At 42.9% G+C, this 72,089-nt stretch overlaps 2 protein-coding genes across 2 annotated transcripts; one reads left to right on the top strand and one right to left on the bottom strand.

Moving 5' to 3' along the window:
• Window positions 1-20,459: 20,459 nt before the first annotated feature.
• Window positions 20,460-29,871, bottom strand: LOC311114435 (uncharacterized protein). The gene is made up of 4 exons (XM_084189685.1): window positions 29,602-29,871; window positions 27,948-28,675; window positions 21,479-22,514; window positions 20,460-21,169 (listed from the first exon to the last, which is right to left on the bottom strand). Exons 1-4 carry the CDS (start codon window positions 29,795-29,797, stop codon window positions 20,919-20,921), a joined length of 2,211 nt encoding a protein of 736 aa, XP_084045811.1. The 5' UTR covers window positions 29,798-29,871; the 3' UTR covers window positions 20,460-20,918.
• Window positions 29,872-32,659: 2,788 nt separating this feature from the next.
• Window positions 32,660-38,468, top strand: LOC311114433 (uncharacterized protein; the record flags this gene model as incomplete). Its single annotated transcript, XM_084189683.1, has 5 exons — window positions 32,660-32,687; window positions 33,789-34,187; window positions 34,932-35,470; window positions 35,768-37,076; window positions 37,351-38,468. The coding sequence occupies 5 exons, from the start codon at window positions 32,660-32,662 to the stop codon at window positions 37,857-37,859; spliced, it is 2,784 nt and encodes a 927-aa protein (XP_084045809.1). The 3' UTR covers window positions 37,860-38,468.
• Window positions 38,469-72,089: the final 33,621 nt, after the last annotated feature.

Genomic DNA, 72,089 nt, shown 5'->3' with positions numbered 1-72,089 from the left:
GTTGAAGCATATTAGTTAATTCACCTGTATTCTACAAAGCTCTTTGGGTTGAAGCATATTCGTTAATTCACCTGTATTCTACAAAGCTCTTTGGGTTGAAGAATATTCATTAATTCACCTGTATTCTACAAAGCTCTTTGGGTTGAAGTATTTTCGTTAATTCACCTGTATTCTACAAAGCTCTTTGGGTTGATGCATGTTCATTAATTCAACTGTATTCTACAAAGCTATTTGGGTTGAAGGATATTCGTTAATTCACCTGTATTCTACAAAGCTCTTTGGGTTGAAGCATATTCGTTAATTCACCTGTATTCTACAAAGCTCTTTGGGTTGAAGCATATTCGTTAATTCACCTGTATTCTACAAAGTTCTTTGGGTTGAAGAATATTAGTTAATTCACCTGTATTCTACAAAGCTCTTTGGGTTGAAGCATATTCGTTAATTCACCTGTACTCTACAAAGCTCTTTGGGTTGAAGGATATTCGTTAATTCACCTGTACTCTACAAAGCTCTTTGGGTTGAAGAATATTCATTAATTCACCTGTATTCTACAAAGCTCTTTGGGTTGAAGTATATTCGTTAATTCACCTGTATTCTACAAAGCTCTTTGGGTTGATGCATATTCGTTAATTCACCTGTATTCTACAAAGCTCTTTGGGTTGAAGCATATTCGTTAATTCACCTGAATTCTACAAAGCTCTTTGGGTTGAAGAATATTCGTTAATTCACCTGTATTCTACAAAGCTCTTTGGGTTGAAGCATATTCGTTAATTCACCTGTACTCTACAAAGCTCTTTGGGTTGAAGCATATTCGTTAATTCACCTGTATTCTACAAAGCTCTTTGGGTTGAAGAATATTCATTAATTCACCTGTATTCTACAAAGCTCTTTGGGTTGAAGTATATTCGTTAATTCACCTGTATTCTACAAAGCTCTTTGGGTTGATGCATATTCATTAATTCAACTGTATTCTTCAAAGCTCTTTGGGTTGAAGGATATTCGTTAATTCACCTGTACTCTACAAAGCTCATTGGGTTGAAGCATATTCATTAATTCACCTGTATTCTACAAAGCTCTTTGGGTTGAAGAATATTCATTAATTCACCTCTATTCTACAAAGCTCTTTGGGTTGAAGCATATTTGTTAATTCACCTGTATTCTACAAAGCTCTTTGGGTTGAAGCATATTTTAACAAAATGTGCTGGCTACACACAGAAAAGATTGTTAACTTCCTATCTATTTGTGAACTTGATACCTTCAGTAGCCTACTACAGCCAAGCCTGAAAGATAACAGATGTTGCCAACAGCAATGAAGAGTCATTTAGTAAAACCATATATATATATATATATATATATATATATATATATATATATATACACAAGCCAAGATGTCCTCAGCCATGCAGGTCATTCAGTAAATTTCTGTTGTTAATTAACCTGTATTCTACAAAACTCTTTGGGTTGAAGCATATTAGTTAATTCACCTGTATTCTACAAAACTCTTTGGGTTGAAGCATATTAGTTAATTCACCTGTATTCTACAAAGCTCTTTGGGTTGAAGTATATTTTAACAAAATGTGCTGGCTACACACAGAAAAGATTGTTAACTTCCTATCTATTTGTGAACTTGATACCTTCAGTAGCCTACTACAGCCAAGCCTGAAAGATAACAGATGTTGCCAACAGCAATGAAGAGTCATCCAAGATGTCCTCAGCCATGCAGGTCATTCAGTAAATTCTTGAAATAGTATGTATAGTCCACTCTGGCTTAAATGTTCTCTCATCTTCCACTTCTCTTGAAGTCAATTTATTTATTTATTTATTTAACCTTTATTTAACCAGGAAGGGCTCATTGAGATTTAAAATCTCTTTTTCAAGAGCGTCCTGGCCAAGATAGGCAGCACCAAGTCATTACAAAAAATTACAGACAGACAACATGAAAAACTACAAGTAATCTAGTAAAAAACCATTCATGAATTCACAAGAGTATAACAATATCAAAAACAGCAAATTAAAAACATTGACAGGTCAGGGAATCAGCCTCAAAATCCTTCATCAGAGATTTAAAAACACCAATCGGGACAAGTTCTTCCAGTTTAAAATTATTTTGTAAGGTGTTCCAAGATGATGGCGCAGAGTACATAAAAGACCTTTTACCAAATTCAGTTCTGACATTTGGAACAGTTAGCAGGATAAAGTCCAGTGAACGAAGAGAGTACCCACCACATTTCTGAACAATAAAAATGCCCAAATAAAAAGGTAGTAAACCCAAAATGGCTTTGTAAATAAAAGTATACCAGTGACTGAGCCTACGAGTGACTAGAGAAGGCCAGCCAACCCTGGTATACAAAGTACAGTGGTGCGTAAGGGTTTTGCAGTTTAAAATAAATCTCAAAGTACCATGATAAAGAGTGTCAATTGATCTCAAACACTGAGCGGAAGCATTCATATATAAAATATCCCCATAATCTAGTAAAGGCATAAATGTAGCTGATACTAGCCTCCTTCTGGCTTCAAAAGAAAAACAGGCCTTATTCCTAAAATAAAATCCCAATTTCAGCTTCAATTTTTTTGTAAGTTGTTGAATATGCAATTTAAAAGAGAGGCCGTCATCAATTAGAATTCCAAGATATTTATATGAGGTTACAACCTCAATCTCCTTGCCCTGACAGGTAATAACAGGTGAAAGGTTCATAGGTCTATTTCTTGCATTAGAAAACACCATTAGTTTAGTTTTGTCAGTGTTGAGGATAAGCTTCAATTGACACAAGGTATGTTGAACAGTATAAAAAGCAGTTTGCAAGTTCTGGAAAGCTTTTGTAAGAGATGAGGCACAACAGTAAATAACAGTATCATCAGCATAAAAATGAAGTTGTGCATTTTGGACATTTTTGTCTAAATCATTAATATAAATAGTGAATAAGAGAGGACCAAGTACAGAGCCCTGGGGCACACCATTCAGGACAGACAATTTAACAGACATAAGCCCATCAAATTGAGTGCACTGAGTTCTATCAGACAGATAGTTAGCAAACCATGCAACTGCATGCTCCGAAAGACCTACACTCAACAATCTCTGCCTTAGTATAGCATGATCAACTGTATCAAAAGCCTTAGAGAGATCAATAAAAAGTGAGACACAGTGCTGTTTTTTGTCAAGGGCTTCAGTGATATCATTTAAAACCTTCATGGCTGCTGTAATTGTGCTATGCTTCTTCCTGAAGCCCGATTGATACATTGATAAAATAGAGTTAGTAAATAAAAACTCTTTTAGCTGTTCACTTACAAGGGTTTCAAGTATTTTCACCAGGGGTGACAGCTTTGAGATTGGCCTATAATTATTTAAAAGAGTTGGATCTCCCCCTTTTAAAAGTGGTAGGACAAATGCTGATTTCCAGATCTTTGGAATTTCATTACATTCCAGGGTTAGATTGAACAGATATGTAAGTGGTTCAGCTATGAAATCAGCTGCCAGATTTAAAAAGCAGGGATCCAAAAGATCAGGACCTGCAGGCTTTCTTTGATCTAAGGATTTCAGGGCTTTATGTACCACCTGCACTGAGAATGGCAGAAAACTAAAAGTTTGACCAGCTCTCACTGGTTCATCCACACAGGGTTGTACAGAGACAGAGGACACTGGTTCATCCACACAGGGTTGTACAGAGACAGAGGACACTGAATCAAACAGCCTACCAGATGATACAAAGTGCTCATTGAAACAATTCAGCATTTCAGTTTTGTCATATATAGCAACAGAGTCCTTCAAAACACATGACGGTAATTCATTAACATTACTGTTACCAGACATAGACTTAATAGCATTCCAAAACTTTCTAGGGTCATTCAGGTTATCAGTGGTAACAGACATAAAATATTCAGACTTGGCCTTCCTGAGAAGAAAAGAACACTTGTTTCTTAACTGCCTAAAAATAAGCCAATCAGCATCAGAACAAGATTTCCTTGCTTTAGCCCAGGCTAGATTACGGTCGTGAATAATACAAGACAGCTCAGAAGAAAACCATGGATTATCCCGCCCTTTAACCCTGAACCTGCGGAATGGTGCATGTCTGTTTACTATTTGGAAAAAACCATCATGAAAGAATATCCAGGCAGTTTCCACATCAGGGATAAGCTCAATCTTGCTCCAGTCAAAATAAAACAAATCATGAAAGAAAGCCTGCTCATTAAAACACTTCAAATTTCTCTTACGAATAAAACGTGGATTTGTCTTTGGAACCTTAGTATTTCTAACAGCAACAACAGCACAATGGTCACTTAAATCATTACAAAAAACACCAACCGCAGAATATTTATGTGGAACATTTGTCAATATCAAATCAATCAGGGTAGATTTATCAGGGCATTTAAGATTTGGGCGAGTGGGTGAATTAATCAACTGGGTAAGATTCATAGAATTACAAAACATTTTTAAATCATCAGACACCGGCTTTAACCAACACCAGTTGAGATCACCAATCAAGATCATTTCACTGTAAAGAAGTTTAGACATAAGGTGCGTCAAAGAAGAAAATGCATCACCAAGAGCAGAGGGGGGTCTATAACAGCCAATCACAGTTATAGAGAGGCCCTTTGAAACCTCAATATTCAAAGCAAGAAATTCCAATTGTTTACAAATAGTTTCAGACTTTGCCACACTTACATGGAATTTAGATTTTACATATATAGCCACACCCCCACCTTTCTTAACCCGATCTGTACGATAAACATTGTAACCACTTATACAAATATCCTTATCAAAAATAGACTTGCTGAGCCAGGTTTCCGAAAACACAATTACATCAGCATCAGTTGATTTAGCCCAAATCCTAACCCCATCAATTTTTGACAACAGGCTGCGTACATTTAAATGAAAAATACCAAAACCAGATCTAGATTTAAAATCAGAGGGGGTTTGGAGACATTGCATATCAGGGCCAGGGTTAGGTTGCACATTACCTGATATCAGCAACAGAAGAATAACTAGGCACCTCTGTTTAATAACCTTGCACAATGACAAACTCCAAGAAATTCCTCCTTGAAAGAAAAACAAACAGGTCTGTCAACTTTCCAGGAACCTGAGAAAACAGTTTGAGTAACCTCAGTGATATCAGCTCCTTCAGGTTTGATTCAACTGGTAGACAAACGCACGGCTCAAATGGCACCCTATTCCCTATGGGCCCTGGTCAAAAGTAGTGCACTATCAAGGGAATAGGGTGCCATTTGAGACGCTGAGTGTGTACGACTGTTGATAGATTCTTAGTTTTAGGTCTCCCTCAAGAGAAAATAGGTTAAATAAAGGCTAAATTAGTTCAGTTTCTGTTGTTTACATTGCAAAGGGTTCATGAATAGATATGAGGAACAGGTACAGTATGTCAGGTATTATTCAGTCACAACGTATAAGACAATGGAAATTGATAGAAATGCTTCTTTATTGATAGAAAACCAACACGTTTAGCATTAGGCCTATACAGCCTTTACCAGGCAGCCTACAGAAAGATGAAGACGGGTGTGTACATTAACCCCTTGTCATGGATTATCTTCCTTGTGCAATAAGATGAACTCCAGATCCTACTAACGTGACAGGCTGCAGGCACAGTAACAAGCCTGCACAGCATCTCTGATTTGAATATAACATATTAACATATTATCAGGCAACATATGATTTACACCCATGTATAATATCTGGACGTCTCTCTTACTCTCATGGTTTTGTTTGAGGGTTGTTTCGTTTACATTGAGAGGGATATACCTCTAGTCTTATTTTAAAAAAGGGATATAGCCACCTCTAAACGTATTATAAGTGCACTATTTTGACTGAGCAATGTTTACAAATATTGACTGACCAATGAACTCTGTGCAACTGCCACTGGACTTTCAAAAGTCCCTCCATACGGTAACCTTTCACTCCATTCTTCAGCTTTGCATCATATTATAGAGATATATTCTACATATTATAGAGATATATTCTACATATTATAGAGATATATTCTACATGTTCTATTTATATGTTTCTATAGCATGAATAATTGAACTGTCCTGTCATGGCTTGTCCCAATAAAACATATTCAAATGAATCTGTTAGAAAAAAAAAGAGTAACTTTTTGACTTGAGAGAGAGAGCGGTATCATTTGGAAATGAAAAAGAGTAAGGCTGCTTGTGCTTTGTACCCCTCCCCTCCTCCTTTCCCCTGTCAACAGCTCTCTCTCGCTCTCTCTCTCTCTCTCTCTCTCTCTCTCTCTCTCTCTCTCTCTCTCACAGGAATTCATTGTTACACATGTGCGAGAATTGGAAGTGAGCAACCAAGCCCGCTCACTCAGGATTAGACTGGCCAAATCTTGTTCTGTCTGGTCGTGGTCGGGGCTAGGTCATTTACATACATTATCATTACATCATAATAAAGGTCTGACCCTGGTGTTCTAGGAGTTCCTCCACAACAAGCCTATATTCACTTCTGTTGTTGTTGTTATGTTTATACAGCCAATGCAGTGTTTTATTAGATAGAATACAGGCTAGGGGGGATATTGGAACTCTGGCATGGTTTGGGAGAGCATAATAATAATATGCCATTTAGCTGAGCTACAGAGGACCACCCAGCATGTAGAATGATATTAGCCTGGAAAGTAGAGATAAGGTATGTGTCATGAGATACTTGTCAGGTTGTTGTTGTTGTTGTTGTTGTAGTTTCAAACCAGTGCATATGGAAGTTTTGTGGGATAAATAACATGGTAATAGATCTGTTAGATATCCTCAATTGTTGTATCGTATAAAATTATTTAATACTAGTATGATATTAGTACACACTGTTTATATATTATAATGTTTTGAGGAAAATACTATCATGCACAGTGTGTAGTAGTGGTGTGTGTGTATACGCACGCCTCTCACTCAGTAAACTATAAACAGTGCCATCTTTTGTCTCCAGAAGTGAACTGGTGAGATTGCTGTGCAAATGAAAGCCTACAGCTCTCTCTAGTGGTAGAAACGAAAACCATACATGCAAGAGAGCTCCTTTGAAGGATAGGAGATAGGAGATGAAGATTGATTGATTGAATGTATTAGATAATTTCATTGTGGTGGAAAGGAGGCTATTAGCTTTACACTATTGAGAGACAGCACTTTTTTTCTTCCTATTTTTACATTTTTATTTTCCATTTACAAAGACAACAACAGCACAGTGACAACAAACATCCAAACAAGACAATAACCCAGGGTTCTTCAATTCCGGTCCTGGAGGGCCGAAACACTTCTGTTTTTTATTTCTACCTGGTAGTTAATTGCACTCACCTGGTGTCCCAGGTCTGAATTAGCCCCTGATTAGAAGGAGAGGACGAAAACCAGAGGTGTTTCGGCCCTCCAGGACCGGAATTGAAGAACCCTGCAATAACCAGTAGGAGGAGGAGGGGAGAGCCTGGGTCCTACCAGGACTGCCAGGATGCCCAGCAAGCCCTTCCACAGCAAGCCCTTCCACAGCAAGCCCTTCCACAGCAAGCCAGGCATCCTGTGTGACCCGACAGGAGTCAAGCCTGGGGGGGGGTACAGTTCATAAACAAATACAGACAGTTGATATAGTAGGCTGTGCTCTATGGTTTACACATGTTCTTCTAGTGTCCCAGAGGCCCTCTAGGCCGTTGCCATAGTCCAGGAGGGCCGATGCCGCTCGTTCCATAGTCAATAAGTCATTGAACTCCCTTAACCAAATGTCCACGATGAAGCACTGCGGTTTAAGCACTTTCCAATTTATAATTATCAGTCCGTTTGACTGATAGGAAGACCAGTGCTATGATGCGTTGCGTGGTTCTAGGTTGGATATTGTCCACCCTACTTCCTAACCGGCACACTACAGGACAAAGTGGGATACCTACATTCAAAATTCCAGACAACATATCATCTACCTCAATCCAAAATCTTTTGACGGCTGGACATTTCCAGGACAGATGCATTGGCGTACCAATCTCAGCCATGCCAACACAAATCTGAAAGACTTTGATCTATATTTTTTTGTGATATAAGCCCCGTGTAAGACCTTCATTTCAATAATTTTTATACCTTACACAGTTGGATATGGATGTTGTGTTTTTCCATATTGCATCCCACTGTGCTGCGGTGAGAGATACACCAAGTCCTGTTCCCAACGTAACTCAGTAGGGATGTTGCTGTTTGGGGAGGAGAGGCCAACCAGCTTGTATAGTCCAGGCTCTGTTGCAGCCGGCCGCGACCGGGAGACCCGTGGGCGGCGCACAATTGGTCCAGCGTCATCCAAGGTAGGGGAGGGTTTGGCCGGCAGGGATGTGGATTCGTTTCCCACGGGGGGCCAGTATGAAAAAATAAATAAAATAAAAATAAAAAATAAAAAAACATGTATGCATTCACTAACTGTAGGTCGCTCTGGATAAGAGCGTCTGCTAAATGACTAAAATGTCAATGTAAATGTATAAGTTGGAAACTGTTATTTTCCCATTGGCAGCACCCCTCTGTTGGTTGTCTATCACACTTTTAGATCCCACATCAACATCCTTTGAGGAAATACATTTTATTATCGATTTGAGCAGCAAATAGGGTAGAAATGCCATATCATTCAGGCCAAACTCTGCGATCAACTCCCGTTTTAAATGGTACGATATCTCCGTCCCTTACGACCTGCTCCACCTGACTGATGTCTTGGCGTTGCCAGGTACCATTAGCCAGTGGCTTGCCAGCTGCTGTAAACAAGGGGTTGTTTCATATTGGACATGAAGGGAGGTATGCGCCATTGATAGATAACCTTTTATGAAGTATCTTTACCACTTAACATGGAAACTCCAGTAGTGGATTATCTATGTTACAGTGGGACTTGGGGTACTACCAGAATGATGATAAGGAGGTTGACTTGCTGTGTTCTGTTACAATGTTCTCCCAGCTGCCTGCTGTTCTCACAGACACAGCACTTGACATTCCAGGGCATGAGCTAGCACATGGCCTAAACTTTTCATGGTCACTCACATGGAGGCAGTGATGGGAAAGGGGGATACCTAGTCAGTCTGCATTCAACTGAAATGTGTCTTCCACATTTAACCCAACCCCTCTGAATCAGAGAGGTGCAGGGGGGGCTGCCTTAATCGACATCCACGTCATCAGCGTCCGGGGAACAGTGGGTTAACTGCCTTGCTCGGAATGACAGGTTTTTACCTTGTCAGCTCGGGGATTCGATCCAGCAACCTTTCGGTTACTGGCACAACGCTCCTACCCACCAGGTTACCTGCCACCCCTGATGATGGAGGGGGTTGTGTTCTGGCCATGGTCACTCACATGGAGGCATTGATGGGGGGGTTGTGTTCTGGCTATTTGTAATACTGTCACAGCTGTCTGTGTTATGTCCACATTTAATGTTCTCTCTCTCTCTCATGTGTAAAACATAACCATCGTTCCTCTCTCTCCCTCCCTCCCTCCCACCCGTAGGAGAGCCTGCTGAAGGAGCTACAGGTGTTGAGAGTGGAACACCGGTGCTTCAGGGAGAGTGTAGCTCTCAGTGTGGCCCAGATACAGCAGGACAAGGTACAGTCGTCCACACAGCCTGTGGATCTTCTACAGTACTTAGAGCACCTGGAACATCGCTATAGAAACTCAAACCATTACTAATGATATTGTCTATGCAAAGATGAAGATACACTATATATACAAAAGTATGTGGACACCCCTTCAAATTAGTGGATTGGGCTATTTCAGCCACACCCGTTGCTGACAGGTCTATAAGATCAGCAATGCCAAGCGTCGGCTGGAGTTGTGTAAAACTCGCCGCAATTGGACTCTGGAGCAGTGGAAACGCGTTCTCTGGAGTAATGAATCACGCTTCACCATCTGGCAGTCCGACGGACAAATCTGGGTTTGGAGGATGTCAGGAGAATGCTACCTGCCTCAATGCATAGTGCCAACTGTAAAGTTTGGTGGGGGAGGAATAATGGTCTGGGGCTGTTTTTCATGGTTCTGGCTAGGCCCCTTAGTTCCAGTGAAGGGAAATCTTAACGCTACAGCATACAATGACATTCTAGATGATTCTGTGCTTCCAACTTTGTGGCAACAGTTTGGGGAAGGCCCTTTCCTGTTTCAGCATGACAATGCCCCGTGCACAAAGTGCTGCCGGAGGGGATGGCTGCCGTTTTATGGACTCTTAACCAACCGTGTTATTTTGTGTGTTTTTTCGCATTGTTTGTAACTTATTTGGTACATAATGTTGCTGCTACCATCTCTTATGACCTTAAAAGAGCTTCTGGACATCAGAACAGCGATTACTCACATTGAACTGGACAAATAATTTTTCTTTAATGAGTCGGACGAGAGGGATTTGCTCCAGACACCCGACAGGGCCCTCATCCCCGTCATTCGCAGGAGAAAGAAAATGAGATATCGGAGTGCCTGGTAAGGAGCCGATAACGAGTGGCTAATCTGCCTTTGCCATCGATACTATTGGCCAATTTACAATCGCTTGATAATAAAGTGGGCAAACTACAGGCACGGGACATTAAAAACTGTTATATCTTATGTTTCACCGAGTCGTGGCTGAACAAAGACATGAATAACATACAGCTGGCGGGTTATACACTGTATCGGCAGGATAGAACGGCAGCCTCTGGTAAGACAAGGGGTGGCGGTCTATGTATATTTGTAAACAACAGCTGGTGCACGATATCTAAGGAAGTCTTGAGGTTTTGCTCGCCTGAGGTAGAGTATCTCATGATAAGCTGTAGACCACACTCTCTATCAAGAGAGTTTTCATCTACAGTGGGGGAAAAAAGTATTTAGTCAGCCACCAATTGTGCAAGTTCTCCCACTTAAAAAGATGAGAGAGGCCTGTAATTTTCATCATAGGTACACGTCAACTATGACATACAAGTTGAGAAAAGAAATTCCAGAAAATCACATTGTAGGATTTTTAATGAATTTATTTGCAAATTATGGTGGAAAATAAGTATTTGGTCACCTACAAACAAGCAAGATGTCTGGCTCTCACAGACCTGTAACTTCTTCTTTAAGAGGCTCCTCTGTCCTCCACTCGTTACCTGTATTAATGGCACCTGTTTGAACTTGTTACCAGTATAAAAGACACCTGTCCACAACCTCAAACAGTCACACTCCAAACTTCACTATGGCCAAGACCAAAGAGCTGTCAAAGGACACCAGAAACAAAATTGTAGACCTGCACCAGGCTGGGAAGACTGAATCTGCAATAGGTAAGCAGCTTGGTTTGAAGAAATCAACTGTGGGAGCAATTATTAGGAAATGGAAGACATACAAGACCACTGATAATCTCCCTCGATCTGGGGCTCCACGCAAGATCTCACCCCGTGGGGTCAAAATGATCACAAGAACGGTGAGCAAAAATCCCAGAACCACACGGGGGGACCTAGTGAATGACCTGCAGAGAGCTGGGACCAAAGTAACAAAGCCTACTATCAGTAACACACTACGCTGCCAGGGACTCAAATCCTGCAGACCCAGACGTGTCCCCCTGCTTAAGCCAGTACATGTCCAGGCCCGTCTGAAGTTTGCTAGAGTGCATTTGGATGATCCAGAAGAGGATTGGGAGAATGTCATATGGTCAGATGAAACCAAAATATAACTTTTTGGTAAAAACTCAACTTGTCGTGTTTGGAGGACAAAGAATGCTGAGTTGCATCCAAAGAACACCATACCTACTGTGAAGCATGGGGGTGGAAACATCATGCTTTGGGGCTGTTTTTCTGCAAAGGGACCAGGACGACTGATCCGTGTAAAGGAAAGAATGAATGGGGCCATGTATCGTGAGATTTTGAGTGAAAACCTCCTTCCATCAGCAAGGGCATTGAAGATGAAACGTGGCTGGGTCTTTCAGCATGACAATGATCCCAAACACGCCGCCCGGGCAACGAAGGAGGGGCTTCGTAAGAAGCATTTCAAGGTCCTGGAGTGGCCTAGCAAGTCTCCAGATCTCAACCCCATAGAAAATCTTTGGAGGGAGTTGAAAGTCCGTGTTGCCCAGCAACAGCCCCAAAACATCACTGATCTAGAGGAGATCTGCATGGAGGAATGGGCCAAAATACCAGCAACAGTGTGTGAAAACCTTGTGAAGACTTACAGAAAACGTTTGACCTGTGTCATTGCCAACAAAGGGTATATAACAAAGTATTGAGAAACTTTTGTTATTGACCAAATACTTATTTTCCACCATAATTTGCAAATAAATTCATTAAAAATCCTACAATGTGATTTTCTGGATTTTTATTTCTAATTTTGTCTGTCATAGTTGACGTGTACCTATGATGAAAATTACAGGCCTATCTCATCATTTTAAGTGGGAGAACTTGCACAATTGGTGGCTGACTAAATACTTTTTTTCCCCACTGTATATTCTTCGTAGCTGTCTATTTACCAACACAAACCGATGCTGGCACTGAGACCGCACACAATGAACTGTATACGGCCATAAGCAAACAGGAAAACGCTAATCCAGAGGCGGCGCTCCTAATGGCCGGGGACTTTAATGCAGGGAAACTTAAATCTGTTTTACCTCATTTCTACCAGCATGTTAAATGTGCAACCAGAGGGAAGAAAACTCCAGACCACCTTTACTCCACACACAGAGACGCATACAAAGCTCTCCCTCGCCCTCCATTTGGCAAATCTGACCATAATTCTATCCTCCTGATTCCTGCTTACAAGCAAAAACTAAAGCAGGAAGCACCAGTGACTCGGTCAATAAAAAGTAGTCAGATGACACAGATGCTAAGCTCCAGGACTGTTTTGCTAGCACAGACTGGAATATGTTCCGGGATTCTTCCGATGGCATTGAGGAGTACACCACATCAGTCACTGGCTTCATCAATAAGTGCATCAATGACGTCGTCCCCACAGTGACTGTACGTACATACCCCAACCAGAAGCCATGGATTACAGGCAACATCTGCACTGAGCTAAAGGGTAGAGCTGCTGCTTTCAAGGAGCGGGACTCTAACCCGGACGCTTATAAGAAATCCCGCTATGCCCTCCGACGAACCATCAAACATGGAAAGCGTCAATACAGGACTAAGATTGAATCCTACTACACTGGCTCCGACGCTCGTCGGATGTGGCAGGGCTTGCAAACCATTACAGACTACAAAGGGAAGCACAGCCACGAGCTGCCCAGTGACACGAGCCTACCAGACGAGCTAAATTACTTCTATGCTCGCTTCGAGGCAAGTAACACTGAAACATGCATGAGCGCATCAGCTGTTCCGGACGACTTTGTGATCACGCTCTCCGTAGCCGATGTGAGTAAGACCTTTAAACAGGTCAACATTCACAAGGCCGCAGGGCCAGACGGATTACCAGGAGGTGTACTCCGAGCATGTACTTTTCAACCTTTCCCTGTCTGAGTCTGTAATGTTTCAAGCAGACCTCCATAGTCCCTGTGCCCAAGAACACTAAGGTAACCTGCCTAAATGACTATCGACCCGTAGCACTCACATCTGTAGCCATGAAGTGCTTTGAAAGGCTGGAAATGGCTCACATCAATACCATTATCACAGAAACCCTAGACCCACTCCAATTTGCATACCGCCCCAACAGATCCACAGATGATGCAATCTCTATTGTGCTCCACACTGCCCTTTCCCACCTGGACAAGAGGAACACCTACGTGAGAATGCTATTCATTGACTACAGCTCAGCATTCAACACCATAGTGCCCTCAAAGCTCATCACTAAGCTAAGGACCCTGGGACTTAACACCTCCCTCTGCAACTGGATCCTGGACTTCTTGACGGGCCGCCACCAGGTGGTAAGGGTAGGTAACAACACATCCGCCACACTGATCCTCAACGCGTGCTCAATCCCCTCCTGTATTCCCTGTTCACTCATGACTGCATGGCCAGGCACGACTCTAACACCATCATTAAGTTTGCTGATGACACAGTGGTAGGCCTGATCACCGACAACGACGAGACAGCCTATAGGGAGGAGGTCAGAGACCTGGCCGTGTGGTGCCAGGACAACAACCTCTCCCTCAACGTGATCAAGACAAAGGAGATGATTGTGGACTACAGGAAAAAGAAGAGGACAGAGCACGCCCCCATTCTCATTGACAGGGCTGCAGTGGAGCAGGTTGAGAGCTTCATCCACATCACCAACAAACTAACATGGTCCAAGCACACCAAGACAGTCGTGAAGAGGGCACGACAAAATATTTTCCCCCTAAGGAGACTGAAAAGATTTGGCATGGGTCCTCAGAGCCTCAAAAGGTTCTACAGCTGCACCATCGAGAGCATCCTGACTGGTTGCATCACTGCCTGGTATGGCAACTGCTCGGCCTCCAACCGCAAGGCACTACAGAGGGTAGTGCGTACGGCCCAGTACATCACTGGGGCCAAGCTTCCTGCCATCCAGGACCTATATACCAGGCGGTGTCAGAGGAAGGCCCTACAAATTGTCAGACTCCAGCCACCCTATTGATAGACTGTTTTCTCTGCTACCGCACGGCAACCGGTACCGGAGCACCTAGTCTAGGTCCAAGAGGCTTCTAAACAGCTTCTACCCCCAAGCCATAACACTCCTGAACATCTAATCAAATGGCTACCCAGACTATTTGCATTGTCCCCCCCCCCTCTTTTACACTGCTGCTGCTCTCTGTTTATTATCTATGCATAGTCACTTTAATAACTCTACCTACATGTACATATAACCTCAATTACCTTGACTAACCGGTGCCCCCACACATTGACCCGGTACCGGTACCCCGTGTATATAGCCTCGCTATTGTTATTTTTACTGCTGCGCTTTAAATATGTTACTTTTATTTTGTATTTTATTTTTATATTTTTTGGTGTGATTTCTTTTGGTATTCTTTCAAAACTGCATTGTTGGTTAAGGGCTTGTAAGTAAGCATTTCACTGTAAGGTCTACACCCGTTGTATTCGGCGCATGTGACAAATACAATTTGATTTGATTTGAAGGTCCATACAAAATGGTCTGTCGAGATCAACGTGTAAGAACTTGACTGGCCTGCACAGAGCCCTGACCTCAACCCCATCGAACACCTTTGGGATGAATTGGAACGCCGACTGCGAGCCAGGCCTAATCACCCAACATCAGTGTCCGACCTCACTAATGCTCTTGTGGCTGAATGGAAGCAAGTCCCCGCAGCAATGTTCCAACATCTAGTGGAAAGCCTTCCCAGAAGAGTGGAGGCTGTTATAGCAGCAAAGGGGGGACCAACTCCATATTAATGCCTGTGATTTTGGAATGAGATGTTCGATGTGCAGGTGTCCACATGCTTTTGGTCATGTAGTGCATGTCTGTTGGGAATTCAACTAACCAACAGATCTGCTCATGACCTCTTGCTTTGACAGATTTTTATTGGTTAATGCTGAGAATTATAATTTAGTACTCGCTTATTGACCACTTGGTAATTCATTTCACAGGGTTGTCACTCATTGAGGAAACCGAAGCCTGCTATGAAAAGGCGCAGACTGAGAATGCGTCGTTGAGAAGGCGGAGTCTCTGCAGAAGGAAGCCCCGCCCTAATGGTGGTCCCCATGGCAACGTTGGCCCCTCCCATGCGCACACGGTCACCACCAACACAGAGATGCTGCTGTTGTCACACCACATATCCCAGCAGTGCTCCACTGCTTCACAGGGTAAATCATACACACTCCTACACGTCACACACACAAATAATAACTCACTCTAATAATTACAAAGGAGGCTGGTGGGAGGAGCTATAGGAGGACAGATTCATTGTAATGTTTGGAATGGGATAAATGGAATGGTCAGACTTGGTTTCCATATGTTTGATACCGTTTCATTCATTCCATTCCAGCCATTACAATGAGCCCATCCTCATATTGCTCCTCTCACCAGCCTCCTCTGAATCATTCTTGACTTACAAACCCCTCAGCATCTCCTAACCGCCCAAAGTCACACAAATGTATTCCCTCACCTATACCAATGATTTGTAGTGTGACTCATATAAGTTGAAGTAAGATGTTATACATAGCTTATAACATAAGTAAGATACACGCTGCAAGAAGAAAAGACTACCGTTGTTCATAGTTGTCCTTTCACCTGCTTGTTTCACCCTTCTGATCCTCCATTACCACCAGAGACCTCATGCTGCTTTGATGGATTCCGGAACTCACAGTTCCTTGGACAACCTACTACAGCGTTTCCTGGGAAATGTTCATTTCTCTACCATAAGCCTCTAATGTCGTTTTAGAGAATTTGGCAGTACGTCCAACCGGCCTCACAACGTGTAACCACGTCAGCCCAGGACCTATACATGTGAAGAATTTAGACTTGCAATAATTGTGATCCATAAAGATAGATCGGGCGCTGCTCTTCCTCAAAACTCTGATTTCGGCATTGCATTACAACACAGCCTCCCACTTCAACCTGGTCTTGGATCATTTTGTATTATTCTGTATGTAAGTCAGGGACACTCCATTTAGTAGGATATGTTACGGTGAATGCCGTCAGCCGCCACGGTAGTGTTGTCTGTTAGAAGGTTCAATGAAAATAACATAAGGTCATTGAACCTTAAGGAGTAACGGTAGGACACCCCTTAAGAGTACATTATTGGGCTAGCTGTAGCTAGCTAGCAATACTAGAATGACAGTCAACCATTTGCAAAAAAAATACATTGGGGACAGAATATTAATAAAAACAAGCATGCACATAGTTTGTGACACAACTGTCTTGATGTGTGTTGAATTACATCCGAATATTGTAAAACATGAGCATATAAATCCACTTTGTTCCTGTTTTGGTGCTTCTGCAATACACCTCAATTTAATTCTGAACGTGGATCTGGTCCTAAAGATGGTGGATAAACGTACAAAGAATATACAGGTAAGGACAAGAGGATTCTAAATTCCATAAGTCTGCATAAATGCAGGAGAATTCTAAACAATGGGACAAGCAATGCGAGCAAAAATGACTGGAAGTGAATGTTAGCAGTACAGAAAGTTCGCCATCGAAGTGGACAATAAACACAATCATTGTGCATTTCAGCTAACTACTCAGCAAACGCATAGCATCACTTTTGCTGGAATATTTGCTCACAAGAATAATTCATTGGCCCGGATGGAATGACCCTGATGGAATCTTGTGATCCGTCCTTCACCCATAGGAAGTCCCATCCAGTTGACTACTTTAAAATGGCAGAAGCCCTCAATGGCAATGTCCATGCCAAAACAGGTTATCAATTTTAGTCCTCTAACTCTATGGTGGTAAATTCCACTTCCCACCTGATTAGATTCCCCTTTTGTCTGTGCCTGTTTTCTGTGACCCTAAACGACAATAAAATGTGGCATTACCGCCACCTGCTGTACTGGAATGTAGTGCAGGCATACTGACACTGGTAAATACATGAAAAGGGTTACTTTGCAATCTCTAGCCATATTGTAATCTCCCTAATTCGACCATATTAAAAGGGGCAGTGCAGTTAATGTGATTTTCCAGTTTTTAAAATGATATTTCCACACTAAGAGGTCTAAACAACACTCTGAAATTGTGAAAATGCCCTTTGTTGTAAGAGCTGTTTGAAAAACAACCCTGGAATTTCAGCATGTCCAGGTGGGATGGAGTTTTTGGCCCAGATCATGACATCACAATCTGATCTGATTTATTCTGACCAATGACCAGCCATCTTTTATTTGCATATGTAGGCTCTAGAGCAGGGCCGACTAAACTGGCACCTGCGGGCCAAACTTGGCCCACGATGACGTTTAATTTGGTTCGACAAAAGGTTCCAGAATTTCAACTTATGGTTTTCTCTCCGCGCCATGGCAAAATGAGTAGAATTGCATGGAATTTGTTATAAAATTATATAATTGTTCTCTCTGCCCCATGGCACAATGTGCAGAATTGCAGGAAATGTACTTTAAAACTGTCTTTGTTTCTCTCCACCATCAAGGGGGGGGGGGCACTAAAATGGTTTTTCCCACAAGGTGGGTGGGCGGGTGGGCCCCCCCCAACCAAATCTCGCTAATGCTGCGTTTACATGGTACGAGGTAGACAGCAAACCGGATGTCATTGTTTTCAATGAGAGCACAACGGTAAATGCCGTTGAAGCTGGTGGTGAATGCCGCCACGGTAGACAGGACTTGCCGCCAGAGTTCAAATATTTCAACTTTTTTTTTTGCCATAGCAATTTTTTTCTACCGGATGTTGATTTGCACTGTTTGTTTACTGAAATCCCCATAGCAACGCATACCGTTCTGCTGGCTTGCTTTTGCCCGTCACAGTCTTTCTTGCTTTCTCGTCCCGCTATGCCGACCGGTATGCCGGTTTTTGCGTCTCTCGTCTAAATGGCAGCACCAGGGTAATAAGGTCATCATAATGTGTTGTTAGGTGTCAAGTTATATGGCCACAAATGTTATGATTACTTTCAAAAAATATATTGCTTCAAGACCTTAAAAAGATATTGTTTACCTTTTTATATTTCTAAATAGATCATATCCATTTGCTCCGCCCCATGGCCCACCACTCAGATAATATTTCATCAAGCCCAAAAGTTTGAGCACCCCTGCTCTAGTCTAGACGAGCCTATCCGCCAATCAGGGCTGTGTGTGTAAATATATTTAAATGTATATCCACACGACCAGACTGAGCATTTCTATGGCAAAAGGAGGCTCAGGGAAACAAATCATAAAAAATATGCCGTTATTTTTACTGAAATAAACAAACAGTGATTTAGTAATCATACAGTGATGATTTAAATATACAATTAAAAAGTCTGCATGGGGGCTTTAAGTAGTATTGTGACATGATATCCCAGACCTTAGTTGGGATATCTGATATTAAATCTGATATTGGGATCTATATAAAATATTAGAGAAAGGATTAAAGTGGAAATGTACAACAAAGCAGAATACCAAATAAAGATTTCACAATGATAATCATTCAATAGTAACGTTAATACAGCCTTACATTTTCTTAGTCAGTGAGCTAAGGACAAAAAGTTTGTAATACAGTAGTTTGATCTGAAAATGGATTTAGCCATGTAACATGTCTTTGGAGATGACAGTTAGCCTAGAGTTAGTGAGGCCATGGGGAGTGGTGAGCCATGGGTGGAGCAAATAGATATGATCTATTTAGAAATATAAAAAGGTAAACAATAGCTTTTTATAGGTCTTGAAGCAATACTTTTTTTGAAAGTAATCATACAATTTGTGGCCATATAACTTGGCAGGCCTGGAATCAAAAAGCTGCTGGACTCAATTAGGTCCACTATTTCTCTAAATGATTAACACAGCCGTTCACACAAAGGTTAATTTGGGAGAAATATGAATACAGCACTAATTTCTATTTTATATTTAAAAAAAAAAGTAGGAATGTCACCCAGTGTTCTCACTATCGCCCCCTATCTTCGATAAACACAGATATTAAAACTGTTTTCTAAAATGGCGCGCAGTCTCGAGACTTACTTACCCAAATTGGTCCAAAGCGGGTTTGTTAAAAAACGTTTATCCTAAGATTACCTCCGTTGACTATTACACATCTTAGATGCTTCATCAGAATCAACAGCTCCTTGGGCTATATTATCTCTCCATTAGAATGGTCATAACTCTGGTCTGTCTTGGAACATATGGGAATTGGTTCCAATTTTATTATTATGATTAAAAGGCTTATGCCAATCCCTCAGCCATAGTTATAACAGGCAATATCTGCTCTGTTCAGAATCACTAGAAGCAGCAGACAAGGAGATCCATTTATCCTCTGTTATTTTGATTATCCATGGAACCCCTGGCCCAGGCAATTCTTCAATCGAAGGAAATAACACCAATTTCCCTCAAATCTACTGGTCACATCATCTCATTATACGCAGACGATATTGTACTATATCTAGACAATGTATCTCTATTGCTCCCAAACGCATTGAGTGTGGTCCTCTGTAGCTCAATAGGTAGAGCATGGCGCTTGTAACGCCAGGGTAGTGGGTTCAATCCCCGGGACCACCCATACGTAAAAATGTATGCATACATGACTGTAAGTCGCTTTGGATAAAAGCGTCTGATAAATGGCATATTTAAATGGCATATTTAAGATCATAGATACATTCAGCTTAATCTCAAGTTATAAAATTAATCTAACCAAATCAGCCCTACTGCCTCTCAAGATCCCGAATGGGGACTCCATCTCTACTTACAGTTATAGATCTGTCAGTCTCATTGAAAACAAGTCTAAGAAGCGGTAGATCTGTTCTATATGCTCTATTTCTATGCTTCCCATTCTTAAGTTTTGTTTTTGCGTCTTTTACTTTCAGTTTTGTACACCAGCTTCAAACAGCTGAAAACACATGATTTTGGGTTATGCAAAAGACATTTCGCAGCGGTTTAGATGGTACAATGATTCTCTACACTATACTTGCTTGTTTTGTCACAAACTGAAATTAGGCTTACTATTTCAATTTTAGCAACCAGGAAATGGCGGAGCGATTTCTGCATAGTGCATCAAAATGATCAGTACTTAGTTATGTACCTCTTGTAATGTTTTTTTTTTTGTTGTTGAGTTTTTTTGAGTGGCAGCCCAGAGGTACAATGTGTGAAATAATGAATATAAAATATCTCAACAGAATATGAACTGATGTGAACTTAAATATTGTACCTGTAACCCCCCCACAACACATAAAAAGTCACTGGTTCGAATCCCTGGCTGGTTCGAAGTCTAACTGGAAAACACAATGGCTAAGGTGTTGCGTTGAAAGTCTCTGGCCCTGATTTGAAGTCCCCGTCGGGGCCGCTGTCCACCAAATTCGGTGCAGTACGCGGTCTCCTTTTGATTCTATTTACATAGAACTTAATGCCTGACCAGTTTCTGCTTTTGAGCGCCACAGGTTCCGACTGGAGGCATTTGAGGCAGTCCCTCTTTCCAGGAACTCGGCCACTCTTTATGAACTGCTGCTACCTCATCAACGGTCCACTTTAATCTCACAGCGTTTCTTTGGGTCGGCTGGACGCCTGTGTGACGGGTCGGCTGGGCGCCTGTGTGACGGGTCGGCTGGGTCGCCTGTGTGACGGGTCGGCTGGGTCGCCTGTGTGACGGGTCGGCTGGGTCGCCTGTGTGACGGGTCGGCTGGGTCGCCTGCGTGACGGGTCGGCTGGGCGCCTGCGTGACGGGTCGGCTGGGCGCCTGCGTGACGGGTCGGCTGGGCCGCCTGTGTGACAGGTCGGCTGGGTACCTGTTGAGAAAAGTTGCTTAAAAGATCGCAAAAACGGCAGCATCAAAGGATGGAAAATAATTTCACGATGCAAATCACACAGCTTATTACTACTGTAAAATTGTAATATTTCCCTTTTGGGCTCAACAGGACAATTGTGCAACTGAAACAACTAGAGAAAGGGAGAGAAAGAGAGAATGAATAGGCTAAATAAACATGACCATTTCCTGGCAAATTCCCTGTATAAAAAAGCCAATATTATTAGGGCTGGCTGGCAAACCATCCACTTGGAGAGCTAGCCTGGCCTACTAGGTGTGGCGTTTGACTTACATTTCATTTTTGGTTCACTGAGAGTGGACAGCGCTCCAGCCATAACAACCTCATTCCACTTGAAACCTTTGAATTTGCCTGCAAACTCTGCGACCTTGTATCGTCCTGACTTTAGTGCACAGGATTCCACAGCGCTGCCAATGTTCATTAAGTTGTATCCCATTTGAACAGCCAGCGTCGGGCGGTCGTACGTTTTGTTCTCCTCGTTGTAGCCAGCAACAGCTCTCACTGCCGTGATGACGTGAGGTAAATTACTAGGTATGACCAAGTCCTCAAAGCACATCAGAGGTGTACACTTCCTGGCCGTGATGAGTAGTCTTGCCATCTCTCTCATTCTTTGTGGAATGAATTTAATTATTCTGTCATCTGGCTGTAGTTTGTTGTACATCTCTTCTCCCATGAGGAGGATATATTTGTCATTTCTTACCACAAATGAAACTTCGCCAGAGTTCATACCACAAACTATCTTCCAAAGACCTGTGCTGACGTAATCGGGTTGAGGACACAACTTAAACACCATTGCTGACTGAATCCTCATCTTTTGTCCAGGTTTTGGTTCGTCAGCTTTGGGATTCAGAGGGCAATATCTGACATGCTTCCACAGTGTCTTTCGATTGTACAGACCTTGACAGTGCATGCAGTGGGTGTAATCTGGAGTGGACCCCGGCACTTTGGGCCGGGAACAGGCGACCATCTCTCCACTCCCACGTCTTGCTACAGCAACATTATCCGCCCGCTGACATTTTCTCTTAGCTGGATTATGAGCCCCAGAGTCTGTTTGGATGTTCATGTCTTTGTTGCTGTCTGAAGGGCTGATCTCAGTCCTTGGGTTGTTTTCATCACATAAGTTAGACAAATCAGAAGGCTCATTAACCACACCACTAGAATGGCATGTTCTCTTTGCTGGTTTCCGTGCCTCAGAATCTTCTTTAGTGCAAGAGCTACTGTCTAAAGAGTTGCCGTCTGTATCCAAAATGTTTTTGTCGGTCCAGTTAGAGAAATTAGATGCTTCATTTGATTCCACGTTACTAGAATCCTAAAAGGGGAAACAAAAAGGATAGATTAATGTAATATGAAAACTCAAAGACAGCAGAGATCCCATTTTGGAACTTTGATATGGTCGTAGAGTGTATCATATTAAACAATGTACAGTGCATTCGGAAAGTATTCAGACCCCTTGACTTTTTCCACACAAAAAAAAGTTACACAATCTACACATATTGACAAAGCAAAAACAGGTTTTTAGAAATGTTTGCAAATGTATTAAAAATAAACAGAAACCTTATTTACATAAGTATTCAGACTCAATTGTCAGCGCAAAAACCAAGCCATGAGGACGAAGGAATTGTACGTAGTGCTCTGAGACTGTGTTGTGTCGAGGCAGAGCTCTGAGGAAGGGTAGCAAAACATTTCTGCAACCTTGAAGGTCCAAGAACACAGTGGCCTCCATCATTCTTAAATGGAAGAAGTTTGGAACCACCAAGACTCTTCCTAGAGCTGGCCGCCCGGCCAAACTGAGCAATCGGGGGAGAATGGCCTTGGTCAGGGAGGTGACCAAGAACCCGATGGTCACTGACAGAGCTCCAAAGTTCCTCTTTGGAGATGGGAGAACCTTCCAGAAGGACAACCATCTCTGCAGCACTCCACCAATCAGGCCTTTATGGTACAGTGGCCAGACGGAAGCCACTCCTCAGTAAAAGGCACATGACAGCCCGCTTGGAGTTTGCCAAAAGGCACCTAAACACTCTCAGACCATGAGAAACAAGATTCTCTGGTCTGATGAAACCAAGATTGAACTCTTTGGCCTGAATGCCAAGCTTCACGTCTAGAGGAAACCTGGCACCATCCCTACGGTGAAGCATGGTGTTGGCAGCATCATGCTATGGGGATGTTTTTCAGCGGCAGTGACTGGGAGACTTGTCAGGATTGAGGGAAAGATGAAAGGAGCAAAGTACAGAGAGATCCTTGATTAAAACCTGCTCCAGAGCACTCAGGACCTCAGACTGGGGCGAAGGTTCACCTTCCAACAGGACAACGACCCCAAGCACACAACCAAGACAACGCAGGAGTGGCTTCGGGACAAGTCTGAATGTCCTTGAGTGGCCCAGCCAGAGCCCGGAATTGAACATCTCTGGAGAGACCTGAAAATAGCTGTGCAGCGACGCTCCCCATCCAACCTGACAGAGCTTGAGAGGATCTGCAGAGAAGAATGGGAGAAACTCCCCAAATTCAGGTGTGCCAAGCTTGTAGCGTGATACCCAAGAACTCAAGGCTGTAATCGCTGCCAAAGGTGCTTCAACAAAGTACTGCGTAAAGTAATTAAAACTCGTTTTTCAACCACTCCACAAATTTCTTGTTAACAAACTATAGTTTTGGCAATTCAGTTAGGACATCTACTTTGTGCATGACACAAGTACTTTTTCCAACAATTGTTTACAGACAGATTATTTCACTTATAATTCACTGTATCACAATTCCAGTGGGTCAGAAGTTTACATACACTAAGTTGACTGTGCCTTTAAACAGCTTGGAAAATTCCAGAAAATGATGTCATGGCTTTAGAAGCTTCTGATGGGCTAATTGACATCATTTGAGTCAATTGGAGGTGTACCTGTGGATGTATTTTCTAGGCCTACCTTCACACTCAGTGCCTCTTTACTTGACATCATGGGAAAATCAAAAGAAATCAGCCAAGACCTCAGAAAAAAAATTGTAGACCTCTACAAGACTGGTTCATCCTTGGGAGCAATTTCCAAACATATGAAGGTACCACGTTCATCTGTACAAACAATAGTACGCAAGTATAAACACCATGGGACCACGCTGCCATCATACCGCTCAGGAAGGAGACGCGTTCTGTCTCCTAGAGATGAACGTACTTTGGTGCGAAAAGTGCAAATCAATCCCAGAACAACAGCAAAGGACCTTGTGAAGATGCTGGAGGAAACAGGTACAAAAGTATCTATATCCACAGTAAAACAAGTCCTATATCGACATAACCTGAAAGGCCGCACAGCAAGGAAGAAGCCACTCCTCCAAAACCGCCATAAAAAAGCCAGACTACGGTTTGCAACTGCACATGGGGACAAAGATCGTACTTTTTGGAGAAATGTCCTCTGGTCTGATGAAACAAAAATAGAACTGTTTGGCCATAATGACCATCGTTATGTTTGGAGGAAAAAGGGGGATGCTTGCAAGCGAAGAACACCATCCCAACCGTGAACCACGAGGGTGGCAGCATCATACTGTGGGGGTGCTTTGCTGAAGGAGGGACTGGTACACTTCACAAAATAGATGGCATAGATGGCATCATGAGGAAGGAAACTTATGTGGATATATTGAAGCAACATCTCAAGACATCAGTCAGGAAGTGAAAGCTTGGTCGCAAATGGGTCTTCCAAATGGACAATGACCCCAAGCATACTTCCAAAGTTATGGCAAAATGGCTTAAGGACAACAAAGTCAAGGTATTGGAGTGGCCATCACAAAGCCCTGACCTCAATCCTATAGAAAATGTGTGGGCAGAACTGAAAAAGCGTGTGCGAGCAAGGAGGCCTACAAACCTGACTCAATTACACCAGCTCTGTTAGGAGGAATGGGCCAAAATTCACCCAACTTATTGTGGGAAGCTTGTGGAAGGCTACCCGAAACGTTTGACCCAAGTTAAACAATTTAAAGGCAATGCTACCAAATACTAATTGAGTGTATGTAAACTTCTGACACACTGGGAATGTGATGAAAGAAATAAAAGCTGAAACAAATCATTCTCTACTATTATTCTGACATTTAAAATAAAGTGGTGATCCTAACTGACCTAAGACAGGGAATTTTTACAAGGATTAAATGTCAGGAATTGTGAAAAACTGAGTTTAAATGTATTTGGCTAAGGTGTATGTAAACTTCCGACTTCAACTGTCTGTAAAATGTGTTAGTTTATTTTTTTTATAAATTTGCACAAATTTCTAAAAACCTGTTTTTGCTTTGTCATTATGGGGTATTGTGTGTAGATTGATGAGGGAAAAAAACAAATTTAATCAATTTCAGAATAAGGCTGTAACTTAACAAAAGATTGAAAGAGTCAATGGGTCTGTATGTGGACACCTGCTCGTCAAACATCTAATTCCAAAATCATGGGCATTAAAATGAAGTGTGTCCCCCCTTTGCTCTATAACAGCCTCCACTCTTATAGGAAGGCTTTCCACCAGATGTTGGAACATTGCTGCGGGGACTTGCTTCCATTCAGCCACAAGAGCATTAGTGAGGTAGGGCACTGATGTTGGGTGATTAGGCCTGGCTCGCGGTCAGTGTTCCAATTCATCCCAAAGGTGTTCGATGGGGTTGAGGTCAGGGCACTGTGCAGGCCAGTCAAATTCTTCCACACCGATCTCAACAAACCATTTCTGTATGGACCTCGCTTTGTACACATGGGCATTGTCATGTTGAAACAGGAAAGGGCCTTCCCCAAACTGTTGCCACAAAGTTGGAAGCACAGAATCATCTAGAATGTCATTGTATGCTGTAGGGTTAAGATTTCCCTTCACTGGAACTAAGGGGCCTAGCCAGAACCATGAAAAACAGCCCCAGACCATTGTTCCTCCTCCACCAAACTTTACAGTTGGCACTATGCATTGGGGCAGGTAGCGTTCTCCTGGCATCCGCCAAATCCAGATTTGTCCGTCGGACTGCCAGATGGTGAAGCGTAATTCATCACTCCAGAGAACGCATTTCCACTGCTCTAGAGTCCAATGGTGGCGAGCTTTACACCACTCCAGCCGACACTTGGCATTGCGCATGGTGATGGTAGGCTTGTGTGCGGCTGCTCGGCCATGGAAACCCATTTCATGAAGCTCCCGATGAACAGTTCTTGTGCTGACGTTGCTTCCAGAGGCAGTTTGGAACTCTGTAGTGAGTGTTGCAACCGAGGTCAGATGATTTTTACGCGCTTCATCACTTGGCGGTCCTGTTCTGTGAGCTTGTGTGGTCTACCACTACGCGGCTGAGCCATTGTTGCTCCTAGACGTTTCCACTTCACAAAAACAGCACTTACAGTTGACCAGGGCAGACATTTTACAAACTGACTTGTTGGAAAGGTGGCATCCTATGATTCAGTAAGGCCATTCTACTGCCAATTTTGTCTATGGAGATTGCATGGCTGTGTGCTCGATTTTATACACCTGTCAGCAACGAGTGTGGCTGAAATAGCCGAAGCCACTAATTTAAAGGGGTGTCCACATACTTTTGTATATATAGTGTATGTCAAACAAAAACCAATGATTGCAAGGTTAAACAAACCATACAACTGTGCACAATGACAACATTTAACTATTTACAATATACAAAAACATATTTACTTTAAGAATAGTGCAGATGCAAAGTTTGGTAACAGAATGACAGTTTGTGCCGTCATTCAGTTACCAAACTTTGCATCTGCAAAAGTAGTCCTTGTGCATAGAGTTGTATGGTTTGTTTAACTTTGCAATCATTGGTTTTTGTTTGACACACATTTTGAAGTGGAAAAAATCTGTCTCAGCGTTACCGTGGAATTGCCCTCAACCCGAGCATAGTAATTTCCAAATTAAACCACGTTCATAATCATTCTTAAGGTCTATATGTTAGAGTTCAGGCTTTATTTGAAACATTTAAGTAGGAAATGGTATGAATTTGGACCATTATAGAGTAGGACGCCAAGTCTCAAAAAAGGCTTTTCAGTCAATCAAATTTCTTTAGAAAGGGCTCAAATAGATTGTTTTTGCACTCACAGCTGTTCCCCAGTGTTAGTTATCAAGATGAGATGTTAAGAAACAGACCAAATTGAAGTGCCTTGAGGTTCGTTTGTATGTTCTACAGTCTTGTAAAGACGGGGGGGGGGGGGTCCTTTTTTTAGCATTATGATATCCGTAACATCCATAACGGTTGTTAGTTTCAGAAGCTTGTGCGTTCGCCACATTTACTGTGCTTGGATGTACTCTAAGACTTTTCCTGAGGCTGTTGACATCTTGAAAAGGATGTGTTCTAGCAAAAAATCTCTTTTCAAAATACTTTTAGCTAATAATGTTCAGTGTCCCCAGAAAGCATGTCCATTTCATGTAACATCCATAATGCTTCCTATTTGCTTTATTTCTCCAACATGTCAGTATTTAGACGTCTGCTTTCTTTTGGGTGGAGGGGTTACAATAGACATCAAAACCATTTCTATTTCGTTGGTCCATTCTGTGAGTGTGAGACATTAAGGTTGTGATTTTGCTTGGAAATGTGATGTCCATAATGCTGGAATCGCCCATATACTTTATATTTTAAAATGTACTTTAAAAATGTATATATTCATGTTTATATTTTTCAGTATTCATTTTCTGTAAGGAAATTGCTTTCAAAATCTCATGTCACTTGGCTGTTTCGCTACAAATAAATGCTGCCTTTTTGTGGTGAGCGCTGTTGAACATGTTTAATAATAAATGTAATATAATCTTACTTGTTCTGAAGAAGTGGTGGGACTCTGATGAACTTTACTGTTTTCACTCTGAGCTGCAGAACCGTCTGGATTTACTGCAGAGAGGAGCTGAGAGTCACTGGTTGGTTCTGATACTCTGCTGTCAGATTCCAGCTGCTTTTCCTCCTGATTCGTCCAGAGTTCCTCTTGTTTTGTGGGCTCTGGGTCCTCCTGCCCCAGACCGGGGCTTCTCTCCTGCTGCTCAGGGGGAACCTTCTCTTTACAGACAGGGAGAGAGGGCTGCTGGGAGTCAGGAGAGAAGGAAGGGGGAATGGATCTCTCCATCCCATCAACACGTTCTTCTATGTTTTCCATCTGGGCTTCAGAGAGGGGCTGAGAGTCCCTGGTTGGTTCTGACACTCTGTAGTCCTCTCCACCAGGTTCTGTTTTGATCTGTTCAGTTGTGTTGGTGGGTAGAGAGTCCCTATCTCTGTTCTCCAAGATTTGGTCAAGATGTGAGGGCAGAGGTGGGTCCTGTTCATAGTCAATTTTAACACAGGCAGGAATCAAGAAGAGGTATTTGGTATCAGGCTCCAGCCCTTGAAGCTGCTCTTCCTCCTGACTGGTCCAGAGTTCCTCCTGTTCCTCTTTAATCTGTGTGGGCTCTGGGTCCTCCTGCCCCAGACTGGGGCTCCTCTCCTGCTCACAGTGCTGCTGTTCAGAAGGGGGAACATCCTCTTCAGAGACAGGGAGAGAGAGCTGCTGGGAGTCTGGGAAAGGAAAACAAATCAATCAAATTAGAGTGCATTTGTCACGTGCACCGGATACAGCAGGTGTAAACAGCACTGTGAAACGCTTGATTGCAAGCTCTTCCTCAACAATGCGGTTCAGAGGAGCTATAGGAGGAAGTGCTCATTGTAATGGCTGGAATGGAACAGAGACAAACGTGTGGTTTCCATATGTTTGATACCGTTCCATTTATTCCATTCCAGCCATTACAATGAGCCCATCCTCCTATAGATCCTCCCACCAGCCTCCTCTGATGCAGTTATACTAGTCATATAAAGTAATATACAATAATAAAAAATGGGGGGGGGGATAGGTTGAAGATACTGTATCCCTGGAAACAGGATGTTTCTGGTTTCTAACACCCCACTGATGGTGGTGCACACACACGCGACAGAACCATCTTGAGCTTCTTGTTCCCTCTGGCTAGTGACCGGTGTGCTCTTCAGGCCTGGGTTCAAATACTATCTGAAATAATTTCCATAATGAGAGTTATACAGATAAGACTGAGTGGAGCGATTCCAAAACTGTGTAGGCTAGAATAGAGCTACTGTCTTGTCAAAAAAACGTTTTTAGCTTTTAAAGATTTATAAAGTCCTATAGACACTCAAAGCAGAGTTGACTTACATTTAACCCTAACCATTCCAATATATTTCATAGAATAAAAAACACCAAAATAAAAAAAACTATATTGATGGCAGTGGTGATTTTGCTAGGTTACATGTTAGGGTCTCCCGGGTGTGGACAAATATACTGCAGTCTAACTGTGGTGTGTGTGTGTGTGTGTGTGTGTGTGTGTGTGTGTGTGTGTGTGAATAACAACTAAATGAGTATCATTATTTGATCAATCATTTTGTTTCCCACAGCAACTGATTGATTCATTTTAAGTTGTTGTTATATTATTACAAACCTGCTCGATGTAACTTGATTTCCGGGTGGAACACCAAACCCAACAGCCTCTGTAGACGTTTGTTCTCCTCCTTCGAACGGGAGATTTCTTCCTGGTACTCGACTAGCTTTTTTTGAAAGACAGCCGATATCTCCACAGCAGCCGCTGTTAATCGCTCAGTAAGAAACGCATTCAACTCTATCTGTAATTTGGCCATTTTAGGGTCTGTATAGCCACATGTCCACTACGTAAATAAACTAACGCTCTAGCCATTCACTTCCTGCTTATTTCTTCTTCTTCGGGATTTGGTTGGCGGATTGCATCCAACTTTAAGGTGCATACACCGCCACCTACTGTACTGGTGTGTGAGGCCATTCACGGCCTACCTACATCATATTTATTTGACACAATAATACACAATTGGGACTAAGAAAAATTGCGACACCACCCATTAGCCCTCTCTAAAAAAAAAAAAAAACACCACCCATTCCACTATTTAACCCTATCTAGTCCTACTCCAGACCAATGGTCTGAGAGGACATAACCTTACCACTCAACACCCCCTGAAGCTGTTCTGCAGTAAATCCTCGCAATCCCAAGTACTTCTCTGCCGCTGCCACACGCGACAGAGGTTGCCACCACAACCTCTATTTTCTGTGACTTTCGATCCATTTCAGCAGTACAATTGACAACCATGGCTATAAATGCTAAAAAGCCCACTTTACTGAAGCACATACAGTTGAAGTCTGAAGTTTACATACACCTTAGCCAAATACATTTAAACTCTGTTTTTCACAATTCCTGACATTTAATCCTAGTAAAAATTCCCTGTTTTAGGTCAGTTAGGATCACCACTTTCTTTTAAGAATGTGAAATGTCAGAATAATATTAGAGATAATTATTTATTTCAGCTTTTATTTATTTCATCACATTCCCAGTGGGTCAGAAGTTTACATACCCTCAATAAGTATTTGGTAGCCTTGCCTTTAAATTGTTTAACTTGGGTCAAACATTTTGGGTAGTCTTCCACAAGCTTCCCACAATAAGTTGGGTGAATTTTGGCCCATTCCTCATGACAGAGCTGGTGTAACTGAGTCAGGTTTGTAGGCCTCCTTGCTCGCACACGCTTTTTCAGTCCTTCCCACAAATGTTCTATAGGATTGAGGTCAGGGCTTTGTGATGGCCACTCCAATACCTTGACTTTGTTGTCCTTAAGCCATTTTGCCACAACTTTGGAAGTATGCTTGGGGTCATTGTCCATTTGGAAGTCACATTTGCGACCAATCTTTCACTTCCTGACTGATGTCTTAAGATGTTGCTTCAATATATCCACATAATTTTCCTTCCTCATGATGCCATCTATTTTGTGAAGTGTACCAGTCCCTCCTGCAGCAAAGCACCCCCACAGCATGATGCTGCCACCCCTGGGCTTCATGGTTGGGATGGTGTTCTTCGGCTTGCAAGCATCCCCCTTTTTCCTCCAAACATAACGATGGTCATTATGGCCAAACAGTTCTATTTTTGTTTCATCAGACCAGAGGACATTTCTCCAAAAAGTATGAAAACTGTCCCAATGTGCAGTTGCAAACCGTAGTCTGGCTTTTTTATGGCGGTTTTGGAGCAGTGGCTTCTTCCTTGCTGAGCGGCCTTTCAGGTTATGTCAATATAGGACTCATTTTACTGTGGATATAGATACTTTTGTACCTGTTTCCTCCAGCATCTTCACAAGGTCCTTTGCTGTTGTTCTGGGATTGATTAGCACTTTTCACACCAAAGTACGTTCATCTCTAGGAGACAGAACGCGTCTCCTTCCTGAGCGGTATGACGGCTGCGTGGTCCCATGGTGTTCACGCTGTACTATTGTTTGTACAGATGAACGTGGTACCTTCAGGCGTTTGGAAATTGCTCCCAAGGATGAACCAGACTTGTGGAGGTCTACAATATTTTTTCTGAGGTCTTGGCTAATTTCTTTTGATTTTCCCATGATGTCAAGCAAAGAGGCACTGAGTTTGAAGGTAGGCCTTGAAATACATCCACAGGTACACCTCCAATTGACTCAAATGATGTCAATTAGCCTATCAGAAGCTTCTAAAGCCATGACATCATTTTCTGGAGTTTTCCAAGCTGTTTAAAGGCAAACTTAGTGTATGTAAACTTCTGACCCACTGGAATTGTGTTACAGTGAATTATAAGTGAACTAATCTGTCTGTAAACAATTGTTGGAAAAATTACTTGTGTCATGCACAAAGTAGATGTCCTAAACGACTTGCCAAAACTATAGTTTGTTAACAAGAAATGTGTGGAGTGGTTGAAAAACGAGTTTTAATGACTCCAACCCAAGTGTATGTAAACTTCTGACTTCAACTGTATTCTTCCCATCACTCTCTCTTGATCTCTGCCTACACACGGGAATCCTCTCAGGATCCCTCACCCTGTACCCATTTTCCTCTACCACGCTCTTCACTGCTTCAGCATATGACACTTTCTGTACTACTGTAACCCTGGCAACCTCGATCTGCCTTTCTCTCACCGGACATCTCCCATCTCCAGCCCAATGATCCCCCCAAAACTAACACACAACTTTCTCCACCGATACCACACATTCCTTCGTTTTATGCCCTCCTGCCCACTTCTCACATCTAGGCATCTCCCTCACACAATGCTGCAATATGCCCATAACCTTTACACCAAAAACACCGTAATATTTTCGGGAACATAAACTCTCACGGGATAACTGACACTTCCTACCTTGACTTTAACAGGTCGAAGGTCCGCTCATAAAGCAGGATTAAGCAAAATATTTAGCTTGTCTATTCCCAGCGCGCATCTCCAGGGTAGGCTACACCCCAGTACACACGAGTTGCTGGAAGGAATGTTTGGTTCAGATTTGGTCCGGTCTGGACCAACCTTGATTTGACGTCTATAAATTGCTTATTTTCAACTTAATTCATAGCCAATAATGAGCCTGATTTCAACATCCGGAAAATACATATTTTAGACGTATTTTCAACATTATTTTGCTTACTGGGACTTTTCAAGTTTTGCGTAGGGTGGGGTGCGGAATTTCTTGGTCTCGCCTATGGCGGCAGAACGGAAAGCACCTGCTGGTAACGATTCTGTATCAAAACTCAGCATGACAGATAATATCTTCTCCGTTTCCCCACCGGATCTACGTCTTATCAAACACTTAATGTCACCCCCGTTATCATTCCTTCCAACGGCTCCATGCTCCGGAAAGCAAAACCCGTCACAATTCTTGTCCCTAATCTCGTAATCCGGAGCGCCCTCTCCCTCTGGGCGGAGGAAACACAATAAATCATCATGAGTGACTTTCACTAACTCAACAGTCCCCAACCTCTCATCCACCCAATTTGACACCACATATGGATCAACCAAAAAGCAAGGATCCATTATTCTCTACAAATCTCATTCCACTGGGCCGAAGTCGGCGATCCTCGCCGCAGGTAGCTACGACACCCTCACTCTCATCTCTGATCTGCTGGAGCACGTATCCCTGTTTACCCTCCTGCTTCTTTTTATTATTCTAAGGTGTTTTGGAACCTAACTTCAATGTTGCACTTCCGCCACCTACTGGAAGTACGCTTCCTGTGCTCTTTTGTAGATTTTGTAGAACGCTAGCTACCTGCAGTAACCCATCAACACCTTATGGACGATCCACTGAGGTTCACGAATACCGGGGAATGAAATTTGAACGAATTTGTCGCACCGTGTGAAAGAAAGGTTTTGAAGTTGAAGGCATATTTAATTCCAGTAGGTGTTGGTCGTTCACAATTGAAATTGTGTACCAAACTAAAACACCATAGAAGAAGAAGACGAAGAAGAAGCAGGACATTGAATGGCTAGTGATTTGGTTTGTTTACGGCGTGGATATAAAATGTCTCAATTACAGTTCTTGAATGCGTTTGTTACCGAACGATTAACAGCGGTAGCTGTGGAGATATCCGCTGTATGTGAACAAACGATAGGCGAGTACCAGGAAGAAATCTCCCGTTCAAACGAGGAGAACAAACGTCTACAGAGCCTGTTGAATTGGGTTTTCAACCCGGAAATCAAGTTACACAGAGCAGGTTCGCAATTATATAATGACAACTCAAAATGCACGAATCAGATAGTTACGGTGGGCAACACTTATTGATCAAATAATGTACACATTTAGTCATTATTGGTTTTCTTTTCCCTACTGCCAGACTCCCAGCAGCCCTCTCTCCCTGTCTCAGAAGAGAAGGTTCCCCCTGAGCAGGAGAGGAGCCCCAATCTGGGGCAAGAGGACCCAGAGCCCACACAGATTAAAGAGGAACAGGATGAACTCCGGACCAGTCAGGAGGAAGAGCAGCTTCAAGGGCTGGAGCCTGATACCAAATACCTCTTCTTGATTCCTGCCTGTGTTAAAAGTGACTATGAACAGGACCCACCTCTGCCCTCACATCTTGACCAAACCTTGGAGAACAGAGAGAGGGACTCTCTACCCACCAACACAACTGAACAGATCAAAACAGAACCTGGTGGAGAGGACTACAGAGTGTCAGAACCAACCAGGGACTCTCAGCTCCTCTCTGCAGTAAATCCAGAATGTTCTGCAGCTCCGGGTGAAGACAGAATATGTGTTGATGGGGTGGTGGAGATGCTTCTTCTCCTTTCCCTCCCTCCAGACTCCCAGCAGCCCTCTCTCCCTGTCTCTGAAGAGGAGGTTCCCCCTGAGCAGCAGCACTGTGAGCAGGAGTGGAGCCCCAGTCTGGGGCAGGAGGACCCAGAGCCCACACAGATTAAAGAGGAAGAGGAGGAACTCAGGACCAGTCAGGAGGAAGAGCAGCTTCAAGGGCTGGAGCCTGAAATCAGAGTATCAGAACCAACTAGCCTCTGCAGAGTTTTAGAACCAACCAGTCTTTGCAGAGATTCAGAAACAACCATCTCTGTAGCAAATCCAGAACATGTTGATGGGGTGGAGAGACCCATTCTCCCTTCCTTTCCTCCATCCCTCCCTGTTTCTGAAGAGGAGGTTCCTCCTGAGCAGCAGCACTGTGAGCAGGAGAGGAGCCCCCTTCTGGGGCAGGAGGACCCAGAGCCCACACAGATTAAAGAGGAAGAGGAGGAACTCAGGACCAGTCAGGAGGAAGAGCAGGTTCAAGGGCTGGAGTCTGAAATCAGAGTATCAGAACCAACCAGCCTCTGCAGAGTTTTAGAACCAACCAGTCTTTGCAAAGTATTAGAATCAACGTCTGTAGCAAATCCAGACTATTCTGCAGCTCAGAGTGAGAAGATAGAAGAATATGTTGATGGATTGGAGAGACCCATTCTACCTTCCTACCCTCCAGAACTCCCTGTCTCTGAAGAGGAGGTTCCCCCTGAGCAGCAAGAGAGGAGCCCCGGTCTGGGGCAGGAGGACCCAGAGCCCACAAAGGTTAAAGACAAACAGGAGGAACTCAGGACCAGTCAGGAGGAAGAGCAGCTTCACATTGGGGTATCAGAACCAACCAGCCTTTGTAGAGTATCAGAACCAACCCTCTCTGCTGCCAATCCAGACTCTTCTGAAGCCCAGATAGAAAACATAGAAGAACATATTGATGGGTTGGAGAGACCCATTCTCCCTCCCTTCTCTCCAGACTCCCAGCAGCCCTCTCTCCCTGTCTCTAAAGAGGAGGTTCCCCCTGAGCAGCAGGAGAGAAGCCCCGGTCTGGGGCAGGAGGACCCAGAGCCCACAAAACAAGAGGAACTCTGGACGAATCAGGAGGAAAAGCAGCTGGAATCTGACAGCAGAGTATCAGAACCAACCAGTGACTCTCAGCTCCTCTCTGCAGTAAATCCAGACGGTTCTGCAGCTCAGAGTGAAAACAGTAAAGTTCATCAGAGTCCCACCACTTCTTCAGAACAAGTAAGATTATATTTAATGTATTATTAAACATGTTCAACAGCACTCAGTGCAAAAAAAAAGCAGCATTTAATTGAAGAGAAACAGCCAATTGACTACATGAGATTTTGATAGCAATTTTCGGACAGAAAATGAATACTGAAAAATATGAATATATAAATGTAAAGTTATTTAAATATAAAGTATATACATTGTTTAATATGATCAAATCTACGACCATATCAAAGTTCCAAAATGGGATCTCTGCTGTCTTTGTGTTTTCATATTACATTAATCTATCCTTTTTGTTTCCCCCTTTAGGATTCTAGTAACGTGGAATCAAATGAAGCATCTCATTTCTCTAACTGGACCGACGAAAACATTTTGGATACAGACGGCAACTCTTTAGACAGTAGCTCTTGCACTAAAGAAGATTCTGAGGCACGGAAACCAGCAAAGAGAACATGCCATTCTAGTGGTGTGGTTAATGAGCCTTCTGATTTGTCTAACTTATGTGATGAAAACAACCCAGGGACTGAGATCAGCCCTTCAGACAGCAACAAAGACATGAACATCCAAACAGACTCTGGGGCTCATAATCCAGCTAAGAGAAAATGTCAGCGGGTGCAGAGTCCTTCAGCAGAGATTGTGTGCAGTAGGGATACTACCCCATCATCAGCTCAAAGCTCCACATATGTAATGCCGATGCCTGTAACCGACAGTAGAAGATCCAAGAAACAGTATTGTCTGTACTGTGGAAAGCCTTACCTTAAAATCGCAAGACACCTGCAGTTTGTGCATCGGGATGAAGTGGATGTAGCCAAGGCCTTCAGCTTTAGAAAGAACTCGAGAGAGAGAAAAGTGATGTTAGGTCTTTTGAATAAAAAGGGTAACTTTGTGCATAATGTTGCTGTAGCAAGATGTGGGAGTGGAGAGATGGTCGCCTGTTCCCGGCCCAAAGTGCCGGGGTCCACTCAAGATTACACCCACTGCATGCACTGTCAAGGTCTGTACAATCGAAAGACACTGTGGAAGCATGTCAGATATTGCCCTCTGAATCCCAAAGCTGACGAACCAAAACCTGGACAAAAGATGAGGATTCAGTCAGCAATGGTGTTTAAGTTGTGTCCTCAACCCGATTACGTCAGCACAGGTCTTTGGAAGATAGTTTGTGGTATGAACTCCGGCGAAGTTTCATTTGTGGTAAGAAATGACAAATATATCCTCCTCATGGGAGAAGAGATGTACAACAAACTACAGCCAGATGACAGAAGAATTCAATTCATTCCACAAAGAATGAGAGAGATGGCAAGACTACTCATCGCGGCCAGGAAGTGTACACCTCTGATGTGCTTTGAGGACTTGGTCATACCTAGTAATTTACCTCACGTCATCACGGCAGTGAGAGCTGTTGCTGGCTACAACGAGGAGAACAAAACGTACGACCGCCCGACGCTGGCTGTTCAAATGGGATACAACTTAATGAACATTGGCAGCGCTGTGGAATCCTGTGCACTAAAGTCAGGACAATACAAGGTTGCAGAGTTTGCAGGCAAATTCAAAGGTTTCAAGTGGAATGAGGTTGTTATGGCTGGAGCACTGTCCACTCTCAGTAAACCAAAAATGAAATGTAAGTCAAACGCCACACCTAGTAGGCCAGGCTAGCTCTCCAAGTGGATGGTTTGCCAGCCATCCCTAATAATATTGGCTTTTTTATACAGGGAATTTGTCATGTTTATTTAGCCTATTCATTCTCTCTTTCTTTTCTTTATGCAACATTGTCCGCTCCTGTTCATCCAAAAAGTAATTGACATATTAATAATAATAAAGAACAAATGTGATATGCATGGTGAAATTATTTTCCATCCTCTGATGCTGCCGTTTTTGGAATCTTTTCTCAACAGGCGCCCAGCCGGACCGTCACACAGGCACCAAGCCGCCCCATCACACAGGCACCAAGCCGCCCCATCACACAGGCACCAAGCCGCCCCATCACACAGGCACCCAGCCGTCCCGTCATACAGGCACCCAGCCGCCCCATCACACAGGCACCAAGCCGCCCCATCACACAGGCACCCAGCCGTCCCGTCATACAGGCACCCAGCCGCCCCGTCACACAGGCGCCCAGCCGACCAGGGGAAGAAACGCTGTAAAAATAAAGTGGACTGTTGATGAGGTAGCAGCAGTAGAGAAACACATGATGCAGTTCATAAAGAGTGGCCGAGTTCCTGGAAAGAGGGACTGCCTCAAATGCCTCCAGTCGGAACCTGTGGCGCTCAAAAGCAGAAGCTGGTCAGGCATTAAGTTCTACGTACATAACAGAATCAAACGGAGAAAGAGTTTTGCAGCAAGTTCACGGGGCAGCAGCCCCGACTCAAACTCAGGTCCAGAGACTGGCAACCCAACACCTTAGCCAAAGAAAATGTTATTACATTTTTGTTCATTGTTTTTGTTAATGGAAATTGGCCTCTTTTGTAGAGCACAATGGCGGAGTGTCTTCAGTGTAAAACTAACAATGAGTCAATAATTCATGCCTTCTGGGAGTGCTATAAAGTTCACAAGATATGGGCAGAGTTCGAAATCTGTCCGTCAGAAGTTTTACAATGTAAGTTTACTTTTAATCCTGTCTATATGCATATTTCAAGACATGGCATGTAGGGGTGCGGTGAGATAACCAATGGGGTTGGACAATATTATTTTTGTCAATTATATTGAATAAGCTATTACTTAAATACTGGAAGTCAAATGATACTCCAACACTAAGAGAATGGAATAATCAAATGCTTTATTATTTAAATATTGACAAAAATCTGTCTACAGACAGAAACAACATAACACAATTTGAAGTAATCTGGGAAAATTACCTATTTTTTACTACTTTTTCAACCCCTGAGATACAAACACACAGTTACTGAAGCGTCCCTGGAGCAGTCCAGGATTTCCGGAATACCTGTGAATTTTGGGAAAGTTACCAGAATTTTGCAACCCCAGTTGGGCTGTATTAAAGATACTATTGAATATTTATCATCATTGTGAAATCTTTGATAGAGCTAACTACTGCTTCGTACACATGGTCACTTTAAGGATTGAATTGGGCAGGACTCAAATCATTTTGCCATTATTTTATAGAGATACCGATATATACAATATCAGACGCCCCCAATTTAATGTCTGGTGTATGTCACATTACTCAACAACTTCATTTGGTGTCGAATTAGGGGAGACAGGCTTACAGTGTGCCAATGTTACCCTAAATGGATTCATTTTATTTGCCACTCAGACTACTTTTGTGTGGTTTAGAATTGTTTTGTTTTCTCATGGATGCATTGTCATGCTCCTGGTCTTCATTCAAAAATCGAAATTCAAGACAGTTTATTCAAACATTATTAGTACCATTATTAGAACACACAAATACCGTCTCAAATATCTCCAAAGCATCTAGTTAATTTATAAAACCACTATTATAAATTATAATGATCTGTCATGTATTAACTCAACTCTCTCCGTTGCATTATTAGATACAGAGCCTTCAGAAAGTATTCGCACCCCTTGACTTTTTCCACATTTTGTTGTTACAGCCTGAATTTAAAATCGATTCAATTGAGATTTTTTGTCACTGACCTAATTTTGACATTATACCTCATAATGTCAAAATTAAGTTTTTCGAAATGTTTACAAATTAATTAAAAATGAAAAGCTGAAATGTCTTGAGTCCATAAATATTCAACCCCTTTGTTATGGCAAGCCTAAATACGTTCAGGAGTAAAAATGTGCTTAACAAGTCACATAAGTTGCTTGCACTCACTGTGTGCAATAATAGTGTTGATTTTGAATGACCTCATCTCTGTACCCCACACATACAATTATCTGTAAGGTCCCTCAGTCGAGCAGTGAATTTCAAACACAGATTCAACCACAAAGACCAGGGAGGTTATCTCACAAAGAAGGGCACCTATTGGTAGATGGGAATAAAAACAAATAGACATTGACTATCCCTTTGGGCATGGTGAAGTTATTAATTACACTTTGGATGGTGTATCAATACACACAGTCACTACAAAGATACAGGCGTCCTTCCTAACTCAGTTGCCGGAGAGGAAGGACACCAATCAGGGATTTCACCATTAGTTTAATGGCTGTGATAGGTCGAAAACTGAGGATGGATCAACAACATTGTAGTTACTCCACAATATTAATATATACTGAACAAAAATATAAATGCAACATGCAATAATTTCATTGATTTTACTGAGTTACAGTTAATATGAGGAGATCAGTCAATTTAAATGAATTCATTAGGCCCTAATCTATGGATTTCACATTACTCGGAATACAGATATGCATCTGTTGGTCACAGATACCTGGGGAAAAAATGGTCCTCAGGATCTCATTGTGGTATTTTTGTGCATTCAAATTGCCATTGATAAAATGCAAATGTGTTCGTTGTCCGTAGCCTATGCCTGCCCATACCATAACCCCACCGCCACCATGAGGCACTCTGTTCACAACATTGACATCAGCAAATCGCTTGCCCACACAACGCCATACACGTGGCCTGTGCTTGTGAGGCCAGGTGAACGGTTGGACGTACTGCCAAATTCTCAAAAATGACGTTGGAGGTGGCATATGGTAGAGAAATGAACATTAAATTCTCTGGCAACAGCTCTGAACATTTCTGGGATCTTTTATTTCAGCTCATGAAACATGGGACCAGCCCTTTACATGTTGCGTTTATATTTTTGTTCAGTGTAATTGGCAGAGTGGAAAGAAGGAAGCATGTACAGAATAATAATATTCCAAAATATACATCCTGTTTGCAACAAGTGTTATGTTTGGGGTAAATCCAACACATTACTGAGTAACACTCTCCATATTCTCAAGCATAGTGGTGGCTGCATCATGTTATGGATATGCTTGTAGTCGTTAAGGACTGGGGAGTTTTTCAGGCAAAAAATTTTACGGAATGGAGCTAAGCACAGGCAAAATCCTAGAAGAAAACCTGTTTCAGTCTGCTTTCCATCAGACGCTGGGAGATGAATTCAACTTTCAGCAGGACAATAACCTAAAACACAAGGCCAAATCTACACTGGAGTTGCTTATCAAGAAGACAGTGACTGTTCCTGAGAGGCCTAGTTACAGTTTCAAGTAGATTTAAGTCAAAACTGTATCTCAAGACCTGAAAATGGTTGTCTAGCAATGATCAACAACCACTTTGATAGAGCTTGAAGAATTTTTAAAAGAATAATGGGAAAATGTTGCACAATCCCGGTGTGGAAAGCTCTTAGAGATTTACCCAGAAAGACTCACAGCTTTAATCACTGCCAAAGGTGCTTCTACAAAGTATTGACTGAGGGGTGTGAGATATTTCTGTATTTCATTGTCAATAATGTGTGTAGATGTGTGGAAAAAATCAATTTAATAAATGTTTTATTCAGGATGTAACACAACAAAATGTGGAGTAAATCAAGGATGATGAATGTTTTCTGAAGGCACTGTACATGTAAAGGATGAACCAGAGAGATTAGACTGTTTAGAAGGTAGATAATATATGGCAATGATGATACAGGTCTTGACTTTGACCAAAATGAATGAACCCTTTACAGAACACTTTCGACGACTGGGTCACGGCTCTTACACACACCGATGTAGTCTGTTTTGCTGGCTGGCAGAGGGAGGTCCTCCTGACTGACGAGAGAGCGGTTGTAGGAGCCGCCGCCAGGGGTGCAGAGTGGGTCGATGTAAGACCACTCCCTCTCTCTCTCCTTCCCCTTCCTCCGCTCGGACTCCATCTCTATCTGGAATGTAAGACCACTCCCTCTCTCTCTCCTTCCCCTTCCTCCGCTCGGACTCCATCTCTATCTGACCACTCCCTCTCTCTCCTTCCGCTTCCTCCGCTCTGACTCCATCTCTATCTGACCACTCCCTCTCTCTCTCCTTCCCCTTCCTCCGCTCTGACTCCATCTCTATCTGACCACTCCCTCTCTCTCTCCTTCCCCTTCCTCCGCTCGGACTCCATCTCTATCTGACCACTCCCTCTCTCTCTCCTTCCCCTTCCTCCGCTCTGACTCCATCTCTATCTGACCACTCCCTCTCTCTCTCCTTCCCCTTCCTCCGCTCTGACTCCATCTCTATCTGACCACTCCCTCTCTCTCTCCTTCCCCTTCCTCCGCTCTGACTCCATCTCTATCTGACCACTCCCTCTCTCTCTCCTTCCCCTTCCTCCGCTCTGACTCCATCTCTATCTGACCACTCCCTCTCTCTCTCCTTCCCCTTCCTCCGCTCTGACTCCATCTCTATCTGACCACTCCCTCTCTCTCTCCTTCCCCTTCCTCCGCTCTGACTCCATCTCTATCTGACCACTCCCTCTCTCTCTCCTTCCCCTTCCTCCGCTCTGACTCCATCTCTATCTGACCACTCCCTCTCTCTCTCCTTCCCCTTCCTCCGCTCGGACTCCATCTCTATCTGACCACTCCCTCTCTCTCTCCTTCCCCTTCCTCCGCTCTGACTCCATCTCTATCTGACCACTCCCTCTCTCTCTCCTTCCCCTTCCTCCGCTCGGACTCCATCTCTATCTGACCACTCCCTCTCTCTCTCCTTCCCCTTCCTCCGCTCTGACTCCATCTCTATCTGGAGCTCTAGCTGCTTCTTAGGTCCCCCCGACGGACGCCTGCTCCGGCTCTGAGACCTCCAGTAGCTATTGCTGTCGTAGGATGGGAGTCCCTCCTGTTTTGGGCGAAACCCCTTCTCCTCTTTCTCCACTAGCGTCAGGCCCTGGTCCTCGCCCCCCTCTGTGTCCCCCCTCTTCTCTCTTGGACCCTCGGCCCGCAAGCCTGGTGGAGATCGTGTGCTGTGGTGGTGGGTCATATTCTTCAGTGTCATCTTCTGAGTCGTCAGCTGCTGTTGCACTTTGCTCTGCTGCCTGTGGGTGGCGCTGTGGCTGTAGTACACAGACCTGGGCACCGGCCTGGCCTTAAATGCCCTCCTCTCCTCTTTGGCCACCAAGTTCCCCAGTTCCGCTTCAATCCTCTGCTCCCTCTTCCTCCTCTCTCTCTCCAGGAAGCTGAACGGTCTCTGGGGTGAGCAGGAGAAGGCCCGCCGGTTGCCACCGCTGACCGAGACACGACGACAATTACAAAGGTTACCTCCGTGGTTACCGGGATGGTAACCGGGCCGCTGGCTGGGGCGGCGGCTGATGGCGTCGTAGAGCGGCAGGCGGGTGTGGGCGGGCGCCGGCGAGGCCCGGAACTTCACGCCGCACTCCCTCAGCTCCTCCAGTTCCCGGCGCAGCAGGAAGTTCTCCAGCTCAACCTCTGAACGCGTCCTCACCTTATTAACAATAATACATCAATAATACATGAGTTTTATATAGTACATTTCACAGAACCCAAACACACACAGGGACATTTGCTCAGCATGCCAAGCATACATGTATTACACTGTATTTATGCCAGGTATTACGTTCCCTATGGGATGCTACGTTACATTATCCATTCAAGACTCTTTAGAGAACAATAAAACTAATCAAAGCCAAAGTCCTCCTCACCTTCCTCCTCTTCTTCTCCTCCTCCCTCATCATCATCCTGAAGGGCTCTGGGACGGTCACCGTCCCCCTGGTGTTATCAGGCCCTCCAACCCCTCTACTGCTCTCGGCTCTGGTTCTCCTCCCCGTCTTGCTCAGGTTTCCCCCCTGGTTTCCGCCCTGGCTCTTGGGGCAGCAGCCTCTCAGCTGGAGCTCGATCTGGAGTTGGCTCCTGGATGATGAAGTGCATGATGGCTGCTTACGGGCGGTGGTGGTGTTGGTGGTGGTGGTGATCATACCCGCTGGACAGCAGGACTGACTGTCCCTGTGGCGGAACAAAAGTAAAACAAAGCTTCAATTGCAACGTACGTATCTTCCAGTGAGTGCTTTGAGGCCTTGTTTCATTTTTTATGTGATCGACTGTTGGCTCCAAGCACCCTTTCATTTATTTACGCAAGAGGACAAGAGAGCACATTGATTGATGGATTGATTTTTGAGTAAAATAATTCATACAGTTATAAACAATTTGAAAGCACAAAGAACCTCAGAGGATGTGACATTCTCTCTCTTTACCTGAGGCTGTTACTGAGGGGTATGTCCTCCCTCCTCCTGGGCCTGTCCTCTACAATCAGAAAGAGACAAAACAGTAAACTATTAAAAATAATAATAAATAATATGCCATTTAGCAGACGCTTTTATCCAAAGCGACTTACAGTCATGCGTGCATACATTTTTGTGTATGGGTGGTCCCGGGGTCCCGGGGATCGAACCCACTACCTTGGCGTTACAAGCGCCGTGCTCTACCAGCTGAGCTACAGAGGACCACATAAAAAATTTGAACTTGATGGATGATTGATTAATTTTGTGTATACTTACAGGGCCTTCAGAAAGAATTCACACCCATTGACTTTTTCCACATTTTGTTATGTAACAGCCTGAATTTAAAATGGATAACATTTAGATTTTATTTTACTGACCTACACACAATAACCCATAATGTGAAAGTGGAATTGTGTTTTTTGTATTTTTGACTAATTCATTAACATTTAAAAGCTCAAAATGTCTTGAGTCAATAAGTATTCAACCCCTTTGTTATGGCAAGCCTAAATAAATTCAGGAGTAAACATTTGCTTAACAAGTCACATAATAAGTTCCATGGACTCACTGTGTGCAATAATAGTGTTTAACCTGATTTTTGAATGACAACCTCATCTCTGTACCCCACACATACAATTATCTGTAAGGTCCCTCAGTCGAGCAGTGAATTTCAAACACAGATTCAACCACAAAGACCAGGGAAGTTTTCCAATGCCTCAAAGAAGGGCACCTATTGGTAGATGGGTAAAAATAAAAATAAAAGCAGACATTGAATATTCCTTTGAGCATGGTGAAGTTATTAATTACACTTTGGATGGTGTATAAATACACTCAGTCATTACAAAGATACAGGTGTCCTTCCTATCTAATTTGCCGGAGAGGAAGGAAACCTCTCAGGGATTTCAACATTAGGCCAATGGTGACTTTAAAACAGTTACAGAGTTGAATGGCTGTGATAGGAGAAAACTGAGGATGGATCAACAGCATTGTAGTTACTATACAATACTAACCTAATTGACTGAGTGAAAAGAAGGAAGCCTGTACATAATACAAATATTCCAAAACATGCATCCTGTTTGCAACAAGTGTTATGTTTGGGGCAAATACAACACATTACTGAGTACCACTCTCCATATTTTCAATTCTAGTGGTGGCTGCATCATGTTATGGGTATGCTTGTAATTGTTAAGGACTGGGGAATTTTTTAGGATGAAAAAGAAATGCCAAAATCCTAGAGGAAAACCTGGTCAGTCTGCTTTCCACCAGACACTGGGAGATGAATTCACCTTTCAGCAGGACAATAACCTAAAACACAAGGCCAAGCCTACACTGGAGTTGCTTACCAAGAAGACAGTGAATGTTCCTGGGTGGCCGAGTTTACCGTTTTTACTTGAATCTGCTTGGAAATCTATGGCAAGACCTGAAAAGGGTTGTCTGGCAATGATCAACAATCAATTTGACAGAGCTTGAAGAATTTTGAAAATAATAATGGGCAAATATTATACAATCCAGGTGTGCAAAGCTCTTAGAGACTTACCCAGAAAGACTCACAGCTGTAATCGCTGCCAAAGGTGATTCTAACATGTATTGACTCAGGGGTGTGAATACTTATATAAATGAGATACTGTATTTCTGTATTTCATTTTCAATAAACATTTATAAAAACATGTTTTCACTTTGACATTATGGGGTATTGTGTGTAGATGGATTTTTTAAAATAATATTTAATCAATTTTGAATTCGGAAAGTATTCAGACCCCTTTACTTTTTCCACATTTCGTTACGTTACAGCCTTATTCTAAAATTGATTAAATACTTTTTTCCCCTCATCAATCTACAAACAATACCCCATAATGACAAAGCAAAAACAGGTTTTTAGAAATGTTTGCAAATGTATAAAAAAACAAAACAGAAATACCTTATTTACATAAGTATTCAGACCCTTTGCCATGAGACTCGAAATTGAGCTCAGGTGCATCCTGTTTCCATTGATCATCCTTGATGTTTCTACAACTTGATTGGAGTCCACCTGTGGTAAATTATATTGATTGGACATGATTTGGAAAGGCACACACCTGTCTATATAAGGTCCCACAGTTGACAGTGCATGTCAGAGCAAAAACCAAGCCATGAGGTCAAAGGAATTTTCCATAGAGCTCCGTAGAGTGTCGAGGCACAGATCTGGGGAAGGGAACCAAAAAATGTCTGCAGCATTGAAGGTCCCCAAGAACACAGTGGCCTCCATCATTCTTAAATGGAAGAAGTTTGGAACCACCAAGACTCTTCCTAGAGCTGGCCGCCCGGCCAAACTGATCAATCGGGGGAGAAGGGCCTTGGTCAGGGAGGTGGTCACTCTAACAGAGCCCAGAGTTCCTCTGTGGAGATGGGAGAACCTTCCAGAAGGACAACCATCTCTGCAGCACTCCACCAATCAGGCCTTTATGGTAGAGTGGCCAGACGGAAGCCACTCCTCAGTAAAAGGCCCATGACAGCCCGCTTGGAGTTTGCCAAAAGGCACCTAAAAGACTCTCAGGCCATAAGAAACAAGATTCTCTGGTCTGATGAAACCAAGATTGAACTCTTTGGCCTGGCATCACGTCTGGAGGAAACCTGGCACCATCCCTACGGTGAAGCATGATGGTGGCAGCATCATGCTGTGGGGATGCTTTTCAGTGGCAGGGACTGGGAGACTAGTCAGGATCGAGGGAAAGATGAACGGAGCAAAGTACAGAGAGATCCTTGATGAAAACCTGCTCCAGAGTGCTCAGGACCTCAGACTGGGGCGAAGGTTCACCTTCCAACAGGACAACGTCCCTAAGCACACAGCCAAGACAACGCAGGAGTGGCTTCGGGACAAGTCTGAATGCTCTTGAGTGGCCCAGCCAGAGCCCGGACTTGAACCCGATCGAACATCTCTGGAGAGACCTGAAAATAGCTGTGCAGCGACGCTCCCCATCCATCCTGACAGCTTGAGAGGATCTGCAGAGAAGAATGGGAGAAACTCCCCAAATATACAGTTGAAGTCGGAAGTTTACATACACCTTAGCCAAACACATTTAAACTCAGTTTTTCACAATTCCTGACATTTAATCCTAGTAAAAATTCCCTGTCTTAGGTCAGTTAGGATCACCAATTTATTTTAAGAATGTGAAATGTCAGAATAATAGTAGAGAGAATGATTTATTTTCTGCTTTTATTTCTTTCATCACATTCCCAGTGGGTCAGAAGTTTACATACACTCAATTAGTATTTGCTAGCATTGCCTTTAAATTGTTTAACTTGAGTCAAACGTTTCGGGTAGCCTTCCACAAGCTTCCCACAATACGTTTGGGTGAATGTTGGCCCATTCCTCCTGACAGAACTGGTGTAACTGAGTCAGGTTTGTACGCCTCCTTTCTCCACACGCTTTTTCAGTTCTGCCCACAAATTTTCTGTAGGATTGAGGTCAGGGCTTTGTGATGGCCACTCCAATACCTTGACTTTGTTTGTTCTTAAGCCATTTTGCCACAACTTTGGAAGTATGCTTGGAGTCATTGTCCATTTGGAAGACCCATTTGCGACCAAGCTTTAACTTCCTGACTGATGTCTTGAGATGTTGCTTCAATATATCCACATAATTTTCCTTCCTCATGATGCCATCTATTTTGTGAAGTGCACCAGTCCCTCCTGCAGCAAAGCACCCCCACAGCATGATGCTGCCTCCCCCGTGCTTCACGGTTGGGATGGTGTTCTTCGGCTTGCAACACCCCCTTTTTCCTCCAAACATAACGATGGTCATTATAGCCAAACAGTTCTATTTTTGTTTCATCAGACCAGAGGACATTTCTCCAAAAAGTATGATCTTTGTCCCCATGCGCAGTTGCAAACCGTAGTCTGGCTTTTTTATGGCGGTTTTGGAGAAGTGGCTTCTTCCTTGCTGAGCAGCCTTTCAGGTTATGTCGATACAGGACTCGTTTTACTGTGGATATAGATACTTTTGTACCTGTTTCCTCCAGCATCTTCACAAGGTCCTTCGTTGTTCTGGGATTGATTTGCACTTTTCGCACCAAAGTACGTTCATCTCTAGGAGACAGAACGCATCTCCTTCCTGAGCGGTATGACGGCTGCGTGGTCCCATGGTGTTTATACTTGCGTACTATTGTTTGTACACATGAACGTGGTACCTTCAGGTGTTTGGAAATTGCTCCTAAGGATGAACCAGACTTGTGGAGGTCTACCATATTTTTTCTGAGGTCTTGGCTGATTTCTTTTGATTTTCCCATGATGTCAAGCAAAGAGGCACTGAGTTTGAAGGTAGGCCTTGAAATACATCCACAGGTACACCTCCAATTGACTCAAATGATGTCAATTAGAAGCTTCTAAAGCCATGACATCATTTCCTGAATTTTCCAAGCTGTTTAAAGGCACAGTCAACTTAGTGTATGTAAACTTCTGACCCACTGGAATTGTGATACAGTGAATTATAAGTGAAATAATCTGTCTGTAAACAATTGTTGGAAAAATTACTTGTGTCATGCACAAAGTAGATGTCCTAACCGACTTGCCAAAACTATAGTTTGTTAACAATACATTTGTGGAATGGTTGAAAAATGAGTTTTAATGACTCCAACCTAAGTGTATGTAAACTTCTGACTTCAACTGTAGGTGTGCCAAGCTTGTAGTGTCATACCCAAGAAGACTCAAGGCTGTAATCGCTGCCAAAGGTGCTTCAACAAAGTACTGAGTAAAGGGTCTGAATACTTATGTAAATGTGTATATTTCAGTTTTTTGCAAAAAATTCTAAAAACCTGGTTTTGCTTTGTCATTATGGGGTATTGTGTGTAGATTGATGAGGGGGGAAAAAACAATTTAAACCATTTTAGAATAAGGCTGTAATGTAACAAAATACTTTCCGAATGCACTGTAAAAAAAAATTAAAACATTTTTAAACGTGACCAGGATTTCACAATACAGTCAGAGACTTACTATTTGCTGAATTATTTATGAAAATATATACAATGGTAGTAGAAGATTAGCATATTATGTTACAGCAGGTGGCATATTAATGGGATGCCGTTTAGGGCTCTTTTTCCCTCTGACCTTCTCTCTCTTCCAGCAGCAGTTCAAAATGGTTATCCTCCTCTTCTCCGTCTCCACCAACGACGTCTCCTGATTGGTCAGACACATCGCTGGACGTCTCCTCGTGGAAGTTAAGCTCCTCGTTTGAAAGGATTCTCTGCAGTCGCCTCACTGGCATGGAGCCAGAGCTCTGGCTTTCCGACGTCACACTGAGAGACAGGAGAGATTGAACATCATTTAAGATGAGCATGGCTTTCATTGTTGCTACCATGAAGAAAGTATAAAGCACATCACGGTTAAAGTAAGCCCCCCTTATGATGTATGAAACATTAAAATACCTTCTCCAAAAGCACAAAAAACAAACACTGATGTTTTTGTTCCCCCAAAACTATACTGAACAAAAATATAAACGCAACATGCAACAATTTCAATGATTTTACTGAGTTACAGTTCATATAAGGAAATCAGTCAAGTGAAATAAATTCATTACGCCCTAATCTATGGATTTCACATGACTGGGCAGGGGTGCAGCCATGGGTGGGCCTGGGAGGGCATAGGCCCACCCACTTGAGAGCCAGACCCAGCCAATCAGAATGAGTTTTTCCCCACAAAAGGGCTTTATTACATACAGAAATACTCCTTGGTTTCATCAGCTGTCCGGGTGGCTGGTCTCAGACGATCCCTCAGGTGAAGAAGCCGGATGTGGACATCCTGGGCTGGCGTGGTTACACGTGGTCTGCAGTTGTGAGGCCGTTGGATGTACTGCCAAATTCTCTAAAACGACGTTGGAGGCAGCTTATGGTAGAGAAATTAACATTCAATTCTCTGGCAACAGCTCTGGTGGACATTCCTGCAGTTAGCATGCCATTTGCACGCTCCCTCAAAACTTGAGACATCTGTGGCATTGTGTTGTGTGACAAAACTGCACATTTTAGAGTGGCCTTTTATTGTCCCCAGCACAAGGTGCAACTGTGTAATGATCATGCTGTTTAATCATTTTCTTGATATGCCACACCTGTCAGGTGGATGGATTATCTTGGCAAAGGAGAAATGCTCACTAACAGGGATGTAAACAAATTTGTGCACAACATTTGAGAGAAATAAGCTTTTTGTGCATATGGACAATTTCTGGGATCTTTTATTTCAGCTCATGAAACATGGGACCAACACTTTACATGTTGCATTTATATTTTGCTTCAGTACAATAAACACTTTATTTTTCTCTGTCTTCTAAATAGGTAGCACACGGTTACATTGCCTACAACTACTTAACTAAACAAAGGGTACAGTACTAAAAGCCATGATATCAGACCTGGGTTGGGGATCCTGTATGTCTCCGCCCTCCCTCTCCAAACACTCGTCCTCCTCATACTCCTCATACTCCTCCTCATCGTCCTTCTTGTTGACCTTTGACCTTTTACAGATGTACATCTTCTCCATCTCAGCCATGTTCCTCAGGTGGGTTCTCTTCAGCTGCTCCAGCCTCTGGTAGTAGTCCTGGTGGGGGAAGAGGAACACCCACATTTAGGCCCGGGATTCAATCCGATCGCCCGGCTATGCACCTTTTAAAGGCAATGTTCCCACGGTTCGCAGAGACCACATTCTTGGTAAACGCTGCATATGTTGGCTCAATCTGAAATGACCTTATATGTCAAGCGCACACTGATCAGATAGAATCCCAACCTTTGATTCAGACAATCTTTTGACCCTTTTCACACTAGCAAGCCAAACCAAACCAAGCCATAGTAGCTGGAACTATGCTGGAAAGGGTCAGGTAAAGATAAAATTGCCAAGCCAGAACATTAAAGTTTGGGTTAACATGATAGTGTGAACCAGGCATTATTCTCCCATCGCAGCAATTTAGTTTCAACATCAGTTGTTTTTTTATTTTATTTTCTTTTCTTATTTGTTTTATTTTTATTATTATTATTATTATTTTTTTTTTAAATTTGGGGGGGGATGGATCAGCTTAATATTGCAGATAGATTGTATCTTCTATCAATGTAATTGTCTGCATCACTTCCAATCCCTCATGTTTTTTATATATATACTCCCCTTTATTACTTTTCAACCCCGCCATCCTTTCCCTACTTGGACTAAATTAGTGAACAACAATGCCCAGGCCTCTACTTCCGGTCTATACTTACTATTTACACCTTATGGACAGAGTTATTTTTACAATAATTCTATTATATATATATATATATATATATATATATATATATATATATATATATATATATATTTTTGCTCCTGAACTTCTTCTACTCTCAACCTCTCCGATCATTTTCATGATGTCCATTCGGTTTGCTTCTATATGCCATATCTTTCTAACTGTGCTCTTTCCCAAAAGCTCCCAACATACAACCTATATACTTATTATGGACACAGTATGCTTACATTAATCAACATCAGTTGTTAATTAAACAACAGGCTAAGCCTACACATATACAGAGGAACGATAGAAGCAGTAAAGGAATGGTCATACATTTACAGTAAAAAGGGCAGAAGGTGCAAAGAGCATGGAGCAGTATCTATTCTAGGCTACCTGGTTGGAGAAGTAGACCCGTCCCAGGCCTGAGCGCTCCCCTCTCTCCACCCCGTATCCTTCCTCCAGAGAGAGAGAGCTCCGCATGTCGTCTCTCCCCTCCTCGCTGCCCTCTGAATCCACATCATCATACTCCTGAAAGATTAATTTATAATATTATATACAGAACATACACAATAGCACCTTGTAGTTCTATATTAGACTCCTAAGTCATGAATAAACACCCTCTACAGTGAATATTTAACATGAATAAACACCCACTACAGTGAAGATTTAACATGAATAAACACCCACTACAGTGAAGATTTAACATGAAAAACACCCACTACAGTGAAGATTTAACATGAATAAACACCCACTACAGTGAAGATTTAACATGAATAAACACCCACTACAGCGAAGATTTAACATGAATAAACACCCTCTACAGTGAAAATTTAACCATTTTTGTTAGAAAAATAGCTAGCTAACTTTGATAAACAGCCAGAAACTATACATTTTCTGATTCAATAAGAAAGCTAAACCTAAATATGTATTTTTGGTTGTTTAGTCAATTAGACCATTTCAAGCAAAAATATATACACTGAACAAAAATATATAAGCAACTTGCAACAATTTCACAGATTTTACTGAGTTACAGTTCATATAAGGAAATCAGTCAATTTAAATAAATTCATTAGGCCGTAATCTATGGATTTCACATGACTGGGAATACAGATATGTATCTGTTGGTCACAGATACCTTAAAAAAGGTAGTGGCGTGGATCAGAAAACCAGTCAGTATCTGGTGTGACCACCATTTGCCTCATGCAGTGCGACACATCTCCTTCGCATAGAGTTGATCAAGCTGTTGACTGTAGTCTGTGGAATGTTGCCCCACTCCTCTTCAATGGCTGTGCGAAGTTGCTGGATATTGGCGGGAACTGGAACACGCTGTCGTACACGTCGATCCAGAGCATCCCAAACATGCTCAATGGGTGACATGTCTGGTGAGTATGCAGGCCATGGAAGAACTGGGGCATTTTCAGCTTCCAGGGATTGTGTACAGATCCTTGAGACATGGGGCCGTGCATTATCATGCTGAAACATGAGGTGATGGTTGCGGATGAATGGCACGACAATGGGCCTCATGATTTCATCAAGGTATCTTTGTGCATTCACATTGCCATCGATAAAATGCAAACGTGTTTGTTGTCCGTAGCTTATTCCTGCCCATACCATAACCCCACTGTGAAGAGCACACTTCTCCAGCGTGCCATTGGCCATCGAATGGGAGCATTTGCCCACTTAAGTTGTTTTTGACGCCGAACTGCAGTCAGGACCCTGGTGAGGACGACCCGCACGCAGATGAGCTTCCTTGAGACGGTTTCTGACAGTTTGTGCAGAAATTAATCGGTTGTGCAAACCCACAGTTTCATCAGCTGTCTGGGTGGCTGGTCTCAGACGATCCCGCAGGTTAAGAAGCCGGATGTGGAGGTGCTGGGCTGGCGTGGTTACACGTGGTCTGCGGTTGTGAGGCCGGTTGGATGTACTGCCAAATTGTCTAAAACAACATTGGAGGTGGCTTATGGTAGAGAAATGAACATTCAATACTCTGGCAACAGCTCTGGTGAACATTCCTGCAGTCAGCATGCCAGTTGCACGTTCCCTCAAAACTTGAGACATCTGTGGCATTGTGTTGTGTGACAAAACTGCACATATTATTGGCCTTTTATTGTCCCCAGCACAAGGTGCACTTGTGTAACGATCATGCTGTTTAATCAGCTTCTTGATATGCCACACCTGTCAGGTGAATGGATTATCTTGGCAAAGGAAAAATGCTCACTAACAGGGATGTAAACAAATTTGTGCACAACATTTGAGAGAAATAAGCTTTTTATGCGTATGGAACATTTCTGGGATCTATTTCAGCTCATGAAAAATGGGACCAACACTTTACATGTTGTGCTTATATTTTTGTTCAGTATGTATATCATACCCCCCCCCACCAAAACGCTAACCTCCCCTGTTATTGTAATGGTAAGAGGTTAGCATGTCTGGGGGGTATGATATTTGTGCGTTTGTAACTTTCTCACTCATCATTATTCATGATTCATTCAGGATTATCTGTAATCATGGTAGCATCCACATTAATCTAGAAGAGTTTAGAAACATATTCTATTCTTATTTACAATAAAAGTGACTCCAAAATGACACACTACATAATTTACCATTCATTTCTTTTGGGCACAAAATAATCTGAAACACAGCCAAAACAAAGAGCAAATTCATCCAACAAATTTGCGGAGTCACAAACTTGATGAGGTCATTGTGTGCTCTGAATATGAGACTAAATACTAAACTCTTGACTACTTTAATACACATATAAGTGAATTTGTCCAAGTACTTTTGCTCCCCTAAAATGGGGGGGGGGGGGGGGGGGGGGCTATGTACAAAAAGTGCTGTAACGGTTCACCCGATATGGATGAAAATACCCTAAAATTAAAGCTGACAGTCTGCACTTTAACCTCGTAGTCATTGTTTGATTTCAAATCCAAACCTTTGGAGTATAGAGCCAAAAAAAATAAAAATAAATGCTTCACTGTCCCAATAATTACAGTGTTTCTGAACATTGAGGCAAGTTAGCTGGCTAACTCACTGAACCTGCTTTGTAGTATTACCCCATAAGTTTGAACTTGTTGTCCCCTCACCTCATGACCCCGGTCTCTTCTCCTGTAAGGTTCTGCTTCTCGTCCGAACAGCGCCAGGAGCTCGTTGCTCTGCAGTGAAGGGGAACGGTACAGCATAGCCATCTCTGTGTTTCTCCTGTCCAAGCCTCTCACTTCTCCTGTTGTTGTTGTTGTCTAATATTATTAGATGTCAGTTATTTTATTCCAAAAAGCATGTCTTGTAGGACCAGGTTACATCACTATGTAGTGTGCTGCTGATCTCACAAAGGGAATGGCACACTGACTGGAGTCAAGAAGTCACAGACACACACACACACACACACATAAAACGGGATGATCCTCAGTCTTAAAGCCTGCATGCAGGAATCATGATTTTACTGTCAGGAGTGACACAGGCACAGACACACACAAAACACACAGATTTAATGTAATTCACCGGCTGTTCTCCATATGGCCGAGTTAGGACTTAACCGCGCTATAAGGCCTACAGACAATGATTCCCAGTGAGATATCCAGCCTGTGTGTGTCCAGACAGTCAACGTCTCCAATCAGATTTACAGACTAACAAACACACTTAATTACAGTTGAAGTGTTGATCTGATTGGGTCTGGTTTAGGAGGGAGGCAGCAGGTAGACACACCTTCTGCTCTGTTGCCGTGACAAACAGTAAGTCAGGAAGCAAAAGTCCAAGATTGCCTCTGAAATGGCACCCTATATAGGGTTCTGGTCAAAAGTAGTGCACTATATAGGGACTAGGGTGTCATTTCAGACCCAGCCCAATTTGAAAGAGAATTTCAAATTCCAGGCAGGTGTGCCCAATGAACTTTCTGCCTGGAGAGCTACCCTACACAAACAAAACTGAATCAGCCAATCAAGGTCCTAACGGGCAGATTTAGTAGAAGTCTTTAGACCATGGCTTGAACAAAACCCTGCATGGGTTGTAGTGATATAAAAATAGTTTAACTGAGTTGACTTGACTTTTCCTGAGTTGACTTGACTTTGTCTGAGTGTACCTGACTTTGCCTGAGTTGACTTGGCTTTGCCTGAGTTTACCTGACTTTGCGTGAGTAGACTTGGCTTTGCCTGACTTTTCCTGAGTTGACTTTGCTTGAGTTGACTTGACTTTGCCTGAGTTTACCTGACTTTGCGTGAGTAGACTTGGCTTTGCCTGACTTTTCCTGAGTTGACTTGACTTTGCCTGAGTTTACCTGAGTTTTCCTGAGGCCACTCCAGTTTACCCTCCACTAGCCTACATAACTGTTGGGCACCTCATTTATAGTTCTCCTCCTGTGTGTTGATTCTCCCCAGACGACAGTGAAGGCTGCCAGGGCCTCCTCAGCTTACACTAATTACACCTGGCTGATAGACGTCAACTAGGCAGTATATAGACACACCTTCTGTTCTGTTGCTGTGGCAATAAGACAGTCATGAAGCATAAGTCCAATGTAGGGCTGGAACAAAACCCTGCAGAATGGTTAGGTTACCTGTATGTTTATTCTCCCCAGATGACACTGCCAGGGGCTACTGAGCTACACTCTTAGAAAAAAAGGTGCTATCTAGAACCTAAAAGTGTTCTTCGGCTGTCCCATATGAGAACTCTTTGAATAACTATTTTTGGTTCCAGGTACAACCCTTTCCACAGAGGGTTCTACATGGAACCCAAAAGGGTTCTACCTGGAACCAGAAAGAGTTCTACCTGGAACCAGAAAGAGTTCTACCTGGAACCAAAAAGGGTTATCCTATGCAGACAGGCGAAGCACACTTTTAGAACCCTATTTTATAAGAGTGTACCTGGACCTGCCAAGGCTACTCAGTTACCAGGGCCTACCAGGAACTACTCAGTTACCAGGCCTACCAGGGGATACTCAGTTACCAGGGGATACTCAGTTACCAGGGGCTACTCAGTTACCAGGGGCTACTCAGTTACCACGGGCTACTCAGTTACCAGGGGCTACTCAGTTCCCAGGGGCTACTCAGTTCCCAGGGGCTACTCAGTTACCAGGGGCTACTCAGTTACCAGGGGCTACTCAGTTATCAGGGGCTACTCAGTTACCAGGGGCTACTCAGTTCCCAGGGGCTACTCAGTTCCCAGGGGCTACTCAGTTACCAGGGGCTACTCAGTTACCAGGGGCTACTCAGTTCCCAGGGGCTACTCAGTTCCCAGGGGCTACTCAGTTCCCAGGGGCTACTCAGTTACCAGGGGCTACTCAGTTCCCAGGGGCTACTCAGTTACCAGGGTTACTCAGTTACCAGGGGCTATTCAGTTACCAGGGGCTACTCAGTTACCAGAGCTTGCCAAGGCTCCTCAGTTACCAGGCGCTACTCAGTTACCAGGGGCAACTCAGTTACCAGGGCTTGCCAAGGCTACTCAGTTATCAGGGGCTACTCAGTTACCAGGGGCTACTCAGTTACCAGGGCTTGCCAAGGCTACTCAGTTATCAGGGGCTACTCAGTTCCCAGGGGCTACTCAGTTACCACGGGCTACTCAGTTACCATGGGCTACTCAGTTACCAGGGCTTGCCAAGGCTCCTCAGTTACCAGGGGCTACTCAGTTACCAGGGGCTACTCAGTTACCAGGGGCTACTCAGTTACCAGGGCTTGCCAAGGCTCCTCAGTTACCAGGGGCTACTCAGTTACCAGGGGCTACTCAGTTACCAGGGCTTGCCAAGGCTCCTCAGTTACCAGGGGCTACTCAGTTACCAGGGGCTACTCAGTTACCAGGGCTTGCCAAGGCTCCTCAGTTACCAGGGGCTACTCAGTTATCAGGGGCTACTCAGTTACCAGGGGCTACTCAGTTACCAGGGGCTACTCAGTTACCAGGGGCTACTCAGTTACCAGGGGCTACTCAGTTACCAGGGGCTACTCAGTTACCAGGGGCTACTCAGTTACCAGGGGCTACTCAGTTACCAGGGGCTACTCAGTTACCAGGGGCTACTCAGTTACCAGGGGCTACTCAGTTACCAGGGGCTACTCAGTTACCAGGGGCTACTCAGTTACCAGGAGCTACTCAGTTACCAGGGGCTACTCAGTTACCAGGAGCTACTCAGTTACCAGGCCTTCCAAGGCTACTCAGTTACCAGGCCTTCCAAGGCTACTCAGTTACCAGGGGCTACTCAGTTACCAGGGGCTACTCAGTTACCAGGGCTTGCCAAGGCTCCTCAGTTACCAGGGGCTACTCAGTTACCAGGGGCTACTCAGTTACCAGGGCTTGCCAAGGCTCCTCAGTTACCAGGGGCTACTCAGTTACCAGGGCTTGCCAAGGCTCCTCAGTTACCAGGGGCTACTCAGTTATCAGGGGCTACTCAGTTACCAGGGGCTACTCAGTTACCAGGGGCTACTCAGTTACCAGGGGCTACTCAGTTACCAGGGGCTACTCAGTTACCAGGGGCTACTCAGTTACCAGGGGCTACTCAGTTACCAGGGGCTACTCAGTTACCAGGGGCTACTCAGTTACCAGGGCTTGCCAAGGCTCCTCAGTTACCAGGGGCTACTCAGTTACCAGGGGCTACTCAGTTACCAGGGCTTGCCAAGGCTCCTCAGTTACCAGGGGCTACTCAGTTATCAGGGGCTACTCAGTTACCAGGGGCTACTCAGTTACCAGGGGCTACTCAGTTACCAGGGGCTACTCAGTTACCAGGGGCTACTCAGTTATCAGGGGCTACTCAGTTATCAGGGGCTACTCAGTTCCCAGGGGCTACTCAGTTCCCAGGGGGTACTAAGTTACCAGGAGCTACTCAGTTACCAGGCCTGCCAAGGCTACTCAGTTACCAGGCCTGCCAAGGCTACTCAGTTACCAGGGGCTACTAAGTTACCAGGAGCTACTCAGTTACCAGGGGCTACTCAGTTCCCAGGGGCTACTCAGTTCCCAGGGGGTACTAAGTTACCAGGAGCTACTCAGTTACCAGGCCTTCCAAGGCTACTCAGTTACCAGGCCTTCCAAGGCTACTCAGTTACCAGGGGCTACTCAGTTACCAGGCCTTCCAAGGCTACTCAGTTACCAGGCCTTCCAAGGCTACTCAGTTACCAGGCCTTCCAAGGCTACTCAGCTCAGTCACAGTAATGAAACTAGTCTGATGGATGTAAAGCAGGCTGATGGGTCTCACAACTAATCTCTTTACAGCAACATCTCTGTCTATCTGGGTCCAGTCTTGTAGCTTTATGGAATATGTCAATCATTCTGAGAGGGAGAGAGAGGGGAACTATACTGAGCAAAAATATAAACGCAACATGCAACAATTTCAGTTCATATAAGGAAATCAGTCAATTGAAATAAATAAATTAGGCACTAATCTATGGATTTCACATGACTGGGAATACAATATGCATCTTTTGGTCACAGATACCTCACAATGGGCCTCAGGATCTCGTCACGGTATCTATGCACAGACACATGCATACACACACACACGATAACATACGCACTATACACACACGTACACATGGATTTTGTATTGTAGATATGTGGTAGTGGTGGAGTAGGGGCCTGAGGGCACACAGAGTGTTGTGAAATATGTGAATTGTATCACTGCAATCACTACTTTTAGACTTTTACTCAAGTAGTATTTTATTGGGTGACTTTCACTTTTACTTGAGTCATTTTCTATTAAGGTATCTTTACTTTTACTCAAGTATGACAATTGAGTGCTTTTTCCACCACTTCCCCTAGCCTAGCTTAACCCTAACGTTTGCCACTTAGCTAGAATTCGTAACATAGCATACATTTTCCAAATTCGTAACATAAGGGCCATGTGAAAAGAAAACGGCTCTGTAGCTCAGTTGGTAGAGCATGGTGCTGCCAAAGCCAAGATAGAATATCACTTAGATAATACCATTGATGATACAGTGGTAGCAATACAAGGTTATAACATTTACAGAAAAGACAGAAATGCCAACGGTGGAGGTGTTGCTGTTTATATTCAGAACCACATTCCTGTAAAGCTTAGAGAGGATCTCATGTTAAATACTGTTGAAGTAATATGGCTACAGGTTAATCTGCCTCACCTAAAGCCCATTCTTGTGGGAAACTGCTATAGACCACCATGTGCTAACAGTCAGTATCTGGATAACGTGTGAAATGCTTGATAATATATGTGATATCAACAGAGAGGTATATTTTCTGGGTGATTTAAATATTGACTGGCTTTCATCAAGCTGCCCACTCAAGAAAAAGCTTCAAACTGTAACCAGTGCCTGCAACCTGATTCAGGATATCAGTCAACCTACCAGGGTAGTTACAAACAGCACAGGAATGAAATCATCAACATGTATTGATCACATCTTTACTAATGCTGCAGAAATTAGCTTGAAAGCAGTATCCAGATCCATCGGATGTAGTGATCACAATATAGTAGCCATATCTAGGAAAACCAAAGTTCCAAAGGCTGGGCCTAATATTGTGTATAAGAGGTCATCCAATAAGTTTTGTAGTGATTCCTATGTTGTTGATGTAAATAATATTTGTTGGTCCGTGGTGTGTAATGAGGAGCAAACAGACACTGCACTTGACACATTTATGAAATTGCTTTTTCCGGTTACTAATAAGCATGCACCCATTAGGAAAATGACTGTAAAAACTGTTAAATTCCCGTTGATTGATGAGGAATTGAAAAACTGTATGGTTGAGAGGGATGAGGCAAAAGGAATGGCAAATAAGTCTGGCTGCACAACCGATTGGCAAACGTACTGCAAATTGAAAAATAATGTGACTAAACTGAATAAAAAGAAGATGAAACTAAACTGTGAAACAAAGAACATGACATTAAGAATGATAGTAAAAAGCTTTAGAGCACCTTAAATGAAATTTTGGGAAAAAGGCATCATTGAATCAGATGGCTCATTCATCACAAAACTGACTGATATTGCCAACTACTTTAATGATTTTTTTCATTGGCAAGATTTGCAAACTTAGGCATGACAGCAACAAACGCTGACACTACACATCCAAGTATATCTGACCAAATTATGAAAGGCAAGCATTGTAATTTTGAATTCCGTAAAGTGAGTGTAGAAGAGGTGAAAGAATATTGTTGTCTATCAACAATGACAAGCCACCGGGGTCTGACAACTTGGATGGAAAATTATAGTATTGCCACTCCTATTTGCCATATTTTCTATTTAAGCCTACTAGAAAGTGTGTGCCCCCAGGCCTCGAGGGAAGCAAAAGTCATTTCGCTACCTAAGAGTAGTAAAACCCCTTTTACTGGCTCAAATAGCCGACCAATCAGCCTGTTACCAACCCTTAGTAAACTTTTGGAAAAAATGGTGTTTGACCAGATACAATGCTATTTTACAGTAAACAAATTGTCAACAGACTTTCAGCACACTTATAGGGAAGGACATTCAACACTTACACAAATTACTGCTGATTGGCTGAGAGAAACTGATGACTTTTGACATTATCGATCATAGCCTACTGCTGGAAAAATGTATGTGTTATGGCTTTACATCCCCTGATATATTGTGGATAAAGAGTTATCTGTCTAACAGAACACAGAGGGTGTTCTTTAATGGAAGCCTCTCCAACATAATCCAGGTAGAATCAGGAATTCCCCAGGGCAGCTGTCTAGGCCCCATACTTTTTTCAATCTTTACTAACGACATGCCACTGGCTTTGAGTAAAGCCAGTGTGTCTATGTATGCGGATGACTCAACACTATACACGTCAGCTACTACAGCGACTGAAATGACTGCAACACTTAACAAAGAGCTGCAGTTAGTTTCAGAGTGGGTGGCAAGGAATAAGTTAGTCCTAAATATTTCTAAAACTAAAAGCATTGTATTTGGGACAAATCATTCACTAAACCCTAAACCTCAACTAAATATTGTAATAAATAATGTGGAAATTGAGCAAGTTGAGGTGACTAAGCTGCTTGGAGTAACCCTGGATTGTAAACTGTCATGGTCAAAACATATTGATACAACAGTAGCTAATATGGGTAGCTGGCCCTTGGATGTACACAGAGAGCTAACATTGGCTCACAGCTCGGACACCCATGCATACCCCACAAGACATGCCACAAGAGGTCTCTTCACAGTCCCCAAGTCCAGAACAGACTATGGGAGGCGCACAGTACTACATAGAGCCATGACTACATGGAACTCTATTCCACATCAAGTAACTGATGCAAGCAGTCAAATTAGATTTAAAAACCAGATAAAAATGTATCCTTATGGAACAGAAGGGACTGTGAAGCAACACAAACATAGGCACAGACACATGCATACACACACACACACGATAACATACGCACTATACACACACGTACACATGGATTTTGTATTGTAGATATGTGGTAGTGGTGGAGTAGGGGCCTGAGGGCACACAGTGTGTTGTGAAATATGTGAATATATTGTAATGTTTTTTTAAATTGTATCACTGCCTTAATTTTGCTAGACCCAGCAGCTTATGGGGATCCATAATACATACAAAAATACAAATAGTGGGTTCATTTCCTGGGACCACCCATACGCAAAATGTAATACATGTATTCATGACTGTAAAAACTTTGGTTAGAAGTGTCTTCTAAAGGGCACATACTGTATATATGAAAGAAAATATTCACGTCATCCCAATACATTTCAGGTTGGCCCTATAGTGTGAATTAGAAATACATGTATTCACACACCAGTAGGGGTCAGTGTCAGTTAATTTTTTTCAAAGTTCCTCTTGAGATTTTGCTGGGATGAATGAATGGTGGCAGTAGCTAGGTTTCCATCTAATTAGCAACAGATTTTCATGCGAATATTCGGAAATCCACATAAAAACAATATGCGCATTTTAACACCATAGATGTGTTTCCATCAAATTGACTTGTTGTGGATATAAGGCTGTGTGTGATGACATTGTGCACATAAAAATACTGTTAAATTGTTTTCCATCGCATTTTCAACTCTACTGATGGGTTTCTCACAAAAGAATGTTGCATGATATAGCGAGTTTCCCCAGTGGTGTTTATTCATGGATGCCAAGAAAAGCCAGGCTTCCCCAAAAAAATTGACCAAGAAAAAAAGACAAAATAATGTATCTTTCGTCTCTGTGTTTTCATAACCTTCAATTTACAAGAGGCTGAATGTATCTCACCAGAGAAAGCATTAGAGCGAGCGAAACAGCGCCCCTCTGTCTCTGTAGACCATCTATCTGATGCTGTCTGGTCATAAAGAGTACGACATTGTTGTCGCAGTAGCATTGAATGCAAGGGAAGCCAGCGAGCATTTGGCCTCCCTTGATTTAAAAAAAAGCACTAAATAATAGCCAATCAGCATTGAGCTAACCTCAGTGAGCTCAACTGTGAAGGGTCCTGGCGCACCCAAAAAAAAATAGTGTCAAGGGAAGCCAGTTTGGATTTGGCTTCACTCTTATCACATCGCATCAAGAGAAATACATCATTGACAGAAACAACTTGAATTGTTGCATCTTGTTGTGTTGTTGTTGTCTGGTGGCTAGCTAGCTAGCTAAAATTGTCCCTTTCCTAAATTAGCCATGGATGGAGATAGGGATTTTGACAGTGATTTTACTAAATCCTCCATATTGACCAATGATTATAATGGCGATTCTGATCCAACCATAAATTCATACATTGTGCCCCTGGCCTGAGAGGATGGAAGTTCAATATGTAGCTAGATGTAGAAGGCTAATGTTAACTAGCTAACGTTGCCCATGAAAGGAAGTTAGGCTAACAGGCAAGCATTTTAGCCAGGTAGTCTAGTACAACAAAAACTTAAAGCGTATACTGTATGATAGAGTCATAGACCATTTCATCAACATGAAAGAGAGGAGGATGGCATTTGTGTTTCTCTACAAGTAGGGTGAGTCAACATGTTTTTTCTATGTGCACGAATGCACGCACGCACACACACAAATCAGAACCACGGACAGCCACATCATATTTAGCTTATGTTGATTGGACTAAATTGTTTTTGGTATCTTTCAGTTGTCACTGTATTAGACTGAACAGAGGTGATTTGACGATGCTGAAATGTTGAAGTTGAAATGGTGCTGGAATAGCTGAGGCACCTCCAGTGTTCTTTGAGACTCTCCAGGGGCGCAACTTTCACTGGGGACGGGACATGATCCCCCCCCCCCCCACATTCTGAAATTGCATTTTTGTCCCCCTCAGTTTTATCATTGGAATGTGATACAAAACTAAGCAACAGTCTGCTTTAGGACCATGCAGACGCCTCCGAGCGGTCAGGTATATGTCCCCCCCCCCCCCCCTCCCCACTTCTAAAACCTGTTCTAAATCAATAGTTGTTTAGTGGTCCGAAAATGTTGGAAACATTAACTTGCTTGACCATGCTGTAGGTCATGTAACTGTTTGTTACATGCAATATGTTTTGTGGACTTCACCTGTGAAGCTCTCTGGTTTTGTGATGAAACAAAGGTGTGGTTGAGTTTATTCTGCCACTGTGTCTTCTTATTGTCTCGGCCTTTAGGCCTATATATCACGGTGGCAAGGCTTATGAACTAACAGGTTATAGAGCAAACAAAGCAATTATCACAACACGTAGGTTGTAATATGGGCTTTTTTTGTTTCTGGCTTGGCTTCCCCGGTGATTTTACCCACGCACCCCTGCTGAGCCTGCCTACTCTGTACAGCCAACAGCTCGCAGATACGGTGCGGGTAGAGCATCCATCAGGGGTGTCAAACTCATTCTACGGAGGGCGTAGTGTCTGCAGGATTTTGTTTTTTTCCTTTCAATTATGGCATAGACAACCAGGTGAGGGGAGTTCTTTACTAATTAGTGACCTTAATTCATCAATCTAGTACAAGCAAGGAGGAAAACCTGCAGACACTCGGCGCGCCGTGGAATGAGTTTGAAATGTGGCCTACGTGAGATTATTTTTATTTGTCAAAAGCCAGTCAAGCATCGATGACCAGAATAAGACCCTAGATATTTATTGGAAAGGAGCATCAAGCTCATCACCATGCACTTTCACCACCCTGTGAAGTTCATCATAACTTATTTCATCTGTAGCCTAATAAACTGCATGCTTTCCTGAGTCGTAGTGGGAGGACCACACAACATGCCATCCCGTGACTCCAAGTTTACTTCGACATGATGGTTATTATATCAATATTTGTGCATACATTTCTACTGACATTTCTCGCATAGTAACATTTTACCGACGAAAAAGATCCCACCTTGTCTAGCGTATTTTGTTTTGTCAATATATGGAAAGTTTACTGACAAATCTTCTATTTCCATCAGGCCCGTCGTGAACATTTTTTTATCATGTAGGCTACTTCACTCGCATTAAAAGATTGGATGGAAACCTGGTTCCAATTGGTGACACATTTTCATGTGAATATTAAAGTATCTGCATAAAGCAAATACAGTGGGGAAAAAAAGTATTTAGTCAGCCACCAATTGTGCAAGTTCTCCCACTTAAAAAGATGAGAGAGGCCTGTAATTTTCATCATAGGTACACGTCAACTATGACAGACAAATTGAGAAAAGAAAATCCAGAAAATCACATTGTAGGATTTTTAATGAATTTATTTGCAAATTATGGTGGAAAATAAGTATTTGGTCACCTACAAACAAGCAAGATTTCTGGCTCTCACAGACCAGTAACTTCTTCTTTAAGAGGCTCCTCTGTCCTCCACTCGTTACCTGTATTAATGGCACCTGTTTGAACTTGATATCAGTATAAAAGACACCTGTCCACAACCTCAAACAGTCACACTCCAAACTCCACTATGGCCAAGACCAAAGAGCTGTCAAAGGACACCAGAAAAAAAATTGTAGACCTGCACCAGGCTGGGAAGACTGAATCTGCAATAGGTAAGCAGCTTGGTTTGAAGAAATCAACTGTGGGAGCAATTATTAGGAAATGGAAGACATACAAGACCACTGATAATCTCCCTCGATCTGGGGCTCCACGCAAGATCTCACCCTGTGGGGTCAAAATGATCACAAGAACAGTGAGCAAAAATCCCAGAACCACACGGGGGGACCTAGTGAATGACCTGCAGAGAGCTGGGACCAAAGTAACAAAGCCTACCATCAGTAACACACTACGCCGCCAGGGACTCAAATCCTGCAGTGCTAGACGTGTCCCCCTGCTTAAGCCAGTACATGTCCAGGCCCGTCTGAAGTTTGCTAGAGTGCATCCAGAAGAGGATTGGGAGAAAGTCACATGGTCAGATGAAACCAAAATAGAACTTTTTGGTAAAAACTCAACTTGTCGTGTTTGGAGGACAAAGAATGCTGAGTTGCATCCAAAGAACACCATACCTACTGTGAAGCATTGGAGTGAAAACATCATACTTTGGGTCTGTTTTTCTGCAAAGGGACCAGGACGACTGATCCGTGTAAAGGAAAAATGAATGGGGCCATGTATCGTGAGATTTTGAGTGAAAACCTCCTTCCATCAGCAAGGGCATTGAAGATGAAACGTGGCTGGGTCTTTCAGTATGACAATGATCCCAAACACACCGCCCGGGCAACGAAGGAGTGGCTTCGTAAGAAGCATTTCAAGGTCCTGGAGTCTCCAAATCTCAACCCCATAGAAAATCTTTGGAGGGAGTTGAAAGTCCGTGTTGCCCAGCGACAGCCCCAAAACATCACTGCTCTAGAGGAGATCTGCATGGAAGAATGGGCCAAAATACCAGCAACAGTGTGTGAAAACCTTGTGAAGACTTACAGAAAACGTTTGACCTGTGTCATTGCCAACAAAGGGTATATAACAAAGTATTGAGAAACTTTTGTTATTGACCAAATACTTATTTTCCACCATAATTTGCAAATAATTCATTAAAAATCCTACAATGTGATTTTCTGGAAAAAAAATTCTCATTTTGTCTGTCATAGTTGACGTGTACCTATGATGAAAATTACAGGCCTCTCTCATCTTCTTAAGTGGGAGAACTTGCACAATTGGTGGCTGACTAAATACTTTTTTTCCCCACTGTATGTGCATTTTCCCACCAGTTGCGTGTTTCCACCAAACAGACTTGTTGCAGATAAAAATCAGTGAATCATGAAGTAGTGCGCTGTCTCGCTCTTGACAGCACAGTAGGTAGAATTACCTTGACAATGGAGACTGAAGTACTATTACTTTACCAAGGTGAAAATAACACTGTGCACTGGGCACACTTCAAACTGCAAGACAGTCATTTGCATATCCCCTTGACCTTCAACCTCAAGAGTGATACTGATTGGCTGTTAAACACAAAGGAGTTATGACTATCGTTAAAGGTGTATAGCTCCACGTACTACAGTGCACACAAAATGTACTTTTTTGCTTAAGTTTTCATGTACTGAATAAAAATAGAAAGTTCGATGTTAAAGTTGAATGTGTTTCCATCGCATTTTCAACTGATTTTGTCACAAAAACTGTTGCGTTAAATAGCAAATGTGCCTACTCTGGTCTTGGCCAGTGCGCTCTAGCCAGCAGCTGCTGATACAGTGCAGGTAGGCTGTGCCAAGACCGGAGTACATTTGGCACATTTACTATTTAAAGGCAACATCAGTAAGTTTGAAAATGCAATGGTACTTTAGATTGTTACATGAAAACTTAAGCAAAAAAAAAAAGTACATGTTGTGTGCATTACATCATCAAGCACTGGTTGTTTTATCCTCAACAAGTCTGTTTGATGGAAACATACCACTGGTGGGAAAATGAGCACATGTCGCCGATTGGATGGAAACCTAGATAGTGTTATAGGTTTTTTCACCTTGGTGCAATTTTCACAAGTATGTGGCACATTATCATGAAAATGGCTCATGTTTCAAAACTCTTAAGGGCTCTGTTCAATCCATAGCGCTAAATATCCGCTTTATAACGCGACTGACAATTAAAGGCAATGTTCCCATAGTCGCAGAGACAGCGTTCACGGTAAAAGCTGCATATGTCATCTCAATAGGAAATTACCTTTCAATTTAAATGTGGATCTTCCCAGATACTTCGGCAATAGGGACTTCCTAAAAACATAATACATGTGACTTTTCGTAGCAGGTTAGGAGAGCATTTTCGCTAACCCTAACCCATTTCCTAACCTTAACCTAATTCTCCTAACCTGCTACGAAAAAAGTTGTAGTTGTATCAAAGTGGTATGTTTTTAGGGAATCTCTTCGACGGATTTAAACCAAATACATTTTCATTTGACTGAGTACAACAAACACCTTCACAAAATCACTTGTTCACTGACCAAATCACTCTTTAAATGTGCATACACACGCAATCTAAGTATCTGGTTTTCACAATGCAATATTCACATTACTTTTGATGTGAGTTTCTTGTCATTTGTTAACAATACATTTAACTATCACTAAATCAAACTGCTCAAAACAGATAACCACCGAACTAAAATTGTTCAGTGACTAGTTTACGTGTACAGGTTGACAACTGCGGAACCCCGTAAAATGCTATATTTCTACGTCATAAATGTATCAATTGACACACATTTAGGTCGGAAGGTAAAACCAAATAATATATGGATGTGGCTGTAAATACTACATCGTCCTTCATCAGCCAGTGTGCTTCAACAGGACAAAAGAGGAAATAGCCACTCTGCAGTGCGTGCTGCCGTTTGAAATGATGACGTCGTGTGCAATACACTGGTGAAATACTTGGGTTGTAAAATGACAGTTTATTCCACTCATGAAGTGAATTTCAACGATACACTGAAAGCTGACGCTTTTAAAAGTGATGATACTGTAGCAGTTACAGTCACATAGAAAAGTAGATGTTGTAAAATGTTGCGTGCTGCAGAAATAGCAGGCGTATACCAGGCTACACCAATACATAGTTTACTGTAGGCTTCTGCTTTACAGTACATGCCACAATACTATCTATATTTGATGATTTGTTCTACGTATGTACTGTATAAGGATACTGAAACTGTATGAATGACATTTTTCTCAACACGCTCCAAACTTTACATTGGATACAAACTTTTTTTGTTGTTGTTGCCGTAAACTTTAAAAAATGGTACATGGCTATAGTTATAGATAAATACTGTATATCGGGGTCGGACTGAGCAAACAGTCATCTTAAGCTTGGCCTACACTTCTGGGAATCTAGGTGTGTGTGTGTGTGTGTTTGCAGAGCAGAGCTTCTACAGAAGTTAGTTAGAAAGTCTGTTTCTGTTTCTCAAGAAGAGGAAACCCCCTTTACCCACATACAGAGTGATCCAGACACACACACACACAGACACACAGAGAGACACACAGACGCAGAGTGATTCAGAGAGAGGGGCAGGTGTTAAGGAGATATGCTCTTCTATGAAAAGCCAACTGACATTAACTCTCGAGGTGCTGACCTCTTGCACCCTCTACAACCACTGTGATTATTATTTGACCCTGTTGGTCTTCTATGAACGTTAGAACATCTTGAAGAACGATCTGGCCTTAATGGCCATGTACTCTTATCTCCACCCGGCAAAGCCAGAAGAGGACTGGCCACCCCTCAGAGCCTGGTTCCTCTCTAGGTTTCTTTCTAGGGAGTTTTTCCTAGCCCCCATGCCTCTACATCTGCATTGCTTGCTCTCTGGGGTTTTAGGCTCGGTTTCTGTATGAGCACTTTGTGACAACTGCCGTTGGAAAAAGGTCTCTATAAATACATTTGATTGATTGATGGATGATTGCAACTGGCAGGCATATGTGTCTGCTGTATAAATAAACCTACCACCGTTTGGAGAACGTGCTGAACTCCTGTATGTCTGCAATATGTTGCGTAATAGGAGCCTACAGTACAACAGGCTCCATACTCACCACATGCTCTCCCAGCACTACCTACCACTACTTCTATACGTTACAATCTGTTTAGATCAACTTTATTATCCCACTGGGGGAAATTCAATTGGTCATGTGATTAAAAAGACAAAAGCACATAATAATTAGGGTTAAGTGCCTTGCTCAAGTGCACATAGATAGATTTTCCCCCTTGTCAGCTTGGGTATTCGAACTAGCAACGTTTCATTACCGGCCAAACACTCTAACCGCTAGGTTACCTTTACCACAAATTAGACGGTCTAGATTCCCACATTTGGGGATTTCGTGAGGGTCAGCACGGCCGGAGTGTAATGGCCGAGCCTCACCCTGGGTGAATCTCCTTCGTGATCAAGGTGTCTCCCCTCCCAGGTACAGTTGAAGTCGGAAGTTTACATACACTTAGGTTGGAGTCATTAAAACTTGTTTTTCAACCACTCCACAAATTTCTTTTTAACAAACTATAGTTTTGGCAAGTCGGTTAGGACATCTACTTTGTGCATGACACAAGTCATTTTTCCAACAATTGTTTACAGACAGATTATTTCACTTATAATTCACTGTATCACAATTCCAGTGGGTCAGAAGTTTATATACACTAAGTTGACTGTGCCTTTAAACAGCTTGGAAAATTCCAGAAAATGATGTCATGCTTTAGAAGCTTCTGATAGGCTAATTGACATCATTTGAGGCAATTGGAACTGTACCTGTGGATGTATTTCAAGGCCTACCTTCAAACTCAGTGCCTCTTTGATTGACATCATGGGAAAATTAAAAGAAATCAGCCAAGACCTCAGACATTTTATTTAGACCGCCACAAGTCTGGTTCATCCTTGGGAGCAATTTCCAAACGCCTGAAGGTACCACATTCATCTGTACAAACAATAGTACGCAAGTATAAACATCATGGGACCATGCAGCCGTCATACCGCTCAGGAAGGAGACGTGTTCTGTCTCCTAGAGATGAATGTACTTTGGTGCGAAAAGTGCAAATCAATCCCAGAACAACAGCAAAGGACCTTGTGAAGATGCTGGAGGAAACAGGTACAAAAGTATCTATATCCACAGTAAAACGAGTCCTACAGTGGGGAAAATAAGTATTTAGTCAGCCACCAATTGTGCAAGTTCTCCCACTTAAAAAGATGAGAGGCCTGTAATTTTCATCATAGGTACACGTCAACTATGACAGACAAAATGAGAAAAAATAATCCAGAAAATCACATTGTAGGATTTTTAATGAATTTATTAGCAAATTATGGTGGAAAATAAGTATTTGGTCAATAACAAAAGTTTCTCAATACTTTGTTATATACCCTTTGTTGGCAATGACACAGGTCAAACGTTTTCTGTAAGTCTTCACAAGGTTTTCACACACTGTTGCTGGTATTTTTGCCCATTCCTCCATGCAGTTCTCCTCTAGAGCAGTGATGTTTTGGGGCTGTCGCTGGGCAACACGGACTTTCAACTCCCTCCAAAGATTTTCTATGGGGTTGAGATCTGGAGACTGGCTAGGCCACTCCAGGACCTTGAAATGCTTCTTACGAAGCCACTCCTTCGTTGCCCGGGCGGTGTGTTTGGGATCATTGTCATGCTGAAAGACCCAGCCACGTTTCATCTTCAATGCCCTTGCTGATGGAATGAGGTTTTCACTCAAAATCTCACGATACATGGCCCCATTCATTCTTTCCTTTACACGGATCAGTCGTCCTGGTCCCTTTGCAGAAAAACAGCCCCAAAGCATGATATTTCCACCCCCATGCTTCACAGTAGGTATGGTGTTCTTTGGATGCAACTCAGCATTCTTTGTGTTCCAAACATGACGAGTTGAGTTTTTACCAAAAAGTTATATTTTGGTTTCATCTGACCATATGACATTCTCCCAATCCTCTTCTGGATCATCCAAATGCACTCTATCAAACTTCAGACGGGCCTGGACATGTACTGGCTTAAGCAGGGGGACACGTCTGGCACTGCAGGATTTGAGTCCCTGGCGGCGTAGTGTGTTACTGATGGTAGGCTTTGATACTTTGGTCCCAGCTCTCTGCAGGTCATTCACTAGGTCCCCCCGTGTGGTTCTGGGATTTTTGCTCACCGTTCTTGTGATCATTTTGACCCCACGGGGTGAGATCTTGCGTGGAGCCCCAGATCGAGAGAGATTATCAGTGGTCTTGTATGTCTTCCATTTCCTAATAATTGCTCCCACAGTTGATTTCTTCAAACCAAGCTGCTTACCTATTGGAGATTCAGTCTTCCCAGCCTGGTGCAGGTCTACAATTTTGTTTCTGGTGTCCTTTGACAGCTATTTGGTCTTGGCCATAGTGGAGTTTGGAGTGTGACTGTTTGAGGTTGTGGACAGGTGTCTTTTATACTGATAACAAGTTCAAACAGGTGCCATTAATACAGGTAACGAGTGGAGGACAGAGGAGCCTCTTGAAGAAGTTACAGGTCTGTGAGAGCCAGAAATCTTTCTTGTTTGTAGGTGACCAAATACTTATTTTCCACCATAATTTGCAAATAAATTCATAAAAAATCCTACAATGTGATTTTCTGGAAAAAAAATTCTCAATTTGTCTGTCATAGTTGATGTGTACCTATGATGAAAATTACAGGCCTCTCTCATCTTTTTAGGTGGGAGAACTTGCACAATTGGTGGCTGACTAAATACTTTTTTTCCCCACTGTATATCGACATAACCTGAAGGGCCGCTCAGCAAGGAAGAAGCCACTGCTCCAAAACCGCCATAAAAAAAGCCAGACTATGGTTTGCAACTACACATGGGGACAAAGATCGTACTTTTTGGAGAAATGTCCTCTGGTCTGATGAAACAAAAATAGAACTGTTTGGCCATAATGACCATCGTTATGTTTGGAGGAAAAAGGGGGTAGCTTGCAAGCTGAAGAACCCATCCCAACCGTGAAGCACGGGGGTGGCAGCATCATGCTGTGGGGGTGCTTTGCTGCAGGAGGGACTGGTGCACTTCACAAAATAGATGGCATCATGAGGAAGGACAATTATGTGGCTATATTGAAGCAACATCTCAAGACATCAGTCAGGAAGTTAAATGGGTCTTCCAAATGGACAATGACCCCAAGCATACTTCCAAAGTTGTTGCAAAAGGGCTTAAGGACAACAATGTAAAGGCAATGCTACCAAATACTAATTGAGTGTATGTGAACTTCTGACCCACTGGGAATGTGATTAAATAAATAAAAGCTGAAAATCATTCTCGCTACTATTATTCTGACATCTCACATTCTTAAAATAAAGTGGTTATCCTAACTGACCTAAAACAGGGAATTTTTACGAGGATTAAATGTCAAGAATTGTGAAAAACTGAGTTTAAATGTATTTGGTTAAGGTGTATGTAAACTTCCGACTTCAACTGTAAGTAATGCATGTATGTTTGTTATATATGAATATTCCAGCCTATAGCTCATCAACAAGCCAGACTTGTTAACTCCCTCAAACAAGCTCCATTACAGAGCCTGGGTGGAAATGAGAGGCTGATTGCATTATAGGCTAAATATAGCCTGTGTG

Source organism: Coregonus lavaretus, assembly GCF_964263955.1.
Source record: "Coregonus lavaretus genome assembly, contig: HAP1_SCAFFOLD_411, whole genome shotgun sequence".
NCBI classification, from domain to species: Eukaryota; Metazoa; Chordata; class Actinopteri; order Salmoniformes; family Salmonidae; genus Coregonus; species Coregonus lavaretus.
This window is presented reverse-complemented; position numbering and strand designations above follow the sequence as displayed.

Excerpts from the sequence above, each read along its gene's own strand:
- LOC311114435 (XM_084189685.1), bottom strand. The coding sequence starts at position 29,797 with ATGGCCAAATTACAGATAGAGTTGAATGCGTTTCTTACTGAGCGATTA. Across the intron at positions 28,676-29,601 it reads AATCAAGTTACATCGAGCAG|ACTCCCAGCAGCTCTCTCTC; the intron begins GTTTGTAATAAT and ends TTCCTTTCCCAG. Across the intron at positions 21,170-21,478 it reads CAGTGAACCAAAAATGAAAT|GTACCCAGCCGACCTGTCAC; the intron begins GTAAGTCAAACG and ends TTTTCTCAACAG.